This window comes from Podarcis cretensis (assembly GCF_951804945.1).
Source record: "Podarcis cretensis genome assembly, chromosome: 3".
Taxonomy (NCBI): domain Eukaryota; kingdom Metazoa; phylum Chordata; class Lepidosauria; order Squamata; family Lacertidae; genus Podarcis; species Podarcis cretensis.
The window spans coordinates 7,729,018-7,800,382 of NC_137172.1; the positions used below are offsets into that span (position 1 = coordinate 7,729,018).

Here is a 71,365-nt window from a genome sequence, read left to right on the forward strand (position 1 = left end):
ACAGATGGCCATCCAACCTCTCCTTAAAAATCTTCAGTGAAGGAGAGTCCACCACCTCCGGGGGAGTCCATTCTGCTGTCAAAGGCCCAACAAAGACTCCATTTCCTCAGGGTCTTGCAAAAGAATAATGTTAAACAATTACTGATGAACTCCTTTTACCGGTCCACAATAGAAAGTGTCCTTTCATATTGTATTACAGTGTGGTATGCTGGCCTGACAGCCACAGACAGAAAGTCACTACAGAGGGTAGGTGAATACAGCACATGATATCCCTTGAGTCCACTAGATGACATCGCAAGGGATCATTGCCTTAGGAGAGCGAGAAAAATTCTCAGGGATGACTCACACCCCGGCCATCACTTATTTAATCTTCTACCCTCGTGCAGGAGATATAGAAATATAATCAGCCATACCAACAGGCTAAAAAATAGCTTCTATCCGTGGGCTGTTAGGCTGTTGAATGGAAAATAACATAGCGAAATTGACTTGCGAGATGGTGTGTTGTTTGATAAGACATTGAGTGTTAAGGTGGGGAGGGAGGCTCGTTTAATTTCATTGTACACAGGTTGTACAATGACAATAAAGGTATCATCATCATCATAAGAAAGTTCTTCCTGATGTTTTGCTAGAATCTCTTTTCTTTGTGACTTGAATCCATTGGTTCGACTCCTAGCCTCTGGAGCAGGAGAGGGCAAGCTTGCTCCATCTTCCATGTGACAAACCTTTAGATATTACATATCTACCCCAGACCTGTCTCCCTGCATCTATTCTCTTATCAACCCCAGCAAAAACACCATATGATTTTGTCTCTCTCCATTCATGAGCAACTCAACAACTGGGGTTATTTCCTTGCCATAAAATAAGACAACATGGACCTTTTTATAACTACAATTTATTTTGAACAAAGAAAAAAATCAGGAAGGTGAACCAGGACTCTTTGATTATTTCATTCTTGATATGAATCTGAGCTTTGCTTACAATCCACCCCTGTAAAAAGAAATAAGGGAGAAATGATATTGAGATCCACATAAGTATGGGACTAAAGTTCATTCTATCCTATTTCTCTGTGGATTTTTAAGGGCAAATCCATATAGCTCCCCAAAAATCTGGGCATAGATAATTACATCAGGGGAAATGGCTTGCAAAAATGTGCATATCAGTCAAAACTGTAAACAAAAATGTCTTTTTCCGGAGAAATTTGCGCTAAAATGTTGGTGAATATTCATGGGAAATTGTTATGGCAAAATTCTGCAGAAATATGGAGTAATGGATGTAATTTTGATTTTGTTTTTTAAGAGAAACTGAGAAGACCGAAATCGACAGATCCATCTGTCCCTAGTAGCAAGTCCACTTGGGAGTGGCAGATCTTGATAAGGAGAATTGTACATGAAATACATAAAATCAGTGGGTTTTTTCGGGGGGGACTCAGGGGTACGCAGACCCCTAAACATTTTTTCGGGGGGGACTCAGGGGTACGCAGACCCCTAAACATTTTGTGAATCTAAGTTTGGCCTCATTCAATATGAGTAGGAAAATGAGAGAAAAAAGCAGTGCATAAAATGCATGTGTGACATATAAAACTTCCAAGGAGAGCTTCAGAAAGATGTGTCACTTTCTGTGGGACTGGCTTCATCTGTTTCAAATTGTGCATCAACAGAGCTCTGCTCACTAGCTGGCTGCTATGAAGAGATTATTTTAAAAAGAAAGGACTCAGGCATCCCTTAAAAGGTAAAGGTAAAGGACCCTTGACAGTTAAGTCCAGTTGCAGAGGACTCTGGGGTTCCAGCACTCATCTCGCTTTATAGGCCGAGAGAGCTGGTGTTGGTCCACAGACAGTTTTTCCGGGTCATGTGGCAGCATGACTAAGCCGCTTCTGGCGCAACAGAACACCAAAACTAGAGCACCAAACGGAAATGCTGTTTACCTTCCTGCCACAGCAGTACCTATTTATCTACTTGTACTGGCATGCTTTCGAACTGCTAGGTTGGCAGGAGCTGGGACCGAGCAATGGGAGCTCCCCCCATTGCGGGGATTCGAACCGCCGACCTTCTGATTGGCAAGCCCAAGAGGCTCAGTGGTTTAGACCACTGAAGGAGTGACTCCACCTCCATCATTCTACGTGGACTCTGAGGTCCAGTGCCAAGGGCCTTCTGGCAGTTCTCTCACTGCGAGAAGCCAGGTTACAGGGAACCAGGCAGAGGGCCTTCTTGGTAGTGGCGCCAGCACGCCCGCCCAGATGTCAAAAAGAACAACAACTACCAGACTTTTAGAAGACATCTGAAGTCCTGTTTAGGGAAGCTGTTAATGTTTGATGCATTACTGTATTTTAATATTTTGTTGGAAGCCACCCAGAGTCTCTGGGGAAGCCCAGCCAGATGGGTGGGGTATAAATAACATTATTATTATTATTATTATTATTATTATTATTATTATTATTAAGACCACAGCACCTCAGGCATCCCTTAGGACACCTCATATTGGGGATCCACAAGAGAGTGGGAACAGGGCCATGGTCAGATCCCAGAAAAAATCCCAGTTCTGGTCTGGGTACATTGGATCAGGCATGCTAACATGGAGTCACAGCTTGTCAGATTCCTTCCCCACGCCTACTCACATGTGATGAGAGCTGCTGTGCTGAATTCTGACGGAAACAGTGTGTTTTCTGCAAAAAAAAAAAAACAGATAGGGGAATATAGGCAGAAATGGAATGGTTGCTTATTATTGTCATTCTCATTTACTATTTTAAAATGTTCAGATTAGAAAATATCAGAACTTTCTACAGAAAACAAACAAACGAAAACCCATACTGTTAATATAACATCACGACACTAGATGATGATCAATGCACAGTTGTTAAAGATTTCGTTCAGAAAAAGGCTTGGGTAAATGAAAAAGACCTGCATGTCTCTGAAAGAGCAGGTGCTTGGAACACGACTTATCTCAGAAGGTAATGAAGTCAGTTTTCAAGGGGCCAAAAAAATGAATCTTGCTGCTAGCGGACACAAGGTGAATAGAAGCCAAGAAAATCATCAGCCATGGAAAAAATATTTTATTTTTTATTTATTTCATTAAATTTATACATTGGTCAATTGTAATTAAAATACCCTCAAAGGGGGGAAATCACAACCCTTCTTTAAAACATACAAAAGTTAAAATACTAAAACATATTAAACATATTAAAATCATCTCAACTTTCTAAGCATCTGGGTCGGTTAGTCTAAACTGGAATGTTTTAAAAAGGTAAAGGTAAAGGGACCCCTGACCATTAAGTCCAGTCGCGGACGACTCTGGGGTTGTGGCGCTCGCTTTATTGGCTGAGGGAGCCGGCGTACAGCTTCCGGGTCATGTGGCCAGCATGACTAAGCCGCTTCTGGCAAACCAGAGCAGCGCATGGAAACATCGTTTATCTACTTGCACTTTGACGTGATTTCGAACTGCTAGGTTGGCAGGAGCAGGGACCAAGTAATAGGAGCTCACCCCGTCATGGGGATTCAAACTGCCAACCTTCTGATCAGCAAGCCCTAGGTTCTGTGGTTTAACCCACAGCACCACCTGCATCCCTTGGAATGTTTTAACAGGTGCCAAAAAGTGTACAATGAAGACACCTGCTTCAATAGGCAGGGAGTTCCAAAGGGTAGGAACTAACCAATCGAGTTCTTACAAATACAGAATGCAGGTATTACAAGACAACTTAGTAGTGTCAATTCTGCCAATTGGAATGGTCAAGTGGGCACATGTGGGGTAAGACAATTTTGTAGGTAAACTGGTCCCAAGTTGTTAAGGACTTTATATGCTAATAGTAACACCTTGAACTTGGTCCAGTAGCAAATCGGCAAAAAGTGCAGATCCCTGAGCACAGGTGTTATATAGTGACAAAGGTCATTCTTTGTGGTGGCCAAGGAGGGGACTAAGGAAGGAGGCTGGCTCTTAGGTAGATGTGACTTAATGGGTACAAAAAAGGAAGAGAGAAATAGTTGTTGGGCTTCGGATCAAAGGATAAGGCAACTCCTTTCATCTCATGATATAACTTTTAATATTTACTTTTGGTTCTCAGATTGCATGTATGCAGATCCCTGTCCTACAGAATTGTTCTCATCCCATGTTTTATAGCATGGGTAGGCAAACTAAGGCATGGGGGCTGGATCCAGCCCAGTCACCTTCTCAATCCGACCCACGAACAGTCTGGGAATCAGCATGTTTTTACATAAGTAGAATGTGTCCTTTTATTTAAAATGAATCTCTGGGTGATTTGTGGGGTCTGCCTGGTGTTTTGACATGAGCAGAATGTGTGCTTTTATTTAAAATGCAGCTCTGGGTTATTTGTTGGGCATAGAAATTCGTTTGTGTGGGTTTTTCCCCTCCAAAATATAGTCCGGCCCCCCACAAGGTCTGAGGGACAGTGGACCAGCTCCCTGCTGAAAAAGTTTGCTGACCCCTGCTTTATAGATTTATTTGACAACATTTGTGTTCAACTGGATCATTCTTGGACTCATGGTTGTGTTGTTTTTGGAACACAGCAGTTTTGTTATCTCACTCAGTATTCCTGAAGGGAGATCCACAGGGCTGAGAAGGTCCAGCAGATCTCTGGTTTTGTTGGGGGGTTCCCAAATAGTCCCCATCCACAGATCTGCCAAAGACACATTGCAGTATCTTCCGTAACCCTGCAGTGTCTCAGCCAACAAAGCTGAGCTTGTTGGATCTTATGTCAGTGTAAACCCTGAAAATGGGCATTCCGAAGGCATGGTGGGGTTGAGAAAGGAGGGAAAGGGGGCTTATTCTGGCTCCTAAACCATGTGCCCTGGGAACCTGGCATAAACTGAACAGGCAAAGAGGGCAGTCTAATGCAAGAGTCACAATAGAAATCAGTCGGCATGGCCCAATACTTAGCAACTGGGCACAGTCTCACCTGGTGGCCCCATCAGAATGTGATTTGACATGTTCTTTCTTCCTGAAATGGGAAACAGTTGATTGCCTTTTAGCCAACCAGGCCGAACACATACACAAATTCATGCATGCAGAATACATTATCACAAAAACCCTGTTTATACACTGTGGAGTGTGGTGGTTAAGGGTTAAACCTCCTGAATGTCCTACATCTGGGGAGGAGCTTCCCAGGAAGTGGAAGCTGCGTTGTTCTTTGTCTGTGTCTGTGTAAAAAGCACTTTCGATTTTGGTGGAGAGAGAGAGAGACACACACACAGCATGTGTCCGAGTTCTGATGGAACTGTTTGTTGTTTTGCTTGCTGTAAATAAACGCTGTTAAGAAAGAACAGTGAGTGGACCCTTTTTTCCTTCTTCTCATATGGCAGCAACCGCTGCTCAGCTCTGCAGCTGCCTGGAAGCAGATTTATTGCACCGTGGAAGTGTGCCGGACAGGCAGTAAAGTTCACAGGTTATGGGCCGTTCATTTTGCTGCTAAGTGTGAGAAAGGAATGTTACATCCAAGTACAGCTTTGAAGTCCTGCCAGACGCTGAGGCAGTCAAGATTTCGCTGGTGAAGTGGAGCTGAAGGAAGCATCTTTGAGCACTGGCCAGCAGAAGCGTGAGTAAGCTTTAGCCCCAGGAAAGATGGCTCAGGCTCCAGAGGCTTTCACCTTGCCTTTTGAAAGGCTGACTGGTCCCAATTGGGAGGAGTGGTCTGTAAGGATGAAGTACTGGCTGCTGGGAGAACAGCTCTGGAATTGCATGCAAACCCCACCACCTCAGGCTAGTGAGACAGTTTCTGAGGCAGAAGTGGCTGCAGCTCTGGAAAGGGATCAGAGTGTCCCGAGCATGCTGAGCAAGCGTGGATGCTTGGCTGTTGCCAAACCTTGAGGAGATCAAGGAGGCCCGGGTCACTTGGCAGGCACTGCAGAAGGCGTGTGTAGCCACAGTGGGAGCCAAAGACCGAGAGGGGGCCGTGAGCCCAGTAGGGGCTGAAAGCCATGTTTCTGGAAGCTGTTTTATGCTTCAACACATCTTTGTGATGGACAGGAACAGAGGCAGAGAGCTGAGAGGAAAGCAGTTGCAGGCTGTTCCTCTGGAAACTGTGCACCCAGGAGTGGGAGTGCAGGGAGAAGCTGTGAGAGCTCTGTAAAAGCCTTTGTCTCCAAAAGATGTTTTCAGTGTGGAAGTACTGGCCATCTCGTGAGAGACTGTCCTGCAGAAGCTCAGCAGGAAGGGCCCAAGGCCGTCTCCCGGAGCAACCAGATTAAGACCTCTGCAAAGCATGGGAAGAATGCCAAAAGTTCCAACTGGGTTGAGCGCAAGGAGTCAACAACATTGTTTCATTTAGCAGCTTTTATGGCTGTTGTGAAACCCAAACAGGAAGCCAGTCTCTCCTTTGTTGTTGACACTGGAGCCACACACACTTTAGTGCCCTCAGCTGGACTTCTTTGGAACTGCAAGACTGTGCAAAGTGGAAGATATGTGTCACTGGCAGATGGAAGCAGAAGGCCACTGAGTCAGTCTGGGACCCTTTATTGTTCGTTCCTAGATCATGATGTTCAGGCTTTTGTGGTTCCAGAAATAGCCAACTGCCTTTTATCCATGTCTGCTCTAGTAGCTGGTGGTTTGTGTGTTCAGTTTGCAAATAACACGTGTTCTTCTTCCAGGGATGGGAAGCAGCTTTTCAGTGTTGAGTGGAAGAATAGGCTGTTCGTGGTTGAGATGTCTATTGCTGGTGATGACCCCCCTGAGGTAACACAGGTGCAGTGCGCAAACATCCCACCACATGATGGCTGTTCCCATCTATGGCACCAGAGACTCGTTCATTCGAGTTGGTCCTATGTCAAGAAGGCCCCAGAGTGTGCAGAGGGGTGGAAATTAAAGGGATGTGATAAGTTTCTGGATTGCAGAGCCTGTAAGCAATCCAAAGTGAAAACATGCTCATAACCCAGGTCGAGCAGAGAGACAAGCAAGCCTTTTGAGCTGGTCCATGCAGATTTCTGTGGGCCTATGTCAGTAGCATCTCTGGGTGGGTCTAAATACATTTTGCTTCTCTTGGATGATTTTTTGAGGAACTCTTGGGTTTTTCGATAAAACACAAAGGGGAAGCTGCTGCATTGATTAAGGATTGGATCACAGTGGTAGAGTTGCAATTTTCTGCCAAATTGGTTAGCTTTCAGAGCGATAGAGGGGCGGAGTTTACTGGGTCTGCACTGCAGAGCTTCTTCTGCCAGAAGGGAATCAGTCACAGGCTGACAGCACCACACAGTCCTCAACAGAATGGTGTTGCTGAACGCAAGAACAGAACACTACAAGAGGCCGTGGCTGCCATGCTGTTTGACGCAGGACTCCCACAACGCTTTTGGGCTGAATGTTGGAAATCTGCAGCTTTTGTGAAGAATCACGTGTTTAATTCAGCTGTAGGGGACACGCCCTATTTTCTGCTGCACGGTAGGAAGCCCAAAGTGCATTTCTTATGTGTTTTTGGCTCTGAGGCTTGGGTCCTCATCCCAAAGGCCAAGTGCAGAAAGGGTGAACCAAGGTCCAGGAAGATGATCTTTGTGGGATATGAACCTGGGTCCAAAACATGGTGGTTCACATATCCTGATGGCAATCAGTCCCAGCTGCTAGTGAGCAGCAGTGCTGAATTTTGTGAGCAAAGTGGGTGGACACGCATACATGGTAACCCAGATGTACTTTCAGAACAGTTTCTTGACTCAGATGAGGAGGAAGAGGAGGGAACTGAACCTGTTGCTGAGGAACAGAGTCCAGAGCAACAGAGTCCAGAGCAGTAGTGGCCCAAAACCCCTCCAAGGGGGTGGCCTAGAACCCCTCCACAGTCCATTGTCAAGTCTGAGCCAAAGAGTGAGCCGTCCTCGCCTGCAGGTCCAGCTGTGAGGTTCAAAAGATGCAGCAGGTCAGGGGGGAGTTCTCTAACACTGGGGATGGTCTGGCTGGCCCTAGTGGGTCAGAGGGGGTACCAGAGTTTACGCTGAGATCAGCTAGAGCCACTAAGGGTAAGCCACCTGACAAGTTTGAAGCCACAAGTGTGTGGGTTGGTGTGGCTAGGTGTGAACCTGAAACTTTGAGGATGTACAGAAACTGCCTCAGGAAGAAGCCAGCAAATGGCATGAGGCAATGCAGAAGGAGATGAGCTCAATGGAGTCTCTAGGTGTGTTCTCCCTCACAACGTTGCCAGCTAGCAAACAGGCTGTGAGTAGCAGGTGGGTTTATCGCCTTAAACCCACAGAATCTGGAGAACTACAATACAAGGCTAGGTTAGTTGCCAGAGGGTTCACTCAGCGGAAGAGGCTGCATTACATAGAGGTGTATGCTCCCACCTCTGCGCATGCTCTTAGCTGCTGCTGCACAAAGAGGTTGGGAGATGAGGCACTTTGATGTGGGGTTGAGAAAGGAGGGAAAGGGGGCTTATTCTGGCTCCTAAACCATGTGCCTTGGGAACCTGGTATAAACTGAACAGGCAAAGAGGGTGGTCTATTGCAAAAGTCACAATAGAAATCAGTCGGCATGGCCCAATACTTAGTAACTGGGCACAGTCTCACCTGGTGGTCCCATCAGAATGAGATTTGACATTTTCTTCCTTCCTGAAATGGGAAAATAGTTGATTGCCTTTTAGCCAACCAGGCCGAACACATACACAAATTCATGCGTGCAAAATACATTATCACAAAAACACTGTTTATAAACATTCCCCCATGAAAGCAGCCAATGAATTCATTCTCACCTGCAGAATCTTCAGGTGCAGTCAATAGCTTTCACTTCTCCGTAACCTTTTTAACAAATATGGCAATTCTGTGTGATGCATTATAATCTGTACCCACCAACAGAAAGAGTTTTACTTAAAGGGGAGTCATTACTAAGTCCTAATGTCCTGCTCCTTAAGGAAGCTGCTTGGGTAATATCTACACAGCGTGTTCTGATCCCTCTAGTACCTCTTCACCTCAACCAGCTGAAGAGGAAGGCTTAGCATTGGTGGGGCATAGGACCACCTCATGAGAAGAGAAGACTGGAAAAGACCCTGATGTTGGGAAAGATGGAGGGCACAAGGAGAAGGGGATGACAGAGGACGAGATGGTTGGACAGTGTTCTCGAAGCTACCAGCATGAGTTTGACCAAACTGCGGGAGGCCGTGGAAGACAGGAGTGCCTGGCGTGCTCTGGTCCATGGGGTCACGAAGAGTCAGACATCACTAAATGACTAAACAACAACAACAACAGGGCTACATTCCATGTTCTGTCCACCTCCACTCCCTTTCTTCTCCCTTTCTGCAGCTCCTCTCCAGCAGACCCCGTATTGAGAGCAGCAGTGGTGTCCAGCTGAGAAGAGAATGCCAACCACCAAGCAGAAGGCAGCCCCATCAGAAGCAGCCAGGGCTGTGCCAGCCAGGAAACATGCATAGCCATTGTCCTCTGCCCTTGTGGAACAACTCTCACCACCCCAAGCCCTCCAATCTCTGGTGCCAGTTGCAGCAGAGGGATGTGGGATGTCACTCTCCTGTGAGAAATGGCAGGGCTGGGTGGTCAGGCACAGTTGCTGTTCCTGTTGGGGATACCCATCCTCCCTGCCAGGGCCTGATGGCAATGGGGAGAGCAAGGGTGCCTCCACTGGCATGCCCAAGACCTCTGCCCTGTTCAGCCCCTCCCTCAGATGCTGGCAGGATTGTCAGCTCATGTAGCCAACAGAAACCACAAAGTCAAGTGCTTCAGGCAGGACATAGCCATCACCTAACTGCTGGTTCTGTGATAGTGTTGGGGAGCTGGTAGGGTGGCTGCAGGCAATAGTGATGTCAATGTGAATTTCAGGGCGCAGCGGATGGGGGTGCTGCTGTTACTTTCAGCTGGTTGAATGTCCTCCACCTGAGCATTCTGCAGATCTGCTAGGACATGGCTGCTGCAGCAGCTGCAGGGACTGGAAGTTGCCCCCCTCCTCCACCATCTAATTCAGGTGGTAGTGTGGGATGAGAGCTGGCTGCAGCTACATTGGCCAGTCCTGAGGGTGGGGCATAGGACACTCAGGATCTTATGGAGCCATAGAATTGTAGATGACCCTGAGGCATCCTATCTCACCTTTTACAGCATATCTTCAAACTGTCACATTTTCCAAGCATGTCATAAAAGGGTAAGCACTTGTCCCATCGAAAACATTTACCCTTATTAATGCTTATGCAGTCATGGGAACCATAAACTTTAGAGACCACTGCAAAATGAGAGAAAGAAAGGGAAGAGTCAACCTTTATGGCTAGCATACAATAGATTGAGAACTAACTTCCTCATGAGCATCTTACCCTATTATTTGGGCATTGGATTAAGTGTGTGTGTGTGTGTGTGTGTGTGTGTGTGTTTGCGTGTATTGAAAGATGAGTGACGCTACAATCTGTGGTGGCTGATAAAAACTCAGACCTTCATGTGATGGGTGCAAGGTCTGAAGTGGGGCTATCTGTGTGTTCTGCTGGGTGCACTAGGAGACCTCCCTTTGGATGTGAATCTCAATTGCACAGTTTCAAATTGCAGGAAGGTTTCTGAGTGGCTTCAGCTTAACACATACAGACCCCCTCTTCAGACATTCCTGCTCAAGACAGGAGGGTCAGATGTGGAGCTATGCAGGTTCATTGGATGGGGATAGTGCAATCCAGCCAGGTGGACAGGGTATAAAATCAGCAGCAGCAGCAGCAGCAGCCACTGAGAATCGGGGGAGAAAATTGTGAAACTACCTAAGCTGCAGTTTCTGAAACAATGCAGAAACAAAAAAAAAGCCATCCTTCAAGAGTCATACTTCTCTTAAATATGTGGTGTGGTTTCAACCAGCCTTGGTAATGGATGCCAATGAACTGAAAAGCTCAATCCAGATCAGACTGAGGAACTGTTAGTGGGAGATTGCTTGCTCTTGATGGGGTTACACTTCCTTTGAAGGAGCGGGTACGCAGCTTGGGGATACTTCTAGATCCACTGCTGTTACTTGAGGGTCGGATTGCAGAGTGCCTTCTATTAGCTTCAATTGGTGGCTAAGCTGTGCCCCATCTGGGCAGGGATAGCCTAACTACTGTTGTCTATGCTCTGGTAACCTCTTTACTGCAACACGTTACACATGGAACTGCCTCTGGAGATGGTTCTGGAGCATCAGCTGGTGCAGAATTCAGTGGCCAGGTTGCACACCGGGACAAAATGGTTTGAGCATGTTACTCTGAATCTGACCCAACAGCACTGCCTGCAAATAGATTTCCAGGCCCAATTCAAAGTGCTTAAATGGCTCAGGATCACAATACCTCAAGGACTGTCTCTCTCATATGAACCTACCCAGACCCTCTGATAACCCTCTTAGGCCCTTCTTCATGAGCTTCCTCCACGAGAAGTCTGGAGCGTGGCAACACAAGAATGGCATTTTCTGTGGTGGCTTCCCATTCATGGAATGCTCTCCCCAGGGAGGCTTGGCTGGTGCCATCATTATATATCTTTACATGCCAGACAAAACCAGGTCTATGGCATTTAACTACCTGTGGCCTTTTAGAAGTGGGTGTGATGTTTCTAAGGTGTTTCTCTACCCCCCCCCCATTTTTAATCCTTCTTTGTGGGTTTGTTTGTATGTTTGGCTGGTTGGTTGGTTTTGATTTACCCTGGGTTGACTTGGGTAAAATAAAATGAGTAATAAATTCAATTATTATTAATAATAATAGCATGGTAATGTATGCATACATTGGTAAAATTGCACACTAAAATACATTATATTACAGGGAAGTTCATGGAATTCAGAACTATGGAGAAATCAATTTAAGATTATGGAAGAATGAGAAACCAAAATGAAATGGAAAGGTTTGTACATCCTTACCCAACACTCTTTACATGCTTTGACTCCCTACCCCTCATGTTTTTTGAATGTTTGAATAGGTTATTGACTTCTATTTCCCTTGTTGCATAACTCCTTTATTGTTTAAAATGTTATTTGTTAATCAATGAAATGGTAAAAGATAGAAGCACAAGGAAATAAAGAAATACTCAGTGTTACAGCAGGTTGAAAGCAGCACAATAGCATCATCATTGAACTTACTGTTCCAAAATGTTACCCAAATAAATCCAATTTTTCCACAAATCTGTTAAGTTATATTATTTTGTAAAAAGTTAGCTTAATCATAGTTACCGTGAAACAAATTTTATCAGTACTCCTGTGTGATGAAGATGGTGATGATAGCCCACCCTTCACCAGTAGGTTTCAAGGTGAGTTAAAGCAATTTGAAATCCAGTTACAAACACATCACAGTCATAGGAACAGAATGGGTCCTGAAAACACACATCTCAGGTGTCAAGAGGTGTAAAGGGTTGCATCCTCCTCATTTGCCAAAAGTGGTATAGTGAAGATGCCAGATGCACTTCTGTTGGATGGGAATTCCACAGTTTAGGGGCTACAACAGAGAAGGGTCTCACTTGGGCAACTATCAGATGTTGCCTTTAACTCTCAAAGTCCTAACTAGCTTGGGACCCAGAGCTTCATTTTGTTTAGAACAGCTTGAAACCCATAATATCTTACCTGGAGAAGCCCAAGATATCAATAAAAGAACAGCAAACAAAAGCCCAAAGAACTTCATGGCTGTTTTCCTTTGAGTTCTCTGTTTTTCTGTTGCAACCAAGCCAGGTGAATTGGTGATGGAAGCTCTGAGGGGGAGGCAGGAATGGATCAGATGAGGATGAAACAGCTGAAACTCAATAAAAACAAGAAAGAGATTTTAATACATGTGTAGTAACATGCAGAACTGATTGAGACAAGTTGGTCCATCAGCTCCAGCCATGTTGGCTGATGTTGATGGGATTTGGAATTCAACAACATTTTGGAGGGTGGGAACAGATTCCCCATCGCTGTTGAAACACACTAAGCATCTTTGAATCTTACCTGCCAACTTCAGATAATCCTTGCACATCTGCCTGTCTGTGAACAGCAATAACAGAATTCCTAGAAGGGGTTTGAATGCAATGCTATAAGGAACCAGACGACAATATGGTCTCTATGGAAGCTGCTTCCGAAACTGAGCCTCTGTTTTCAGACACAGTAGTCCTCTGAAGCTTGGTTGCTTGGGGAAGGGTTCAAGCAATGAAGACATTGAAACCATGTCTTGCTTATGGACTTCCCAGAAAATTTTGAATGACTAGCTCTGGAAATAGAATGCTGAAGCAAATAGACTCTTGACCATATTCAGCATTGTTCTGCTTATGTTCTTAGAACATAAGAAGAGCCTGTTGGACCAGGCAAAGTGCAGCACCCTGTTCATGGGCAGCCAGATGCTTGTGGGAAACTCACAAGCAGGATTTGAGCATGAGACCTATCCTGCAGTTTCTAGCAATTGATACTTCAGAAGTATTGCTGCCTCTTAATTGTGGAGGCAGGGACTCAGGTGGCGCTGTGGGTTAAACCACAGAGCCTAGGACTTGCTGATCAAAAGGTCAGCGGTTCGAATCCCCACAACGGGGTGAGCTCCCATTGCTCGGTCCCTGCTCCTGCCAACCTAGCAGTTTGAAAGCACATCAAAGTGCAAGTGGATAAATAGGTACCACTCTGGTGGGAAGGTAAACGGTGTTTCCGTGCCCTGCTCTGGTTCACCAGAAGCGACTTAGTCATGCTGGCGCATGACCCGGAAGCTGTATGCCGGCTCCCTCGGCCAGTAAAGCGAGATAAGCACTGCAACCCCAGTGTAGGTCACGACTGGACCTAATGGTCAGGGATCCCTTTACCTTTACCTAACTGTGGAGGCAGAGCATAGCCATTATGGCAAGTAGCCTTCAATAGTCCTCTCCACCATGGGTTTCTCTAATCATCTTTTAAAGTCATCCAAGTTGGTGGCCATCACTCCTGTAGGAGCAGGCTCCTACATGATAAGCCATGCATGATAAAGTACTGCTTTTAATCTGTCCAGAATTGTCCAACATTTGGCTTCATTGTACATCCACAAGCTGTAGTGTTATGAGAGAAGGAGAAAGACTTTTCTCTATTCATTGTTCCATGCTATCTTTATTCAAAAAACTTCTATCATGTCAACTCTTACTTGCTTTTTCTCTAAACTAAAAAGTCCCATATGCTGTAAACTTTGCTCACATGGGAATATGGTTTCTGGGACCTCACAACCACATGCCCCATGTCATTTGTGCCAACATGTTCTGGATTACCCACAGCCAGGATCCCTCCACCCACAGAGAGTATCATTGGCACAAAAGGATAGCTGTTTGTCCCACAAAGAATGAGTCCCTTCTCAGGAAATGTGCTGCTTCCTTATACCCTTACTCTTCCTGAATGCAAGGGAGCTATGGTTGTTGGAGTGGGACACAGCTATAACTTCTCTGACTCTTATTTTTTCCAGGCCTCAAGGGAACAAACCTGTTCCTGTAGAGCCCTGAGCTCATTGTACATTAGACACACTCAGGAACAATATATTTCGGAACCTGGGGTGAACCACAAAATGGCATCTTTCACCCCTCTAGACAGGGAAGAAGAGAGGAGTGAAGATCTATATCAGGGACAAGGGGAGTGGGTGAAATTAAATCAACCCAAACCAATGGCTGAAATTGGAATTGTGGCAGGGGGAAAGGGGTCTGATGTGAATCACGCAAGGGCAGCTACATGATACTTCCTGCAGAGTATAATTGGCATGATGTTTACTGACTTTTGAAAGAATGAGTTTAATGGATGTGGCATTATGTAAGCACATTATTCTAGAAGTAATGAAGAAGAGGAAATATGGGAAGTATAGGAACAGGAAGAGAAGAAATTAAACATTAAGGTGAAGTGGTGCAGATATAATTTTAAGGTGAATTTGTCGCATTGATATTCACTTTTCCTCCAGTGTGCTCAAGACTGTACATGTCCTACGGTGCCAAGACAAACCCCTATCAAAGAAATGACAAGTCCTAAAAGTGCATACCTGCACAAAGGCTGCTATATCCCTAAACTCCAGATCAAGTTAAAAACGCACCTGTCCTAATACCAAGCGTTGGGACACCAAACTTCTTGCTTGTACAACTATCTACTATAGGTAAAAAGGTAAAGGTGAAGGACCCCTGACAGATAGGTCCAGTCCACAGATGACTCTTTGATTGCAGCACTCATCTGGCTTTACTGACTGAGGGAGCCGGCGTTTGTCCACAGACAGTTTTTCTGGGTCATGTGGCCAGCATGACTAAGCTGCTTATGGCAAAACCAGAGCAGCACACAGAAACACCATTTACCTTCCCGCCGGAGTGGTACCTATTTATCTACTCACACTTTTTTGGTGTGCTTTCTAACTGCTAGGTTGGCAGGAGCTGGGACTGAGCAACGGGAGCTCACCCCGTCATGGGGATTCAAACCACCAACCTTCTGATCGGCAAGCCCAAAAGGCTCAGTGGTTTAGACCACAGCGCCACCTGAGTCCCTATCTACTATGGGTATTACCCATTTATTCCTATTCCATGCTTTCTTTCTTTCCAGTTTCCAATTCAGCCCTTCCATTAAGCAAACTGAGGGAACTGCCGCAGGCAGGATGCATGTGGGGGTAGCAAAATGGCACCCCCCATGGACCACTGTTTGCCTAATCACCCCCTCCACTGGAAACCACAGGAAGGGAGAGTACAGTTGTACCAAGGTCCTGTTTGAGGGTTTCACACATGCATCTTGTTGTCAACTATGAGAACAGAATGCTAGACCATTGACCTGATCCAGCAGGCTTCTTTTCTCATCAGTAAGTAGATCTGCAATGCTCCTGTTGCCATCTGCACTGGAATCCATGTAGCAAGAAGTGATTGTATGTAGGGCTGGATGATATATCAACATATCATACAAAACCAGTTTGAAGTTTATGTTGTGATATCGGTTTCATAATTTTTGACCTGGCAATATATCACGAATCATAGTGTCTCTCTGTGTATTGTGCAAAAATCACAATGCAGGGGAAACCATGAAGCCAGGCAATGCCTCTACATAGCTCCATCCTTATTTCATACAGCCTGATATATCGTGATATATTGTGATATATGATGATATATCAGAGTGTGATAAATTGTTGTTTAGGTGGTGATATATCACACTGTTGAAAACCAGATATTGCCCATCCCTAGATGTTTGCCTCTACATAATTTAATCCTTATTTCAGACATCATGATATATAGATATACCACAATGTTTAGCTGATGATATATTGTGATGCTGAAAATCAGATATCGCCCAGCCTTAATGGGGAGAGAGGAGTGCGAGTGAAGGCCCTATTCTTTTCTCAGGCAACATCAAAGAAAAGCACACTATGTTTCTCTGTATGCATACCTATCTAAGCTTCTGAGATTGTGTTCAGTTCGTCCTGCACCACCCACTTATCCACATCTCAGGTGGTGACTATGTGTCTTTCAGAATTACCCAAGGCACAAAAAAATCAACAGTTTAAGATGTCTGGCTTTCACACAACTGTCATTCCAGAATATGAGGATGAACAACATGAAAACTCATCTCTCTGAAAATCTTTCAATATGGATGTTTGCTGCAGCTAGGATTTCAACAGCCCCAGCAATGGGAAACCTTGAAAATCTACATTTGTTTTTGTGACATAAGAACATATGGACCTTTGGCCTATTGTGGGAGAAAATATGTGTCATGCATATGTGTGTTTCCAAGGCGATGAAGGATCCACAATTCTATTATGTCATCTGGCGGGATTTTATATCCCATGCTTCAGAAATCGATGCACAATTTCACCACATCAGCTCAGGAAATATGGATGCCTTGATTTATATTGGTATGTCAACATTTATTTCTCCTATTATTTATTGCTTGGTTGTTTTGTGTTTGGTGTGATGCAATGCTCTGCTTCCATAGTCTGAGGTTGATAATAATGGCAATTTAAATGGGGGGGGGTGATATTGTGTGGCCCTGGACACCCCCCCCCATTGCAATGGCAAAGCAGTTTGTGTGACCACTAACATCTTCTTTATTAACTGCAGTAAAAATGGGGGCGGGGTCAAATCAGTGTATATAATTTTTGCTCCATAAGGAACACAGCAAGTAGTTCTGATTCATATTCGAAACCATTAAAAAGCAACGGTCTGTGGATTACTATTTTGGAAAGCCATATAAATATTTTGTTCCTGTGATTAAAAGCACCATGGCAATCCCAGTCATTGCAGTGGTTGAATTCTCAGTAAAAGTAACAATGAAAGTCTATTGGCTTCTCTTTTCTGTCCTCTCATGGATGGTTTTAGCTCTCCCAGGTAAGATCTCCTTTGATTAACAGGCTATGCCTGGTGTAAAGGATTTACATGACATATTATATAAATGAGTGGTGCAGAAATATCCTTTGAATCATCATTTCCACAAATAGCAAACTCAAGTAGTTGCAGAAATAAGTCCCTGAAGAAACAAGTTAGTGGTTTATTGTACGTATCTGAACGACCCCATTTGCGTGTTGAGATCCACAGTGCCACCCCCCAAAATAATTACACACTTCACACGTCAATTTTTGTTTAAGGTTTTTGGCATAATTTTGGCCACAACTTTATTCAAAATACAAAAAATTGTGAGTGGTTGCTTAGGCATTGGTTATGACTATCTGTCCTGGCCCTCAAGGACAGAGCTGGACCTTCCGGACTCCACCGGAAGCCAGCGTGGGAAACAAGTATTGGATGAGAAGTGAGGCTGGGAAACAGACCCTCGCTTCACACCCTCATGTTCCGGTGGGGCTTGCACGGCCCAAGTCCGGCTCCACGGACAAGGACGAAAGAATGGCAAGCCCCTGGATTCCTTTAACGGAATTCCCTTTCCGCTGTTGGTTTCTGCTCTCTTCACTGTGCAGCGAAAGGCTTGTCACAAGACAATGTTTACATTCCACAGACAGCATTGCTGTTATGTTTCCCACGGGAAAGGAGACTGGATGTGACGTACACTGGTTTCCTGTTTTTCACTGTTCTCACACAGTGTGATTCTCTCCGTGCTTCAGAGGAGAGAGGATGCAGTTTTCTGCTCCGGCAGAGACAAGATGGTTTTCTGTAATCTACCAGCTTTGAAATGTAAATAAAGCAGTATAGAGTATGGGCACGTATTCCTCATCATTCCGCTGTGCACTTGAATGCTACAAATCAACATTATGGTTATGGGCCCAGAAGAAAGACGCAGTCATCTGATGCCGGCAAAAGGATCGGAATGCAAAGGGTCGGATCGGACGCTATCTGTTCTGCGCGTCAAGATGATTGATGAGGTATGTGCTACTGCTCCGGGCAGCCTGCCAGCTTCTAATTAATGGCTTTATGGCTGGACTTTGAACTTTTATGTCCGTTTGCCGGCTACAGGCAGCGGCTATGCCTATGCTGGGGAAATCGAAAGTAACTTTTGGGCTGAAGCAGCTGCTGATAACAGTGACGCAGCATGATTTAGGGCAGAGAGAAAGCTGTTTTGAACTTGCCTTTGGAATGAGGCTTGAAGCAGCAGAGATGCAGCTTGTATAAAGCAGCTTGTTTAAAGCAGCAGAGATGATGCAGAAGGCTAATGCCAGAGTCATGATGGCCCTTCAGGATGCTTGTGGGATTCCTAAGCTCAATAAGAAAAATTATACGGACTGGGTTATCTATGCAGAGGCTATTCTGCGGAAAGAGGGTCTGTTTGAAGTTATTACAGACACCCCCCCAGCTCCAGTTACAGATGCATGGAAGGCTAAAGATTCCAAAGCAAGGGGAACTCTTACATTGATAGTATCCCCAGAAGAGCTCTGTCTATTGCGTGATAAGACCTCAACCAGAGAAATTTGGGACGCTTTGAGGGAGGCACACTTGAGGACAGAAGCTGGGTCTACTATGTTTTATTTTAACAAGCTGCATAATATGGCTCTTGCTGAAGGTGGAGATGTGCGTTCACATCTGATGGAGATGCAGAATCTGAGACATGAGCTGCAACAGAGAGGACTCAACTTTCCAGAGGCTGTGTATTCCTTCATGATACTACAATCTTTGGGTTCAGGTTGGGAGTCTGTTGCGACTCAGATTGCTGTACAGCCTACCGCTCAGCTGACAGTGGATTATGTTACTGCCGTGATTCAAAATGAAGCAGATCGCCGGGGTGCTGGCTGCATGGGAAAGGGGGAGTCTTCACAGACGTCATCCCATAGTGCAGTGGAACCACCAGATGGCGCTAAAGCTTTGAAGGCAGTGAAATGCTACTCCTGTGGACGTCTAGGCCATATGAAGAGGGAATGCAAATATCCCAGGGCCAAGACAGAGCAGCGCAGCGAAAGCTCATCGCGTGGAAAAGGCCAAAGCAGAGGCAAAGGTCCGGTGTCCAGGACAACGCAGCCCAAGGCAATGGTCTCACGCTTCACTCCAAAAGTTGCAGAGGTCCAGAAGACGTCTAGATCTTTCTTCGTTGTTGATTCAGCGGCAACCCATCACATGTGCAACGATAAGCGACTGTTCGTGTCTTTTACACCGCAGGAAGGTGCGATTCACCAGGCGGATGACCACACAATTCCCAGTAAAGGCTACGGAACTGTTGTTCTTCACAGTTTGGACTTATCGATACAGAATGTTCTTTATGTTCCAGATGCCAAACATAATCTGCTCAGCGTTGGACAGCTGAATGAGCGGAACATTGACGTTTCCTTTAAGAACAAAAGGTGCATCATCACAAAGAAAAATGATTATGTATTGTATGCTGAATATGTTGATCGTTTATATGTTTTGTATTATGATGATGTTGTGCAGGATGACACTTGTTGCATTGCAGGTTCTAACAAAAGTTTGCATGCAGAATGTATTCATGATTTTCATCGAAAATTTGGACATTTGGGTTTTGAGGCAGTATCTAAAATGCCTGCCTTGGTTGAAGGTATGACTATTAAACCCTGCAGGTACCACATGAAGTGCAAGGCATGCGCAGCAAACAAGGTGAAAATGGCTGCGAAAGGTAAGGTGTCTAGTAGGCAAGCTACAGAACCATACCGAATTGTTCATGCTGATTTGGTTGGACCACTAGCGCCCTCTTTGGGTGGAAATAGGTACTTCATGGTTCTCATTGATGCATTTTCCAGGTATATTCATGTGTACAATCTCAAGCAGAAATCAGAGGCTTTTCCTAGGTTCAAGGAATTCTGTGCTTGGTTGGAAAATGTGCATGGTAAGAAGGTAAAGACTCTTTTCACTGATCGCGGGGGAGAATTCACTTCTCAGCAGTTTGAAGCTTTTCTGACTGAGAAAGGAATTCAACACGATTTGTCTAGTCCTCGCTCGCCATGGCAGAATGGACTTGCAGAACGAGCAAATCAGACATTGCTTCAAGGGTTAAAAACCTTGCTGCATGATGCAAATCTTCCAGAGAGTTATTGGGCCGAAGCTCTCTCATGTTTCACTTACAGTTATAATCGCAGGTTATCTTCAGCGATTGGTTGTACCCCCTATGAGAAGATGTTTGGCAAGAAGCCATACATCAAACACATGAGAATTTTTGGTTCTGACATGTGGGTTCACTCACCACAAAACTCCAAGTTAGACAAGCGTGGTTTGCATGGTATCTTTCTAGGTTATGAGAAAGGTTCTTACAGAATAAGGATGACTGACTCAAAGACAATTAAGCTCACAAGAAGTGTTGAGTACAATGCCAAGTGGGGGGAGAATGTGGGTATTTTCCAATGTTATCCTGATGACAGTGATGAGACTGAGGATAGTCAAAAGCAACCACAGCAACCCACACCCACTGATGAAAGTTCTGATTCTGAGACTGAAACTGATTCTGAGTCTGAAACTGAATCAGGTGATTCAGAGGATTTCAAGAGTGCGAAAGCCTCTATGCGACCCTCTGAAAGCTCTGATCAAGAATTGGAGGAACCGTTGTTCACAATAGGTCGCTTTTCTCCTAAGAAGGAAGAGGAGAGTGTTGAAGACCTAAGGCTAATTCGCAGGTCACAAAGAGCCACAAAAGGCAGACCTCCAAAGAGATTTGCTGATGAGTTTGCTAAGATAGCAGTAACAGCTGTTAAAAGCTCCAAGAAGGTATTTGAACCTTCAAGTTTCCAAGAAATCCAGGATTTGGATTCAAAGGAAGCTGAGCCATGGTTAAATGCCATGAAGGCTGAGCTTGATTCCTTGGAAAGGAACAAAACATGGGAACTTGTTCCAGTAGTTCCAGGAATGAAACTGCTTGGAAGCAAATGGGTCTTCAAAGCGAAGACTGATCAAAATGGCAAGATAGTCAGACACAAAGCCAGATTGGTAGCCAGAGGTTTTGCACAGGTACCAGGTGAAGACTATCATGAGACCTACTCACCCACAGTGAGGTATGAGAGCATTAGGCTTATGCTCAAGCTAGCTGCAGAGGAGAATCTACACATTAGTCACCATGATGTGAATACAGCTTATCTGTACGGATCTCTAGGTGAATCACTTTATATGCTTCCACCTGATGGCGTACAGGTAAAACAGGGATTTGTTTGTGCTCTGAAAAAGTCCCTTTATGGTCTCAAGCAAAGTGCACGGTGTTGGCACACAAAACTCACTGAAGTATTGTTTTCTCTAGGTTTTAAGCAAGGGAAAGCTGATCCATGTGTATTTGTCAAAGAGGAGGGGCAAAAGAAACTGTATTGTTTGTTTTATGTTGATGATCTATTATTCTTTTGGGATGATGTCACAATGTACAATAACGCCCTAGCTCAACTGAAAGAACACTTTGACATGAAAGATCTTGGTGAGGTAAACAACTACCTATCTCTGGAAATAGAGAGAGATCAAGATGGTAACATTCTAGTACACCAGTCACGGAAAATTGCTGATGTGTTAAGCAAACTAAACCTGATGGATGCTAACCCTGTAGACACACCGATGACAACAGGTTATCAGGTAGATGACACTGAAGAAGCATTTTCTGACACTACACTGTACAGAAGTGTGCTAGGCAAGCTAAACTTCATTGCCAGATGTTCAAGACCAGACATTGCTGTTAGCTGTAATTTGCTAAGCAGACAAGTCAACAATCCTACTGTTAAGGATTGGAAAGCTCTGAAACGCATAGCGCGGTATTTGAAAGGCACTATGCATTACAGACTGAGATTTAACAATCAGAAGTCTGGTGGTCTTGAGATATTTGCAGATGCAAGTTTTGGAAGTGACACTACAGACAGGAAAAGTACGTCTGGAGTTTGCTATATGTACAATCAGGGTCTATTTGATTGGTCATGCAAGAAGCAAACAACAGTTAGCTTAAGTACTTGTGAAGCTGAACTGAATGCACTGTCTTATTCACTCAAAGATTGTGAATGGTTGTTACAATTGTGCAAAGACATGAAAATTCCTGTCAAATGTCCAATCCAGGTTTACCAGGACAACAAAGCATGTTTGGCTTTGCTGACTTCTGAGGGTTGTAAGCAAAGCACGAAGCACTTGCAATTGAAGTTGCAACATGCTAGGGAACGTATTCAGAAGGGACTCGTAACGGTGTCCTATATGCCAGGTAATGAAATTCCTGCTGATGTATTGTCCAAGATTGTATCAAGGGATCAACACTGTACCTATGTGCAGAAGTTGGGTTTGTACTGATATTGTACGAACACGCTGCCCAGTGGTGTTCACAGAAAGGGGGAGGATGTTGGTTTCTGCTCTCTTCACTGTGCAGCGAAAGGCTTGTCACAAGACAATGTTTACATTCCACAGACAGCATTGCTGTTATGTTTCCCACGGGAAAGGAGACTGGATGTGACGTACACTGGTTTCCTGTTTTTCACTGTTCTCACACAGTGTGATTCTCTCCGTGCTTCAGAGGAGAGAGGATGCAGTTTTCTGCTCCGGCAGAGACAAGATGGTTTTCTGTAATCTACCAGCTTTGAAATGTAAATAAAGCAGTATAGAGTATGGGCACGTATTCCTCATCATTCCGCTGTGCACTTGAATGCTACAAATCAACATCCGCATCATTTGGAGGGATAGGCACTTACCCCTCCAAGCACCAATTAACCAATGCCTAACCGCCATGGAGCCTCCAGCTCCCCGCCAAACCACTCACAGACCCAACCAAGACCTCAGCTTGGCCACCACCGCACCTATCCAAGCCTCATTCCCTGAAGCAGAAAGGTGCACGCCATCATCTCGGAAAAAGGATGGCATCTTAAAAAGAATCGCAGGGTGAGAGATCACCTTACCACCCAGCTCAGCAATCCGAATAGCCACAGCTGAATTGATGCATTTCCTGGCCCTTTCAATGGCCACTGGGCAACGACTGCCCCTCCACACGCATCGTTGCAAAAGCTGAGACCAAAATATTTTAGCCGTAGGCACCATTGCCCGCAATGTGTCCAAGTCCATCAAAATTGCAGCACGCAGGGAAAAGCAGCCCATAGCCACCAGGTCATTCTCTCCCAGCTGTATTACAATGGCAGATGGCGGCCCCTCATGGAGCAACTGGCTCCGGATCCGTGGCAGGAGCTCCGACCAAAGCATTCCACATCTGGACAGCCAGGACAACTGCACATGTGAAGGAAGGCCAAGACCTGGACCGACACCAGCCTGCCGTGCTGCGACACAAGCCCAATGGACGATGCTGTGCCCCACCATCCACACGCGGACAGCCGCCAGACCTGGTATAACATAAACAGACAGAGTACATCAAGTTAGCGAACATAGCCTCTGAACGCATTCGATTTCCAACGGCCCAAATCCTTTATCCTGGCAGCTGACAAACCCCAATGGGCTGCCGTCGTGGCAGCCCCAATCCGAAATGAATGGGGGGGCAAATTCTCTGGCTGTGCCGCCACAAGCCAGAATCACTTTTCGCATCACTTTTGTAAATTGTTGCCTTGATAGCGGCAACCCATCCTCATGCCGGAGCAGAGGCCCATCCCCTTGGATGCGCACCGCCAGGTACTTGCTAACGTCTTTTACAGGGCAAGGGCCTGCCTCCCCCGTGGCAGGAAGACGAATGAGCGCACCCTTACCCCTCTGATCCGTCTTAGAATGCCTAACCGTGATCCTCAATTCGGTAGGGGATAACTGCACGTCTTGGAGGAAAAGGCCCCAAGAGCGACCATCCCTATGATCCTCCACCACCATTTCACCCACTCTTAACGCACCAAAAAAGGCTATGGAAAAGGCAGCCGAGAATAGGCGTGCCTCATACCCCGACCAACACACCGCCCGCAGTTTTTTCCGCATATTGCTCAGCATGTCAAAAGATATGGGGCGCCTAGTCACCGGCCGGGGAGGACACAGCCTACCCCAGCCTTCGAGGGCCTTGCGAACAATAAATTTTGCGCAAGGATCCTTATCATAAAATATTTTACAGAAAAATGCAATGGCAGCTGCTTGCATCCTAATTGTCTTAGCTGCCCGCCCCAATTGAAATAAGTGTGCTAGATACTTTAAAACCTGTGAGGAAGTGGGTGGGGCCCCCCGCATTTTGCTGGCAGACTGACGCATAAATGTCAAAAAATCATCCCAAACTTTTGTATAAGATCGCAGGGTGGAAGGGGAAACCGACGCCGCTACTCCCTGCAAAACTAATTGTTGCCAAGGTTCCAGAGATGATCCGGGAAATATTCCGGAAGTATCCGTGCCTCTGGAACCAGGAGTCTGAATCGCTCCATCTGAAAACAAGACAGAGCATCAGCAATTTCGTTAGACACCCCAGGAATAAAACGAGCAGAAAAAACTATATTACAACGCAAGCAATGCAGCACAAAAGCTCGCAAGAGGGCCGACACCCGAGGGGAGCGTGACGACAGCTTGGCCAGCACCGTCACCACCGCCTGGTTGTCAGTCCAGAAGCAGACACGTCGGTTCCTGAACTCCTCGACCCACAAATGCACTGCCACTGCAATGGGAAAAAACTCGAGAAAAGTTAGGTCCCGCGTAATCTCTCCTCCCCTCCATTCATACGGCCAACGCTTTGCACACCAGCGGCCCTTCCAATAAAGACCAAAACCCAACGAACCAGCAGCATCAGATTGCACCTGAAAGTCATTATGCAAGTTCAACGTGTCTTGCCATAATGACACCCCATTGAATTCCTCCAGGAATTCCAACCACATGGACAGATCAGCCCTCACCTCACTGGAAAGGCGCACCCGATGATGTGGAGCCTTCAAACCTGCAGTGAGACGAGCTAAGCGAGAACAGAAAGGGCGCCCAGGAGCCACCACTTTACAAGCGAAATTCAGATGCCCTAAAAGCGACTGGAGTTGCCTAAGAGACACTTTCTTCAAAGGTAGCAATTCTTCTATAATCTTTTTTAAGGCCACCAGCTTATCACTCGGCAAGCTAGATGTTTGAGCCACCGTATCCAGAAGAATACCCAGCTAAATAAGCTGGGTCGAAGGACCCTCAGTCTTGTCTGCGGCAAGGGGAACCCCAAGTTCCCGCGTGATGTCAGCAAACGCTCTCAGTAGCAATAGGCAGTCACCTGTATCATCAGCAGAGGCCAATAAAAAATCATCCAAATAATGAATGACTCTGCCCCTTCCTGTCTTAAACTTAAGAGCCCATTCCAAAAATGTGCTAAAAGATTCAAAAGCAGCACATGCGACTGAACATCCCATGGGCATAGCCTTATCGAAATAATAGTTGCCCTCAAACTGAAAACCTAGCAGCCAAAAATCCTCCGGATGAATTGGCAAAAGGCGAAAAGCCGATTCAATATCGCATTTTGCCAATAAAGCAGCTTGTCCAAATTTCCGAATCATCTTGATCGCCTGATCAAGGGAAGCATACTTCACAGAGCACAGCTCCGGGGGAATAACATCATTAACTGACGTACCTTTAGGATGTGACAAATTATGAATTAGTCGGAATTCACCAGGGGCCTTTTTTTTTATGATTTTTATTAATTTTCCACACATAAAATAAAGAACAATGTAACACAATATAACTTCATAATCATCGGTTCATAGCCTTTTTTCTTTGACTTCCCCATACCTCCCTATCCCTGCATCCTTGTTTAAAATTCTTTAGCAACCCTTAAGTCCATTGTCTTAGTTCTTTTTCATAAATATTTCTTAAGTTTTTTTGTTTACTGCTGCAATTCTTTACTTCTTACCCCCTGACATCTTAACATTCCTCAATTTTACAATTATTTTTAAGATATATCTTGAAATTCTTCCAGTCCTCTTCCACTGTCTCTTTCCCCTGGTCCCGGATTCTGCCCGTCATCTCAGCCAGTCCCATAAAGTCAATCACCTTTGTTTGCCATTCTTCCAGAGTAGGTAGTTCTTGCGTCTTCCAATACTTTGCCAGTAGAATTCTTGCTGCTGTAGTGGCATACATAAAGAATGTCCTATCCTTCCTTAACACCACTTGGCCCACCATACCCAAGAGGAAAGCCTCTGGTTTCTTAGGAAAAGTCCACTTAAGGACCTTCTTAATTTCATTATAGATCATTTCCCAGAAAGCTTTAACCTTTGGGCAGGTCCACCAAAGGTGGTAGAAAGTGCCTTCAGTCTCATTACAATTCCAACACTTATTATTAGGCAAATGATAAATTTTTGCAAGCTTGACATGGGGTCATGTACCACCGGTAGATCATTTTCATAATATTTTCTTTTAAAGCATTACATGCAGTAAATTTAATATCATCAGCAGAGGCCAATAAAAAATCATCCAAATAATGAATGACTCTGCCCCTTCCTGTCTTAAACTTAAGAGCCCATTCCAAAAATGTGCTAAAAGATTCAAAAGCAGCACATGCGACTGAACATCCCATGGGCATAGCCTTATCGAAATAATAGTTGCCCTCAAACTGAAAACCTAGCAGCCAAAAATCCTCCGGATGAATTGGCAAAAGGCGAAAAGCCGATTCAATATCGCATTTTGCCAATAAAGCAGCTTGTCCAAATTTCCGAATCATCTTGATCGCCTGATCAAGGGAAGCATACTTCACAGAGCACAGCTCCGGGGGAATAACATCATTAACTGACGTACCTTTAGGATGTGACAAATTATGAATTAGTCGGAATTCACCAGGGGCCTTTTTTGGCACGATACCCAGTGGGGATACGTGCAAATTATGAAACGGGGGGTTGCTAAAAGGACCAGCCATGCGCCGCATGGCCACCTCCTTTGCAATCTTCTTGTGGGCAACCTGAGGTAGCTCGCAAACTGATTTTTGGTTAGCAGGATTACGTGCCACGGGAGACATGGCTACTGGAATCCGAAAACCAAACGAAAAGCTATTACTCAAATAACATGCAGCCTCCCTATCGGGGTAGTATCGTAACCAATTTTGCAGGACCTGCAGGCGAACAGGTGTAAAAACCAATGAAGTCAACACATTATTTTCCTGTTCCCGAGGTTGAGGCGGGGAGGGTTGCCTTGGGGGTTTGTTGAGCACCCCCTTTTCCCCTGCGAAAGGGCCGCCAACCAGCATAACAGGAGGAAGCGGGGTGCAAACCATTACACCTCTCGCACATGTGAGCGAATTTGCAACCCTGATGTTGACAAGAACCCTTATTAAATTCCCAGCATAACAGGCGATGGCTGGTTTTAAAGGCCCCTGACCTCATCCTCTGTTGGTCTGGCACCTTTTTATCAATTAATGGGGCCACGTGAGTGGTCCATACGTCAAGATCTTTACGATCCCAGCGGGCCGAGGGAATCTTAGCCGCCCTGCGCCTGAAGTTCTCGTCGTATTTTATCGCAGCTTTTTCACCAGCTTTGACAAAAGCGGAGCGAACAATAGATAAGTAAACTAACAAATGAAGAGATCTCCGCGGATAGGCCGCCATGACCACTCCAGCAAAGACTTGGAAACAATCGAGCCAATGCTCAAATGTCCTGTCTGTAGTGGACACACCAGAGCGCTTTCTTGAAGAGCTCGCCCTCTCCTGGTCCTCTGAAGGAGGGGCTAGCTTAAAAATTTCAACGTAACGGCCATTTAGAATCCTAGAACGTAACTTTGCCGACAAATGCGAACCTGGAATGACATCTCTGGCAGAATTGGTAGAGACCTTAACATCAGGTACCAACACGCCGTCCTTACATTCCTGTACTGCCCCATACTTTGCCCGGTGTGTGTTAGACCGACGTTCCCAAGCCCACCTCGGGAGTCCTGATGCCGCTTCTCCGTAGCCCCAGTAAAGTTCCAAGGCGCTACCTGCCTCACCATCAGAACTAGAAGAAGACATACCGGAATAAGAAGACGACGAGTCGTCCCTCCTCCGTTTTGCATGCCTCCGCGAAGATCTCTTGCGGAACCGCTTTCCACCCGCAGACCTTCTGGCAGGCACTGGCAGGCTGTCTTCAACAGAGGACTCAGAGTCAGGATCCTGCCGTGAAGGACCTGGGACTGATGGAGAAGAAACAACACGTGAGAGACCGCAAACCTGCGCTGCCTCGACCTGAGGCTGGGCACTCCCGCTACGGCGGGTGGCAGGTGCTGAACGGTTCCTCCGTCTTGAGGCCCTCCGTGAGGAATGACCCATTCTTCTGGAAGAACCACGAGTAGAAGGTAAGTAAGGGGGCTGGGTTGACTGGGGATTAACCCTCGAGCCCCCAGATGATGATCCTTCTCTCCCATTCGCACTAGATGATGACACTAATGGAGACGATGCCCCCACTGGAGGAGGCGGTCTTGCAGACGTAGAAGGCTGACTGGAACACTGCTGGAGGAAGCCGTCCATTTCAGCCGCAAAACGAGATAAGGCTGCTGGGTCACCGGCCATGCTCGCCACCAGGGACTGCACCCACCCCGTGAGTTGTCTATGTGGAGCTGAACGCAGAGCCTGAGATGGGCCTCTGATAGTCCTTTTTGCCGAGGTAGATGAGCCAGGGCGGGCCGCAGCCTTCTTTGGAGCCATACCTACTTTGTGAGAAATATAAAGATAAAATAAAATTAAATAAATTAAATAAAAGTAACCAATTAAGTCAAAATTAAATTAAATTTAATTTAAGGAATTGAATTAAATCAAATTAATGAAATCGCCAGAATGCAGAATGAGAGAATAAATAATAAGCTGAAAATAAAATTTAAATCAACAGCAAAGAACTATTACTATACTTCAGAATTTGAAGCTATACCAAAGGCAGCCAGCAGGGGGCTCCCACCGGCCCAAAATCCAAGCAGGATGCAACACTGCCCTGAGCCACCAGGGGGAGCCTACACACAGCCAAGCTGCAATAGCTCCCTTCTGCCACTAGAGGGCGGCAGACCCAGGAAATACCCACGTCGACCGACGTCGCACTCAGGGCTAAGAAACAAAATGGAGGGCCCCCTCGCGAATTACGCAGCAATTTAAAGCTGCCACCCACGCCAAGGGCTTGTAGGCCCGCATAGGCTGCAAAGATGCTGCCGCGCCCGGCAGGCAACGCCTACGCCCCTCAAAAAATGCCTCCGAACAATGGGAGGAGGCCCCGGAACGCGCAAATAATTTTAAGGGGCAGGGGATGGCGGGAGGACCACGAAACCCCCCCCCCAAGGCCAGGGCCCAAAGAAGGAAAAAACCGCTCCCAAGAGAGGCCGGCAACAACTCCCCACACCGCCAGGCGAATCGGCCCAACCCCAGCGGGGAGCCCGCGGCCGCGGGGCAAAAGGCGGAGCTGCCGCCTCCCCGCCGCCCGGGCCGCCAACCACCGCTCCAAGGAAGCCCAGGCACCGATCACCAACGGCGGGTGGGGGGGCTTGGCCGCACTCCGCTACGGCAGTGCCGCCAGCCACCGGTGCCAGGCCTCGGCCCCTTTCCCGGTTAGGCTCCGCCTGGAGAAGCGGGCCGATGGGGTGGGGGGGGAGCCCAGGCCGCGCTCTGTGGCCGCAGCGCCAAAAAAGCAGAGAGGGGGAGGGTGAAGCGAACTGGGGAGGTGAGGCCTCCCCTGGCTGGGGGGGGTATCCCACCCTCAGCCAAACCCCTCACAGTAAATGTGGCCCAGGTCCAAACAACACAAATAAAGAAGGAAAGGAAGATAAAGGTAACTGGGAAATTGTAGAAATGGAAGAAGGGAAGGGAAGGAGAAGCTGAAGGGGGGAATGGGGAAGAGTAGAAAATTAAGGTTTTCCGATTAAGCTCAATACAACCGTCTCCGAATAGCAGCTCCTTGATCCGATGCAAAACGGCCAAGAAGGACGTCCCCACGTCTGGCCCATCAATTTATAGCTTCTGACTCCTCCTCCAAATTGGTAACAATCAAAATACCCCAGCAACCCAATTAACCCTTAAGGCCTGGGTTGCTGATCAATTTGCCTAGTCATGGGAGGGCGGCCTGTTCCCCAACTGCAACACATGCTCTCTGCTAGGGAGAACACGCTTTGTCATTGGGTTGGCATATGTTTGGAAAAACCTGGACATCTCCTTTTGGAGGAGGGGCAACATGCCCATCCACATGAATTTGTACATCTTAGAGGAAATGTCCAGGTTTTTGGGGTGGGTGGCTTGGGCGCAGGCTGCTCTGCACATCTCAGCTGCTGCCAGCCTGAGCTATAGCTGTCAATCGTCCCTTATTTGGCGGGAAAGTCCCTTATCCCAGCGCCACATCCCGCTGCTCTCCCTTATTGATGATATCAATTGATGATGTCAATTGATGATGCGCTTCCCAGCGGAGAGGTGACGGTGGTTTTCCTTGCTGCATCCCCTTTACCGGGTTGCTGCGCTGTGGGAACCACCACTTGAGGCCTTGTTTGGCTGCTGGCTGGGCTTTCTGCCTTTGGCTCAGAGGGGCTCAGAAGTTGATCATACCTGTGCCTGGAAAATCCCTTATTTTGACTGCTGATCCCTTATTTTTGAGGCAGCTGGTCCCTTATTTTCAAATCTGTAAGTTGACAGCTATGGCTTGAGCCGAGGAAAGAGGTGCACAAGCAAGGTGGCAGTGGCCCCACACACCTGCATGCCTCTTTCACTAGCTCAGGCTGGCAGCAGCTTGGGCTGTCCTCCTTTTTGCTCTTTGAGATATGGCAACCCTAATTTATCAGTCAAAATATGGGCAGTACTTTTGAAAATAATAATAATAAAAAAATACTCTTTATTAATTTTGCACATAACTTCTGAAAACAACAAAACAAACACAACAGGGGAGAAATGGTTAATTACATTTTGTAGGGCAGTACAGTGGTACCTCGGGTTACAGACGCTTCAGGTTACATACATTTCAGGTTACATTCTCCGCAAACCCAGAAATAGTACCTCAGGTTAAGAACTTTGCTTCAGGATGAGAACAGAAATCGTGCTCCGGTGGCGTGGCAGCAGCAGGAGGCCCCATTAGCTAAAGTGGTGCTTCAGGTTAAGAACAGTTTCAGGTTAAGAACTGACCTCTGGAATGAATTAAGTACTTAACCCGAGGTACCACTGTAAATATAAATGATATAAATGACTAGTGCATCTTATACTCCACAAAAGGAAAGCAAACCTTGGAAATAAGCTGAAAATGAGGGGAAACGGGCATGCATTAAAAATAATAATACAAAACTCTACAATTCATATCATTTTCACTTACACCATACTTATTCCAGGAGAGGTAATAGAAGTACTTTTAAACACTCGTCCCCCTCACTGCCTGACAAGAACTGGAGAGGGGAGAAGTTAAGGCTGTGCACCAGATTCAACCAAATCACAAATTCAGAGGAATCCATTTTCTCACCAAGCTAGACCACACTCAGTCCGCATGACAAATCATCCAGGTAGCCAAGAAACAGGATTCTACTTTGTGACCTCAGAGCAGCATGACAGAGAGAATGGTCTTCACGTAAGACATTCCATCTTCATCACCCCCATCCCATTTAATTCCTGAGCTGCTGGAACAGAGTCAAATGTTTGTTTGTTTGTTTGTTTGTTTGTCATTTTTATTAAAGGCACCTCTACAAATACAATATAGGTACAAATTTTTGATTCGGATATTTTTTTCATCTCAGAACTTGAACTGGAGGAGGTGAGCTGCAATGCTGCTGAGATTTCCTAGCTCAGAAATACAAGTCTTGGAGGTGGGGAGACCAGAAATTCTTTACTCAAATCACCAGGAGAAGATGGTGAAACCTAAATTCTTACCTGGGTTGAATTTTAAGCCAGGCAAGTGAGGAACACAACTCCCCACCTGCCTCTCAAAGTAGACCTCCTCAATTATTCGTACACACACACACACACCCGACTGGATTTAGGTTTGATAAGGCCCTAAGTTACTGAAGATAATGGGGCCCTTTATATGTCCAGCTGTCCTTTGTCAACAACAAATTGTCACTGTTTTTTGTGTTGAATATATGCTATATGGTCATTTATGGACCTAATAAGTATCTAAAGCCATTTGCACTTGTTGCCATGCAACCAGTCTATGCAGAATGAAGGCACCCTATATATAGAAAGGAGCAAACCAATGATATTTTAGGAAGCAGGCTAGCAGGCAAGGCCCATTACTTACATCATAGGAGCCTACACAACACAAAACACTGTTGCTGTATGTAGGTTTTATTTCATCTGTTTTTTATCTTATATTTTGGAAGTGCACACCCAGTTTTCCCCCCTTTAAAAAAAAATTTGGGGCCCAAGAGAGTGGGGCCCTAAACTATAGCTTGTTTAGCTTATACGTAAATCCAGCACTGCACACGCACACTCACACACACACACACACACACACACACACACACCGTTCCATGCTGCCTACCTAAGCTGGGCTTCCTGACAGTGGCCGGTGGAACTAATGAAGGAAAGAAGGTCATAGACGCACAACCTAAGAGTATGCGAGATAGCAAGGGGGCAAAGAAACATCCTTTCCATCTTCACAGGTGACATCATGCAGGAAGCAGAATCACCCAGGAAAGGAGGGATGTGGTGGTGCTGGGTGGATGAACTTTGGTACTTGGGAATATTAATGGTGATCAGAGAGAACACATAGGGGAAGGACCACAGATCAATGGCAGAGTCTGCTTGGCTTACAGAAAGTCCCTGGTTTAGTTTGAAATGCTCTCCATCTGAAATCCTGGCATGTCACTCCCAGTCGGTGTAGACAACATGGAGTTAGCAGGAGTTGGTATAAGGCAGCTTTCTGTGTTCCCCCTTTGGGCAGCATGCAGTTTGACTTACATTCCTTTGTATAAAACAAGCCCGAAGGAGGCCCCCAACACACTCACAGGTCCTTGTATGATCAGTGGAAATAGTTGGTCCTGTCAAATATTAACCACTCTCAATTCCAGCCTGATAAATGCCACCTGCCCAGATATTAACTTGTCTGAATTAATTTTAAGATGTACGGTGGTACCTCAGGTTAAGTACTTAATTCGTTCTGGAGGTCTATTCTTAACCTGAAACTGTTCTTAACCTGAAGCACCACTTAAGCTAATGGGGCCTCCTGCTGCCGCCACATCGCCGCTGCATGATTTCTGTTCTCATCCTGAAGCAAAGTTCTTAACCTGAGGTAATATTTCTGGGTTAGCGGAGTCTGTAACCTGAAGCGTATGTAACCCGAAGTACCACTGTATTTTAGTTAACTGATGTCTGTTTTTTATGCATATTGTGTTGTTTCTATGATGTTAGCCGCTCTGAGCCTGGCCTTGGCCAGGAAGGGTGGGATACAAATAAAATTATTATTATTATTATTATTATTATTATTATTATTATTAGGTCCCAAATTAAAGAAGGGGGAGAAAATTTATTCGGTTTGCATTTAAAGGCAAACTTCTCTCCAGTTCACAATTTCCGGTTTCTTCTTGGCATATTATTGCTTTTTGCAGGACTATGGCCATTGGTAGCCACTGTGCCCTGTGAGTGTTGGGCCCATGGGAGTCTTTCAACTTCTCATATTTGCTCTTTCATGGATGAATCTGGCTGCTGCAGGTAAGGTGTGTGCTTCTGTTTCTTTTTGTAGTTATTAATGTTAATATGGCTGAAATAAGTAAAAGAGGGAGGCAGCAGTTACAAGTTACCAGTCTCTGCAGCCACAGCAGGCGCTGTGATTCTCCAGTGGTTTGTCTTCACCCCCAGAGGCATATTTCATTGCCTCTTGAGACAGACAGGTGCCAACAACAATAAAGTATTAAGGCCAATTAATCCAGTTGTCTAGCAATACTGGTGTAGCAGGTTGCCATTTGCCTCCACACCTGCAAGGAAGATTCATGATGCAAAGTAACAGTTGAAAGGCCATATTTATGAATATAAGAAATACAGCATCTGCATGCCAAATTTGGAAAGCGTTTTGTCTTATTCTGATATGGAAACGACCTTTCGTTCCCCTGGGCATGTTAATAGATGCTGTTTTAGGGCTTAGCCACACTTAACTTTTTGCCCTGCATGTTCCAGGCACAAATCCATGCATTAAAGTTCTGTGTCCGAGTGCTCCCTCTTTTTGCTCTGGAGATTCCCCCACAAAAACCTGCTCTTTAAAGTCGAAGTGCAACAAATGACAATTCAGGTTTTCTGTGGATTGCTGTTTGCTCTGATTCAGGGGTAAAGAAAGAGCTTTCATGGGGAAAGTTCTGGACTGGGGGAAAGAAAAAAGAAAGGGTGCTTGGACGTAGAGCCTTAAAGCACAAATTATGCATGGACAGTGCACAGGAAAGGTAAGTCCATAGTCTCCTCAGCCAAGGTTTGGGAGAATTTTATTTCCTCCTTCCTAAGTGAGCTTTGGGTACATGAACTCAGCATGTGAACCCTGGCACTGCTATCCAGCATTCACAAGAATGTGCCCCCCCCCCCGACCTACTGTGCATAAGGCTGTGACAGATGGCTTTTAATGCAATAATGTCTCAGTGCTCCTCAATAATGCCTCAATGCACCTAACACTTATGTACTTCCTCTCATGAGTATAAAGGTAAAGGTAAAGGTACCCCTGCCCGTACGGGCCAGTCTTGACAGACTCTGGAGTTGTGCGCCCATCTCACTTAAGAGGCCAGGGGCCAGCGCTGTCCGGAGACACTTCCGGGTCACGTGGCCAGCGTGACATCGCTGCTCTGGCCAGAGCCAGAGCCAGAGTCAGAGCCGCACACGGAAACGCCGTTTACCTTCCCGCTGGTAAGCGGTCCCTATTTATCTACTTGCACCCGGAGGTGCTTTCGAACTGCTAGGTTGGCAGGCGCTGGGACCGAGCAGCGGGAGCGCACCCCGCCGCAGGGATTCGAACCGCCGACCTTTCGATCGGCAAGCCCTAGGCACTGAGGCTTTAACCCACAGTGCCACCTGCGTCCCTATGAGTATACTAAATGCCAAACTAAAAATATGGCCCATGCCACTCCCAGCAAGCCAATAAGAATTGCCCAGAAGTATATAGAAGTTTTTTTGGGGGGGTACTTCCTTGTTAACCTCCTATGTTGCAAAACCCTGGTGTGTGCTGCATGCATACATTCTAAGATACATTGCATATTCCCCCTTAAAATATGATATTGCATGTCAGCAGGGGGGAGGGATAGGAGGAGCCCATGCAGCACCTGAAATGTCTGGCTGCTTGAACTGAGGTTCCCGCTAGGCTGAGTTACCATGGAGCCCTGAATGAAACTGAATATTGCTGGTCGTCTTTGATGTGTGAAATATTGATTAATGTAGCACTGTTTTGTAAGGACGAAATCCCAAATGATGAAATCCCAAATTAGCACCACCACATCATTATTATTTTTTACATGGTCATTAACAACTTCTTCTTCTTTCCTCTCTCCCTCTCTCTTTCTGCATTGGCAACTTGCATAGATAACCCATTTGATCCAAACCTCTCACGTGACCTACTCATGTGCTGGCTCGATAAAGGATTATGCTACAAGCATACCTGCCCTTTTCTTTCTAGGACTATTGCACCATGCGGCAAACGTGCAATTTGCTGCACAAGGTAGACAACTCTTCAATATTATTCTTGCAGGTTGGAAATGCTTGCCACTATTCTTTTTAGTGGTCATATATTCCCAGCTATGTCCATGTAGTGCTTCCCTGTGATGAGTGCCTCTTTGAACATAGCTGAAGTCTTTGATTTTCCCCTGTAGGGAAAAAAATCGGCTCTAAGATTTGGAGAGGGATTGCTGTTTGTGGGTCTATATAACATTTGAAATACAGGTAGGCCATTGTCGGTCCAATCTCACCTGCCCCCAAGTTTTAAAACACTCCCCTTTTATAGGGATCTGTCCTAGATTTGGCCTGGAGAGAATCGGGCAGATTTGGGTTTCAGCCAAATTGAGTGAAGCAGCGGCATAGCTAGCCGCTTGGGTGCCCAGGGCAGCACACAAGCCCTGCAGCCGGGGGTGGAACGAGCCGCTCATGGGGGCGCGGCAAGCTGCCCCATGGGGGCAGGGTGAGCCAAGGCAGGGTATGCTGCATGGAGCCTCGCCACCGCCTCCCCCTCAGCTGTAGGCTGAGGCGGTGGGCAGACGCTGTCGGGATTCACAGAATGCTGTGTGAGATAGTGAGTCTGCAGGCTTGAGTTTGCTAGCTGATGCAACTGGCTGATGCAATCAGCCTGCAATACTTTCTCCCTCCCTGTCTAAACCTGCAGAATGTTGCTTTGCAAGTGCATTTATGAGCTGTTGAGTGGAGGGTTTGAGCCTGCAGGGTGCTGGTTTGCAAGGGGATTCCAATCTTCCTGGGATCTGCTTCCCTATCACATTCCCTGAAGGGAACAGGCTGGTGAAACAGACTCCTGCAGCCTTCCTTCCTGATTCCCTGACCGTTAGAATTCCTGCTCCGTGATTGCAGTCATGGGGTTGTTGTCTTTCACATGATGGTGTATGTTTTGACTCCACAGAATGGGAAGTGACAGAGACAGGGTGTTTGTGTTACTGTGTTCCGTGAAGTGGGACTATTGTCCTTTGTTCTTTCTCTTTGCTGTCTGATGCTAGAGAGAGAGGGAGCCATGTTGCAGTGCTCCATGTGTAGATAAGCCAAAATGCTGAGTTGCTGAGGTCTGTTACGCAAGCTGCGCAAACTCTGCGGATCCCTAAGTGTGCTGGTGTCTGTTGGCATCAGTCGCTGTGATGTCCGGGCTGAAGAAAGCTAATGAAGCTCCTGAATGATTGACCAGGAGGGAGAGAACATGCCAGTCGGGCATGTGTCTCTGCCAGGGTCTTACTCAAGTGTAGGACGAGCTCCTGACACTAACTGCCCCCAGACCATACTGCCCCCAGACCATACAGTGATCTGGGAGTGTCTTCACCCCAGTGGCATAGGAAGGGGGGTGCGGTGGGTGCAGGCCACCCCGGGTGTCATCACTGAGGGGATGAAAAAATGGCCAGAATATGCGTTTTTTAAAAAATAACTCCCTCAACCACCGCATGCCCCTTCCTATGCTGCTGCAGGAGCACTCTCCCCTTAAGTGATTTCCAGAAACCAGAAGCATTGCTTTCTCCAACTTTGCAGGCAGAGCACAGCCTTTATGGCTAGTAGCCTTTGACAGCCCTCTCCTCCATGAATCTGCATAATCCAGCAGCTTTTAAAAGCCCCAATTAAGCATTAACCTGACTCCCAATTTGATTCAGGATTGGAACCAGGGAAGCGGGGCTAGGTAGAGCCCTACACTTTTGTACTTGGAATGTTCAAGGGCAGCGCTACAGTCATGCCTCTGGCCTCCACTCCTGAATGATTGTCAGGCTTGAAGCTTATAATTCTCAGGTGGTTTTGCTTGGGGTATTTGCCACCCCCTTCATCTGGCCAGTTATCATACACATTCTGCTCAACGTAATAAGTCAATAGATGTTTTATTGTGTTTTGACTATTTTGTTGGAACCCACCCAGAGTGGCTGGGAAGACCTGGCCAGATGGGTGGGGTATAAGTAATAAATTATTATTATTATTATTATTATTATTATTATTATTATTATTAACAAGAGTTTAATGCCCAAGAATATTTTCAACAGCCTATTTCCCCCTTGATATGTTCATGGATAATATAACTCATACAGGCCATCATTCTGACTTTCTCTTTCTTTCTTTCTTTCTTTCTTTCTTTCTTCAGCATTGTAACAAATATGTGGCTGTGTGGATTTGGTAAAGGTTTTTGCTCAATGTGGTACTGCCCTGTCAAGCACTTTCAGTTTGGAATATGTGGCAGAGGAAGCCCATGCTGTGTGAAGTCCATTCCAAAAAAGTAGGCCCATCTCTCCAGGGTAAGTCCAGAGAAATGTTCATAACTATCCTTTCCAACTCCCATCTAAGTGCATTGCCAGGAGAGGTAGTGGTGGCCACCAACACAGATGGCATAGACAAATTCATGGAGGGTAAGGTTATCAAGTGTCTACTCATCCAGCAGGGCTCTTTCTAGATTGTTGTTTAGTCCTTTAGTCATGTCCGACTCTGTGACCCCATGGACCAGAGCACGCCAGGCACTCCTGTCTTCCACTGCCTCCTGCAGTTTGGTCAAACTCATGTTAGTATCTTCAAGAACACTGTCCCACCATCTCGTCCTCTGTCGTCCCCTTCTCCTTGTGCCCTCAGTCCTTCCCAACATCAGGGTCTTTTCCAGGGAGTCTTCTCTTCTCATGAGGTGGCCAAAGTATTGGAGCCTCAGCTTCAGGATCTGTCCTTCCAGTGAGCATTCAGGGCTGATTTCCTTCAGAATGGAGAGGTTTGATCTTTTTGCAGCCCATGGGACTCTCAAGAGACTCCTCCAGCACCAGAATTCAAAAGCATCAATTCTTTGACGATCAGCCTTCTTTATGGTCCAGCTCTCACTTCCATACATCACTATTGGGAAAACCATAGTTTTAAATATACGGGCCTTTGTCGGCAAGGTGATGTCTCTGCTTTTTAAGTTACAGCCAAGTGATAGCTGGACCATAAAGGAGGCTGATCTCCGGAGAATGGATGCTTTTGCATTATGGTGCTGCAGGAGACTCTTGAGAGTCCCATAGACTGCAAGAAGATCAAACCTATCCATTCCTAAGGAAATCAGCCCTGAGTGCTGAGTCCTAGGTTGTACTGTTTCCTAATTCGGATTACTATGCCACAGAATAATTTCATTCATTTTGCATTTTTTAAGTGAAAACCTTTAATTTGCTTCTCACAGATTGGAATGCAATTATAGTGATTTTTTTCTCTTCAGATTTTCCACTCCTCTGAATTTTATTATGTATCTATTGACTCAAAAAATGCATCAAAGTGCATTCAACAATGTGTAATTTAGCATAAAATGTACTTTATTTATATATTTTATGGTGGTGAACCTAGTTCTAGTCAAAGGGCTACTTTCCTTTCTGGACCAACTTCCAGGGGTTACTAGCCAATGGAGTCCAGAAGCAAACATGGATATGATCAGAGGCAAAGGATGATGGAACAGATTATTATTCTTAGAGGGCTGCATTTCGATCCTGGGCCTGAGGGTTTCCCATCTCTGGTGTATTTTGTGACAAAGTATTTGCTTCAATATACATTTCCAACCATTTTCTAGCCCAATTCCCTGCAATACAGGAATCTCAACTAAAGCATCCATGATACATGGATTTCCTACATTGCAATAGGAAAAATTGCTTGCAAAAATATGTATATCAGACAAATGCACATACCAAAATAAAAATAAGAACATATATTGAGAGGGGGAGACATTACAAATGGATGTAGGAATGAGGTGACCTGAATTTAAGATGGGGAAAACCAGAAACGAAGAGAAGCCGTTATAGACAGATTCTTCAACATTTTAGTGCAAATCTTTTCTAGTAAACACGTTTTATATGCATCTTTTCCTAAAGCATACATTTTTGCAAGCAGTTTCTCCTAATATGCATGCTATTTTCACTAAAATATGCATATTCATGCATACTTTTCTCCAATACATACATTTTTGTAAACCATATTTGGCTGAAAAACTGCATCAGAAAATTCAGAAAATTTCAAGCAAAGGTGGTGTTTCATTTCTTACGTCACTTCAGAAAGTGTGGATTGGATCATTATACCTTTAAATGGAAAATGAGTCAAATTTCCCCTCCTGGCCAACCTCACCTAACCCATTATATTCTTTAATAGGGTGACCAGAATGCTGCGGGTGTAACCAGTCGACAGCAGAGTTTATTAGGACTCCAGTGCTGAAGTCGGAAAAGTCTCAATAAAGAGAAGTATGGGTGACATCAGCAGGTTTTGATGAAGAATAAAAGAGACAGCAAACCATCTGGGATCAAAATAGTGTAAAAGAAACAGCAAAGATGAGACTCAGCCATGCTATGGCTTAGAAGAATTTCTCCCATTTGGTCAAATCATATTTTGAAGCAAATGGAGATCTGAATATCTCGAGGGGTGTGTGTGTGTGTGTGTGTGTGTGTGTAGAGCCTTCTCTGATTCATGTACTCTACATCAATTTGCTTGGACTCCCAAGGAATCTTGCCACCAGGAATTCATATCTTCAGTTATCCATTTCATTACTGACACAATCAATCAACCAATAAACGATTTTGATGTGAAATTGCTTTGCTGAAATGTTTGTGCATCTACTTCATTGGGTGGTTATCTAAAGTGACATTATTTAGATGTTTGGAGATACGGAACACATATCACCACTTGATTTTGCAGGTCAGCAGTGTTGAATGCACCCATGAACAATACTATCTAGAAATTACCATTGCAAGGAAGAAGAAAGCTTGCAAGAAAAGAATAGTCCACCCTATGAGTGGTGTAGTCGTTAAGAGCGGTAGATTCGTAATCTGGGGAACCAGGTTTGCGTCTCCGCTCCTCCACATGCAGCTGCTGGGTGACCTTGGGCTAGTCACACTTCTCTGAAGTCTCTCAGCCCCACTCACCTCACAGAGTGTTTGTTGTGGGGGAGGAAGGGAAAGGAGAATGTTAGCCGCTTTGAGACTCCTTCAGGTAGTGATAAAGCGGGATATCAAATCCAAACTCTTCCTCTTCTTCCTATGTATGGGATGAGTATATTTTATTGTGTCCCAATAAAGTCCTGGAACTTGTTTTGTGAGTGCAGCTGCAAAGCTTTAAAACGATAAAGGACAATGATTAAAATAAAAATTGGGAAACACCCCCCCCCCACACACACACATACCTTGAGATGGTACTAACAACGGATCAGGTATGGAACAGATCATCTGGCTATGGCTAAACCTCTTCCTCCAGCATCAAACACAAACAGCTAAACTAGCCCTACAACATTTCCCTTTATCCATGCTTTTGGGCAGTGGTATAGCATGGGTTGCAAGTGTCCAGGGCCACAGGGAGTAGGAAAGAGAGAGAGAGATAGATAGATAGATAGAGAGAGAGAGAGAGAGAGAGAGAGAGAGAGAGAGAGAGAGAGATATGGACAGAGTATGCACGCATATTCAACTGCCTAATGGCACCCACTTCACCCAAGAAATCACAGCTACAGAAATGAAAAGAATTGTTCCATTTTCTGGAAAGGCCACTTCCTGGTTTGCATAGAGAAGCCATTTTCAACAGAGCCCAGCAAAAGAAGCACACGGCTGTATTGAGGCAGTACCGGGTGTTGGACTTTTGTGCCCCTCACAATTTTGCGCTCAAGGCTACTGCTCCTGTGCCCACTCCCCATTCTACGCCACTGCTTGTGAGCTTCCCATAGACACCTGGTTAGCCACAGGGAGAACAGGATACCTGACTAGATGGCCCACCAGCCTGATCCAACAGAGCCATTTTTATGTTCACATGTGCTATTGGCATTCGGGGGAGGGAGAGCTATTTGTTGAGATAAAACACAAGTTTCATATGCTCTATGTCCCAATAACACGGCTGTGTTCCGTGTGTTTACATGAGCCTCTGAGATGAAAAGCACTCAGTAGGGATTAGCACCCTCCCCTGAATTCACAGAGACCTATTTTGGGATAACTTGTTTGCAGCTGTCCTGACAGAGCATACATTTTGTATTTTTAAACGTTCTGTAGGCATCAAAGGTGTCCATGAAGTCCAACATCAGGCACTACCCACCTCATTCCGTCTCACTGTTGAACGTCCTGTGACAAAAGTTGTCCAAGCAAATAATCTGTACTCAGTATTATCCTTGCTGTGTGTTCGTCATTGCTTTCCACTGTGTGCCATTAAAAACTCTGTGTGAAGTCCTACGGAGACAGTTTCTGCACAATTCTCTACCATAACCAAACACACACACACACACACACACACACACACACACACTGCATTTATTTGTGTCTAGGCATTACCCCCCCCCCCCAAGAAGAAACCAAGAAGGAAGATAGCAAGTATTTTATTTAATTTTTGATCAGATTCAGCAAATAACCTGGTTTGCCACAGTGGTTGAATTCTCAGTAAAACAACCATGCAAGCCTTTTGGGTTATCCCTCTTTTTGTTTTATGGACACTGTTGACTTCTCCAGGTATGTTTTTATATGTGTGTGTGTGTGTGTGTGTGTATTCACCTTATTAATTATCAGGGCAAGGCATCTCTCTAGAATGCTTGCATAGCAAGTCAGCTGAAACCGGAGACCCAACAGAAAACACTGGTTTTCTAGACAACCTGCCAACCAACCCCTCCTTTTGCCATTTATCACAATTATTTCAGAGATGCTAAGAAAAATCATTTGTTGTTGATTCTGACATGAATTGACCTGAACTGTACCTCCTGAACTAATGTTATCCTTTAGATTTTGCATTTCTCTGAACATTGCAATGCAGTTCTTGGCTAAAAAAAAGAGAGTACCAGAAAATATAAATGCATATTTTTACCTTAGGCATCAACTATATTGCATTCTGTGTTTTGTGTGTGTAAGATATATTTTCAACAACCATTGAAAACTTTCCTATTTCTATAACTCTCTTAAGTGGATATTTTTATCCCAGTCTACATTTGTAATTATTATTATTATTATTATTATTTTATATTTATTTATTTATTTATTTATTTATTTATTTATTTATTTATTTATTTATTTATTTATTATACCCCACCCATCTGGCTGGGCTTCCCCAGCCACTCTGGGCGGCTTCCAAAAGAATATCAAAATACTGTGATACATCAAACATTAAAAGCTTCCCTACTGGATTTAGGATTATTTTTGTATGTGCTTTTAATCTTAAATCACCTGGAGATGATTTAAGGGAAACAATTTATAAAGGAGATGGTATAATAGTGGTGATGCGGAGGATTGGTAGTAATGCTAGCACATATTCCACCCTTTGCAATCTCATCCAGAGGGTGCATTTGGTGTGAAGATTTTGTCTATTTCGGAATGTGGGTCCAGGGGAAAGGGAAGGTGTTAAAACCTTCTGTTGTGGTATGCTAAAATTGCTCTTTCCCATTCACTGCTGCTGCACCACAACCACCCCACTGGCCAACCACCTTCCTAGGCTGTTGAGACTGAGAAGCAGCATACATAAATTGATTTGTATTGAAATGTGTATTATGCACATTCCTCTTCCGTTCCTAATCTAACCTTCTGTCAGCCAAGTGCATGTTTATACACTGGTGGGGATTCTACAGTAAGAGGTGGCCTTTTCCAACACTGAATCTATATGGAAAAGACCAGGTATTAAATGATGGTGTCGGTGACGGTAACGTTGATTGGTAAAATGATGCAGAAAGCTTACAGCTGATAAAACTGCTGTCTGCTGTGCCGTTTTTCAAGCTCTATCTGGCATCAAATGAGGAACCAGGTCATGTGTTGTATATGGATTATGATGCTAAGAAGAGATGGAAACTTTTGAGAAATACTGAAATCTCAGCTCTCATATTCCTTCCTTCCTTCCTTCCTTCCTTCCTTCCTTCCTTCCTTTCCTTTCCTTTCCTTTCCTTTCCTTTCCTTTCCCTTCCCTTCCTTCCTTCCTTCCTCCCTCCCTTCCTTCCTTCCTTCCTTCCTTCCTTCCTTCTTTAGGGCTTTCTGCTCTAAGGGACCTTGATGAGATCTCATGTTTATATGTTCAGAATACTGACTGTCAAAAACACTGTCCATCGTATGCGCTGAACCTTGGATCATGTTCTGAAGGGAAGAAGTGTTGTAAAAGGTAAGCAGAATTTGCCACAATGATACTTGCAGGGCCATCAAGCATGTTCATGTTCCGAGGAGTTGTGGTTGATGGCTCTGCATTTGAGAGTGCTGTGAGTTCATGCAGAGCTCCTGTACTCTGTGAAGGGAAATGCTTGTCCTTTCAGATGGCAAATACAACATATGTGGAAGTAAAGTAGGTAAGTCTAGCCAGTCAGCTGTGCTGGATGCATAAATTCACATGTAAAGTACCAAAAAGGGGTGGCACATCTGGTTTTGCTGCTTAAGGCGAAACAGGAAGTGTTGCTTTGCCCTGCCACTGCTGCTGCCACTACCGCCACATGCCCTGCCACATCCACCACTGACAAAGAAATGACAGCATAATCATCACTGAAATGGGGTGAAATTTAGCCTATAATGGATGTGATCTTGCCCAAAATTGGTGCCAATGTCAGCCACACTTCTCCACTACTGATGCCGGAGGTGAGGCAGGCTGGGCACCCATTGGCATGCGACCTGGAGGTGGGGAGGGTGTTCTGATGCCTGAAGCAGCAGCTTCACCCTGCCTAATGGCTGGGCCATCTTTGAGCACCAACATGCAAAGTTTATAACAATATTCAGTGCTTTTTTCTTTTAAAAAAATGTTTAGGGGTACTCTCATTTTCCTACTCATATTGAAATACTGCCCCTCAATGAGGCCAAACTTACAAAATGTTTAGGGGTATGCGTACCCCTGCGTCCCCCCCAGAAGAAAAGCACTGACAATATTATCATTTACAGTAGGTGATCTGAAATGTGGCTACATGACGAAATTCGCCTTTCTTAGCTTTGTGTTGGGTTTCTTAACTTTTTGTTGACTTTGTGCTTTCAACCACGCCCAAACTACACATTATTGGAAAGTCTGCATTATAATGCATGCACCGGGGGAAATAACATATGAAAATGTTTTGCAAAAATTGGAATATTGGGCAAAATTAATTAAATATATGTGCCTATTAGGAGAAACATTAATTCCCCCTAAGTTCAAAAGCGTTAGTGAATTTTGTTGACTACTTTGGTTTTTTTAAAAAAGCATCCCAAACTTGCAGAAACATGACAAAGTGAACATAAGATTAGAAGGATGAGAAACTTTCCCTTAGGTATGGACTGTGATCTTAAAGTTATAGACTTTCAATATGCTCTGATCTCATATTCAATTATTCAGTCATTCTATATATTATAGGCGTGCACCAGCCACAAAGTTCATCTTGTATCTGCAGAACTGGGAAACAATCTGACTGATACGTTTTAGGTTAACTTGTTTTCTCTTACTTTTATTGATAATCTTAATGCAAAGCTTTTTTTTCTAAACTGCTTCGAGGTTATTACAGTTAAGTAATATATATCATATATTTTGTCATATATCAGCAGTTGAGCTGAACAGAAGACAGCTAGGCAGTTAGCACGGCTAGCATTTCCTGACTTGAGCCTGTTTTGATCACGATTTTTCCTTTCTTTCTTTTAGCTTGATAAATCACATGTTTTCATGTAAGTCAAATGGGGGCCATTGCCTGGTGTGGCGTTGTCTTGATAATTACAAGAAAATTGGGGTGTGTAGCAGAGGAAGTCCATGCTGCTTAAGGTAGGCAAAATTCCCTTAAGCCAACCTTAAATGTGGTTGCCATTATTTGCCCCAAACACAGAGACAGAAAGCAGGGCAAGACACAGCCATATATGGGTCAATGAGCACGTTGACAACCGGGAAGAGGGAAATAACTGGCTGCCTTTTCCTTTCTCTGCTTGATAGGCTACTTGCTCTGACTGAGCTCAGGGAATTGCTTGACCAGGCATGACAGCTCCAGCCCAAAGGGATCATAAGAAAAGATTCTGACAACATTATGGAATTAAAAATTGGGCCACAACTTGATTAGACTTCCGAATGTAGGAAGACCTTGGCTTAGGCCTTGGGCGTGTATCCCTCCCAGCTTCCCCAAGTGGTGGAACTGGGGAACATCAGGGTAAATGGGACATGGGGGTGCTCCATGAGACGTAAATGTAGCAGGCAGCCAAGCCCATAGCCCTGCACGCAGGGTAGTTCACTGACAACCTTTCAGTGTATGGCCAGTGACACCCATTATATAACCCCTTTAAGAGAGGACACTAGCGTGAGTGAAGGAAGGATAACACTTAACAAATGTTTCCTTATCTATTATCCTAAACATCCCCACAAAATGCTTCAACAGAATTCTCTGAATGTTTGATGTAAGGCACAAATGCTGAATATACAACAGCTGCTACCCCATGTCCCTTCATCTTGTTTCTTTTTAAAGAAAAGACTCCTCATCTTTGAGCAAGTAGCAGAAGATGAACAGTTCTGAGAAAGGGTATCTGAAGAAGTGTTCATGCACATGAAAGCTTATACCAAGAACAAACTTAGTTGGTCTCTAAGGTGCTACTGGACATTATATATATGAGTCCCTCAGTCTGATGGCAAGTGATATGTGTCAGGAGGTCGCCCTACACTCGAGTAGGACCCTGGTAGAGACACATGCCCGACTTGCATGTTCCCTCCCTCCTGGTCGATTGTTCAGGAGCTTCAAAAGCTTTCTTCAGCCTGAACATCACAGCGACCAATGCCAACAGACATCAGCACACTTAGGGAGCCTCAGAATTTGCGCAGCTTGCGTAACAGACCTGAGCAACTCAGCATTTTTGCTAATCTACTTTATTTACATATAAACACACACAGAGCACTGCAACATGGCTCCCTCTCTCTCTAGCATCAGACAGCAAAGAGAATGAACAAAGGACAATAATCCCACTTCACGAAACACAGTAACACAAACACCCTGTCTCTGTCACTTCCCATTCTGTGGAGTCAAAACATACACCATCATGTGAAAGACAACAACCCCATGACTGCAATCATGGAGCAGGAATTCTAACAATAAAATCACGATCTTCTTACCAGGCTGGAATCCTGGGCAAGAGACGACAGCCATTTCACCATTCTCTCCTGGAGGAGAAACTTGCTGATCATTTGCCACAGGGCAGGACTTTGTATGGAGCCCTTGGTTGCAAACATGAGTTCACCAGATGTCTTTGTAGACATCTTGATGCCTCCCTCTGCCTTTAGGGTTCTTTTTCTAACTTATGGTGGGGGCAAGCATGCAATTTCCTCAGCACCTTTAGCTTTTGATTACTTTTCTTGTTATTTGAGCTCCAAAAGCAGTATTGCATCAATGAGAAAAATTCTAAAGGTGGGCATCAACAGTGCTATGAATTTGTTGTTAAATTACACATTGTTGCACGAGCGATTCAGTGACTCATTTCTTTTTTTTCTTTTGCAGGCAGTACTAAGTTTGGGGTTCGTCTTCTGCATAATATACAATCTCTTTATCAAAGGGGAACATCAATAGAAATACATACCCTGGATCTCCCATTATATAGAGCTTGGTGCTGCTGACCACAGAAATAAATACACGGTGATTTGAAACTGCATTGTAAAAATGTGTGTGAATTGATTTTTTTAGGGGGGTGGAGAATACTTATTAATCACTGAGTTGATTAGTTATGTCTCTGCAGTGCCTCTGCACTATCCATTGGCTCCCTTCTGTGCCTGTAAAAGTTGTGAAGCAGGCAAGGGCGAATACAAGATGGAGCATCAAAGGTGTTCCCAAAATTGGAAAGGTTTTCTTTCTCTGGCAGGGCTGCCAGCAGATCACTTCATAGTCCAGTAGCTCACTGAACTGAAAGTAAAACCACTTTCCTTATAGACAATATGCACATTTAACAGAATGCACACACAGGAATTTTTAGCGGTACATCATCTCCTTTATTTGACACATTATGCACTGGTTTTCCAAAGATGTGTAACAAATCCTGCAATCAACAATGTAGGATCTCAGTCCCATGGTAACATATTCTGAAGGCTAAAGAGTAGTGGATCATCATGTACATGAGAACATAATAGTTGATGAGGTGCAAACTTCAGTTTCCGTAGTTCCTATAGGAAGATAGCAGATTTTTATTTTCAGGGACATCCCTCGCACAGCATTTGCAAGAAACAGAAAGCACAGTCTACCGGAGAATATTCATGCAGATTTTCAAGGACAAAAATAGTACTTCTGCATGAAAGAACTTACAGATATCACCATAATACAAGCTGTTGAATGTCACTATCTCCTTCAGCCTCCTCTCTTCCCCAAAACAATAACCCAGGAAGTGAAGAAGAGGCTGGGAAGGCAGTATGGATGCCTCTCAAACTTTTCCTTGAACCATCTTTTGGCTGTAATGTGCACTGATTAATTTTCATGGGTCTGGGGGATTTCCTCATTGTTCCAGAGCTGAGCCTTGAGAAAACTCATTCTTACCTGCAGGCAGTAAAAGACCTTGACATATCAAATTTCAGTGGCACTCTGTGTGATGCCAAAAAGTGGGAACCCCCCACAACTCTCACCTTCTATTGGATGCATTAGTGGTAGTGTATGCTGTGGCACCCCATGACCTCTGTGCCCTGCGTGACCACACCGGTTGCATTACCTGAGAGCCTCCTCTGCTGCCGAATTGAACCCCAACTAAGCAAAATCCCCCTTCAGATTTTCTGTCAGCACTCTGCCCCAATTAAACATGTATTTGCATTTTCAAATCGCCATTTTTCAGTGTCTGTGTATGATAAAGCACTCCCCCAAAAAAGTTACTCTTCTGCTTCACATTGTTGTACAGTGGTATCTCGGGTCACAGACGCTTCAGGTTACAGACGCTTCAGGTTACAGACTCTGGTAACCCAGAAATAGTACCTGGGGTTAAGAACTTTGCTTCAGGATGAGAACAGAAATCGCACGGTGGTGGCAGCGGGAGGCCCCATTAGCTAAAGTGGTACCTCAGGTTAAGAACAGTTCAGGTTAAGAACGGACCTCCAGAATGAATTAAGTTCTTAACCCAAGGTACCACTGTACTCAGGTTTCAGAGCCATTCTCTAGTTTTCACCAACGAACAGGTACCAGCTCCTTATGAAGAAAACAAACTGTGTACAGTCATACCTCGGGTTGAATGTGCTTCAGGTTGAGTGTTTTCAAGTTACGCTCCGCGGCAACCTGGAAGTAAAGGAGCACGTTACTTCCGTCTTTTGCCACTCGCGCATGCGCAGACACTCAAAATTACATCACACTCATGCGCAGAAGCAGCAAAATGTGACCCGCACATGCGCAGACATGCAGTCGCATCTTACATTCTATTCAGGATGCAAACGGGGCTCCGAAACAGATCCCGTTCACATCCAGAGGTACCACTGTATTCCAGAAGCAAAGCTACTGGGGCCTGTGATGTTCCAGTGTACTTTACATGTAAATTTGAAAATTTGAAAATGCAAACACATGTTTAATTGGGGCAGAGTGGATTTAAAAAACAAACAAACAAACTGGGAAACTTTACCCTGAGCAGCAGAAGATCCATGTGTCACACTTTCCAATTTCCATGGGTCCAATACTGCATGGGCCTTCCTGGCACCAACCTTCAGCGGCTTCACATGCTTCACGAGTTTCTATAAAACCTGTTTGACCTGAAAACAGAAAGAGAAAAGGCATTGTAAGCCACTCATTCATGGGTGCACCTTTTTAATATCTTCGGAAGTGAGAGCTGGACCATAAAGAAAGCTGATCACCAAAGAATCAATGTTTTTGAATTATGGTGCTGGAGGAGACTCTTAAGAGTCCCATGGACTACAAGAAGATCAAACCTTTCCATTCTGAAGGAAATCAGCTCTGAGTGCTCACTGGAAGGGCAGATCCTGAAGCTGAGGATCCAATACTTTGGCCACCTCATGAGAAGAGAAGACTCCCTGGAAAAGACCCTGATGTTGGGAAAGATGGAGGGCACAAGGAGAAGGGGACAACAGAGGACGAGATGGTTGGGCAGTGTTCTTGAAGCTACAAACATGAGTTTGACCAAACTGCGGGAGGCAGTGGAAGACAGGAGTGCCTGGTGTGCTCTGGTCCATGGGGTCACAAAGAGTTGGACACAACTAAACAACTAAACAACAACAATATTCATTTCTAGGAAAAACACCCCCTCCCATGCAAGACCTTTGTAAAAGAGAAGACTCAAGGTACACACAAATTCACCTTTGCACACACAAAATAACTTCCATATATGTATTAAGCTGCAAACACAATCTCCAACTCCTCAAAAGATTCCATCTCTGAAATTTTTTACATGTCACTTGGGATGACAGACAAACTAACACCAGTGTACTGGAAGAAGCAAATATCACTAGTGTTGAAGCAATGATTCTTCAACATCAACTTTGTTGGACTGGTCATGTGGTTCAGATGCCTGATTATCGTCTTCCAAAGCAACTACTCTATTCCCAACTTAAGAATGGTAAGTGTAATTCTGGTGGACAACAAAAGAGGTTTAAAGACACTCTCAGGGCAAATCTAAAAAAAAAAAAAAAGTAATATAAACACTGACAACTGGGAATCACTAGCCTGTGAGCACTCCAATTGGAAACTGGCTTCTACCAAAGGCATCGTGGACTTTAATGAAGCACAAACTCAGGACGAAAGGAGAAACAAGCTAAGAGGAAGGCATGTTTGGCAAACTCTCACTGTGATCAATTCCCACCTGGAAACCTATGTCGCCACAGTAGAAGGATGTGTGGATCCAGAATAGGCCTCCACAAGACTTCCGGGTTAGAGCCTCTGGCAATGGCAGAATTCCTCTGATCGGGAGGAATTTACTCCGTGGAAACAGGGTCTGGCCGCCACGGCGAAGGCAGAGACCCACTAAATGTCACAGGCGGGAGAAGCCTGTGAACCTGGGATTGGGCTGGCACCTTTTGCGCCTCCCCTACTCACGGGGAGACCTGGTTTCGGGGATCCAGAGCGACGTGGGGTGAGCGGCGCGGTGCTTCGAATTGATTGCTTCTTTCACGGAGTGAAGCCGCATTGCTGTTGCTGGAGAGCGCTGACTTTTTCCTGTGGACAATTCGATTTTAAACAACTACCCGTGAGTAGAACGGAAAATTGGATCTATAAATGTCTTAATTTGGCACTGAAACGGGATTTGGCACTGAAACGGGATTAATCCCGCAAAGGATTAAACTTCCATCGATTAAACCCCCCTTGGAAGCAGGAGAAGAGGGGGGAAATTTTGGATCGTGCAAGCCTGCAGGAGAGAGTGTTGAAAATTAAATCACCACTGCTCTGAACCTGGAAAGGGGCTGCCAGTAAGATTTGACGTTTTGAAGTTCATTGGCTGTGAATAGAACGTATCTTGACAGTTAGCTAAATAAGCTAAATGTTTCCATTGTCCTCTTCTGCATTTAAAAAGGAGGAAAAGTAACTGAAAATTGAAACTATTTTTACTGTTTGAACTGTGCTTAAAAGGATTGACACAAATAGAAACTGTTTCCCTCTAGAGGGAGCCTTTGAAACTGTTGTAAGAGCTGAGCTGAGCTGGGGGAACCAGCTGCAAGATAAGAGACTGTGAGAATCAGGGATTGACCTTGGACTATTTGAGAATGTCGACAGAAGAAGCTTTAGTGATTGCATTATGCAAGATAAGTCACTCGTTGGAACAACTCCACAAGAAGACAGATGTCATGACTACTAAAATTGATAATTTGGGACAAAAAGTGACTAACTTGGGACAAAAAGTGACTAATTTGGGACAAAAAGTGAACATCAATACAGAAATTATTCAGGATCTGATACAGGAATCTACTTTGACAGGGCAAATTGTCGAGAAGGCGAAGAGAGAAAGTTGCTGTTGTTGAATCTACAGTAATACAAGTGGGAGCCCCAGCCTTACAGATAGAGCGAGCGGTTGCCGAACAACTCCAGGCACGCCTGGAAGAAGCGGACCATTTGGATCCCTTCCAGTCGGGATTCAGGCCTCATCATGGGATTGAAACTGCCTTGGTCGCACTGGTTGATGATCTCCGGCGGGCTAGGGACAAAGGTGAGAGCTGTTTCCTAGTTCTGCTGGATCTCTCAGCGGCGTTTGATACCATCGACCATAACATCCTTCTGGACCGTCTTGAGGGGCTGGGAGCTGGGGGCACTGTCCTACAGTGGTTCCGCTCCTTCCTCCTGGGCCGTGTTCAGAAAGTGGTGGTGGGGGATGAGTGTTCAGACCCCTGGGCTCTCATTTGTGGGGTGCCTCAGGGTTCTGTCCTCTCCCCCATGCTTTTCAACATCTACATGCAGCCGCTGGGAGAGATCATCAGGAGGTTTGGGCTGGGTGTTCATCAGTATGCAGATGATACCCAGCTCTACCTCTCTTTTAAATCAGAACCAGTGAAGGCGGTGAAGGTCCTGTGTGAGTGTCTGGAGGCGGTTGGAGGATGGATGGCGGCTAACAGATTGAGGTTGAATCCTGACAAGACAGAAGTACTGTTTTTGGGGGACAGGAGGCGGGCAGGTGTGGAGGATTCCCTGGTCCTGAATGGGGTAACTGTGCCCCTGAAGGACCAGGGGCGCAGCCTGGGAGTCATTTTGGACTCACAGCTGTCCATGGAGGCACAGGTCAAATCTGTGTCCAGGGCAGCTGTTTACCAGCTCCATCTGGTACGTAGGCTGAGACCCTATCTGCCTGCGGACTGTCTCACCAGAGTGGTGCATGCTCTGGTTATCTCCCGCTTGGACTACTGCAATGCACTCTACGTGGGGCTACCTTTGAAGGTGACTCGGAAACTACAACTAATCCAGAATGCGGCAGCTAGACTGGTGACTGGGAGCGGCCGCCGAGACCATATAACACCGGTCTTGAAAGACCTACATTGGCTCCCAGTATGTTTCCGAGCACAATTCAAAGTGTTGGTGCTGACCTTTAAAGCCCTAAATGGCCTCGGTCCAGTATACCTGAAGGAGCGTCTCCACCCCCATCATTCTGCCCGGACGCTGAGGTCCAGCGCCGAGGGCCTTCTGGCGGTTCCCTCATTGTGAGAAGCAAAGCTACAGGGAACCAGGCAGAGGGCCTTCTCGGTAGTGGCGCCCACCCTGTGGAACGCCCTTCCAGCAGATGTCAAAGCGATAAACAACTACCTGACATTCAGAAGACATCTTAAGGCAGCCCTGTTCAGGGAAGTTTTTAACGTGTGATTTTACTGTATTTTTGGTTTTTATGGAAGCCGCCCAGAGTGGCTGGGAAGGCCCAGCCAGATGGGCGGGATATAAATAATAAATTATTATTATTATTATTATTATTATTATTATTATTATTATTACAGAGGCAAATTGAGGACTATAAGTTGAGGCCTTTTATGACTGAATTTAGAAAAAGTCAGATTTTGAGGATCGGAGCCCTGCCTGGACTGGAGAAGGAAAGTTGGATAGATCCCTTCATGCAGGGATTTACTGACCTTTGGGATTTGGACTTGGGTCGTGAGGAGATTGGAGCTGTGGGGGCCTTTGGATTTGGAGGAATTTTGAAACATGTCCTGAAATACCTTATGGATTTTAGATTTAACCATGGAGATTTGGCTGACCTGTCGAGAAGGAATAAAAGCATTGCTAGGTTGGAGCTTCCCCGAGATCTGCTATTCAGCATCAAAGGAAGGAAAATAATAACAAGATCAGTAGAAGACCAAGTAAAGTGCATGTATAAATATGAAGAAGACCTGCAGAAGGGACTTGGAAAAGAGTTAAAAGCCTCGGACAAAAGATCACCAGGTTGATGGACTATATGGAATTGACGAATGACTGGCAGTATCCGAGACCAGGGAGAAGAGATGGTGGAAGAAGATTGGAAAAAGTTTAAAGTTTATTTTTAGAAATAGAAATATTGTAAAATTATTGAGTGTTAGAAAAATGTTGGAATGAAATCTTATGGCTTTAGTAGAAATGTTATAAGGAGTTAAGCATAAATAAGCATTATAGTATTAATGGAAAATAAGGGTAAAAATAAGTTAAGATATTTATATGACAGAAAATAGAGAAAGATGGAAAGGAATTGCTGAAACAATTAATAGAAGTGGAATCCAAAAAGGGAGGTGAGAGGAGGTCGATGAAACAAGGGTATGAAAGATAGACTACTGAAATGGTATAATGTATGTTTTTAAATTGTTTTTGTTTTGTTTAGGTTAATGTTGTGTTTTGTATTGTTTATATATTGTATTGTATTGTTTTTTCCCTTTCTTGTTTTTTTTTCTTTTTGTCTCTTTTCTTCTCTTTCCTTTTTGTAAGTTTTAAAAGTAATAAATATTATTTTTTTAAAAAAAACAGAATAGGCCTCCACAGTCACTTATGGACAGAATTTAAAACCATATTTTAAAACATACAGAAGTTAAAATACTAAAACACCTCAACTTTCTAAGCATCCAGGTAGATTTGTCCAAATAAGAATGTTTTCAGCAGGCTCCAAATAAAGTGAAGGTTTCTCCTTGAACCACTATAATACAGTCTCCCATATTCCTGTTCCTCAGACCTGGTCCAGGAAGGTTCCATGGTCGTTTGTATCAAATGCCAACGAGAGATCAAGAAGCAAGAGCATGGTGTCTCTCCCCTTTTCCCTCCCCCTCCCCCTCTCCCTCTTCCATACACATACACATACACACAAAAAGCAGCAGCAGCAACAATAACGACAACCAACATCCAATTTCATTCTGCAGACAACAAGCAGCCCACTCTCTATGCAAAAGGATAATAATAATAATAATAATAATAATAATAATAATAATAATAATAATTTTTATTTATACTCTGCCCTCCCCAGCCACGACCGGGCTCAAGGCGGCTAACACCAGGTATAAAAACAATTGATTAAAATAGAACTTAAACACAAGATTAAAATACAACATTAAAATGCAGCCTCATTTCAGTAGAAACTCAAATCAAAAACTTTTGGGGGATGAAAACTTCAAATCTTCACCAAGGCCAACTATCCAGACTGGTCCTATATGGGCCAGAAAAAAGCCAGGGAAGTCCCCAAATAGGAGTTCCATCACAGAAGGAGAAAGGAAAAAGGAAAAAGGAAAGAGGGGATGGGGATCAAGTTGATTCCAAGCCAAAGGCCAGGCGGAACAACTCTGTATTACTGGCCTTGCGGATAACTGGACAGAACTCTCACATCCAAAATAGCAATATTAAAAGACCAATAGGGGAGGTGGCATTTCAACCTGGCCACACTAAAGCAAAATACCTTCCAAGGGAAGCTGTTACATGGAACAGCCGAATTGCAACACATCATGGTATGCATACCTTGGCATCCTATGCCCTTTAAAAATGTGGTGGGGTTTTTTTGGGGGGGCATGGGGGTTATTGGGCTGTTGTTTTTATTTTGATTAGGTATTTTGTGGTTTTATATTTTGATTTTATTCTGTGAACTTCCCTGAGACCTCTAGGTATAGGGCAGTAAATAAATTCAATAAATAATAAAAATAAAAATACCTTTGGAAACAAAGAACATCCCAGAAAGGACAGCAATGTAGTAGTAGATTTTCATGGCTGGGATCTCAAAGAAGACAGGGAGAAGTTTTATGCTACTAAGGTTTTATGTTATTTCAACGGCTGAATCTTTTACTATTTATAAGCCTCTGTGATAATGATAATAATAATTTTATTGTTTATAACCCACCCATCTTGCACTGATGCTCCTAATGTGCTGTGGCAGAAATTCTTGGCACTTTGCATCAAAGGAGAGCTATTTTGCATCGCAGCACAAGAACACAAGGTGAACCAGAGAGAGGACACCAAGTACAGTGCAGTACCTGAACACTATCCAATTTGTAGCTTTTGTGGTCTGTCACTAAAACAAACAGAATGAACTGAAGAGGACAACCAAGTTAGTACAATGAGCACTTTTAGTGTTCTTTGGGAGAGTCAATAAGCATACGGGGAAATGTGCTCCACTGCGTACTTTGACCATAGCTGTCAATGTTTCCCTTTTTAAAAGGGAAATTCCCTTATTCCGAATAGGATTCCTCGCAAGAAAAGGGAAAAGTTGACAGCTATGACTTTGACTTTCAATATCATGCATGCTCCTCGCACCTCACCCCTCCCCAAAAGAAAACTTGGGTAATTGATTTTCAGAAGGAGAGGGTTAAGGAGGCCACCACATCAGGGCCTGACGGCCAATGGGAAGATGTTCAAAGCATGGTATTATCAGCCTTCTGCTTCCCCTCAAGCTCCCCCATCTTGCTATGCCTTCCCTCCCTCCAATTTGCATTGTGGGGTTTTGCTAGTCATTTTTGTTTAGGGATGTTTTTAATATTGGACAAATCATTGTATTTTAATATTTTCTTGGAAGCTGTACAGAGTATCTGGGGAAACCCAGCCAGGTGGGCGGGGTATAAATAATAAATTATTAGAATACTATTATTATTACCTGTTGGGGGGGGGGCTAAATAAGAATATTTGAAAGGCAATTCTTTGACAGGCCACAGGTTCCCTTCTCTTTTTTTGCCAACTTCAAACTGTTGGGATGAATTAGATTAGCATTTGGGAGTGGCGTGATTTGTTTGCTCTTTTGGTGCTGAGTCCAGTTAGACGAAGATGTTGTGTTGTGGTGGTGGCGGCGGCTGGTCCCAGGGTGGATTACAACAACTTAAAGTTCAAAATGCAAAACAGCTTCAACAGAGTACAATCACAGGGGTAGGCTAGGCTCTGAAAACACACATCTCAGGTGTCAAAGGCTGGGGTAAAGAGGTGCAACTTCTGAAAAGTTTTATAGCGAAGAGGCCACCTCTATGTGGAGAGAATTCCACATCTTAGCAGATGTTGCAAAGAAGGCCCTCTCCTGCCCTCCCCCGCAACTTGTTCAGGTTGCAGTACTCAAAACCCATCCAGTACAGATGGGACAGACAGTGCAATGGATGCCTCCAATTGGGGAGCTTGGAGAGAAAGATTAGATATGCTGAGACATTATTGAGCTAAGGGCACCTTGTAGGGATCTGCTAGTGGAACTTGTATGATGGGGGGGGGCGGTTTAAGCCTCAAGTATGTATTTTCACAGCATCTTAAAAAGCAGAGACATCGCCTTGCCAACAAAGGTCCGTATAGTTAAAGCTATGGTTTTCCCAGTAGTGATGTATGGAAGTGAGAGCTGGACCATAAAGAAGGCTGATCGTCGAAGAATTGATGCTTTTGAATTATGGTGCTGGAGGGGACTCTTGAGAGTCCCATGGACTGCAAGAAGATCAAACCTCTCCATTCTGAAGGAAATCAGCCCTGAGTGCTCACTGGAAGGACAGATCGTGAAGCTGAGGCTTCAATACTTTGGCCGCCTCATGAGAAGAGAAGACTCCCTGGAAAAGACCCTGATGTTGGGAAAGATGGAGGGCACAAGGAGAAGGGGGCGACAGAGGACGAGATGGTTGGACAGTGTTCTTGAAGCTACCAGCATGAGTTTGACCAAACTGTGGGAGGCAGTGGAAGACAGGAGTGCCTGGTGTGCTCTGGTCCAGGGGATCACGAAGAGTTGGACACGACTAAACGACTAAACAACAACAATGTATTTTAAGTGAATGCTGGACAGCAGAGCCTGGGTGCACATTCCCAAGGAGGAGTAACTTCTTCCCTGTCCTTTGCTGGGGAAACCCAGTTTGTTGCTGTGTCAGAATCCAAGGAGGGGTGCTTCCCTACCAGAATTAGCTAAACTCCTCACCTGTCTGTATTTTCTGATTTTGGTTGATTTGGTCTACAGTTCCTCCAAGTTGTTGTATTAATAAATATGACCATTATCCTAACATTTTGCCTCATGAGCCTTCTTTGTGGGTGAGTGTGTCAAAGGGCTTTTGATAAAGTACTTCACCAAGGACTTCTGAATAAACTTGACACTAATGGGATGAGGGAAGAGGTCATCTTATGGATCACTAGTGTTTAATAAAGAGGAAGCTGAGAGGAGGAGAAAATGAAATGTTCTTCCAATTAAGCAATGTACAATTTTGCACAAAATCATAGCACACTAATGCACTAATCTATTATCATAACACACTAATCTATGTTTAGACCATGCTTGGAATGGTGTGTGCAGTTCTGATTACCTAACATTTTTTTAAAAAATGTTGTAGAATGAGAAAGGTTTATCTCAGCCATGTGGGACCATGCAGTCTCCAAAACCATTGTGTGAATAGAGTAACAGGACAGAGAAGGGATAATAAACTGAAGTAGAATCATGAGAAGATAGAAGTCTCATTAGTGGGTGGTTCCTTGCTCCAGGAATTGGGTAGGATGCTTCTTCTAGATGGGCACCTGCTGCCAATCCCCTCCACCAAGGAGCAGACACAGAATTTGGGGGAGGGGAGACCATGGAAAAAGGGGGGTCTTGTATTAGTTTCCCTACCCCAACACCTTTGGAGCTCCAAAGTTGGTAGGGCCTAAAGGATGGCACCAGACGTCGGGCGGATCTCAGCATGATGTTGATGGGCCCCACACCATCCCACCTTTCATGGCTATACTTCAATGAATCAGTGCATTTCATAGTTTTATGAGCTGTGCAGTTGGCTAATGAAATCTGTGCATTGTATTTTATTAATGTCACTTAAAATAGGAACCAGGCACCATGGGTGGGAGTTAAGCTTGGCTTCCATTCAAAAGCTTGTGCATTTGCCAGCTTCTGACCAGCCACTCATTTTCACTCAGTTACTTGAGGACAGGGATGTCAGAAGTGTAACTGCTGGGAGGGGCACTGGGTGGGGCTGCTGTGTGTTGCCTGTTGCTTGCTTGGAAGAGGAGGAGGAGGAGGAGGAGGAGGAGGAGGAGGAGGAGAAGAAGAAGAAGGAGAAGAAGAAGAGGAGGAGGAGGAGGAGGAGGAGGAGGAGGAGGAGGAGGAGGAGGAGGAGTTTTGATTTGATATCCCACTTTATCACTACCCGAAGGAGTCTCAAAGCGGCTAACATTCTCCTTTCCCTTCCTCCCCCACAACAAACACTCTGTGAGGTGAGTGGGGCTGAGAGACTTCAGAGAAGTGTGACTAGCCCAAGGTCACCCAGCAGCTGCATGTGGAGAAGCAGAGACATGAACCCAGTTCACCAGATTATGAGTCTACTGCTCTTAACCACTACACCACACTGGCTCCATTATCATGGAGATAATGATGAGCACCATGGGTCATTGCAGTCATTGCAGGATGGCCAACTGACCCGACTTGCTTGAACAGGAAAAGAAGGATGACTTAACAGCCTCCTTGACTCCATTCACTTTATGAGAGCTGACTCTGGATACTGACGGTGGTTTACGGGCCTCCTTGGCATGTTTACATGTATAAATAATGAAAAGCAGTTATCTGTTATGTTGCCAGTGTGATGCATGGAATCAGAGTGAGGTTATCTGCTCAAGGTAAGTTGCAGGAATTGCATCCATTGCTCTTGAACTGATACCAAATTGGTCTCTACTGATGAAGTGCAGTCATTCTTAAACTGATGTGTTGCAGATCAAAACTGAGACATCAGTTGGGCTAAAGAAGGAAGGGAAGGGAAAGCTGAAGAGAACCACTGTGAGCAATGTTCTCAGTAAAGATAGTGACCCACTAAATGTAACCTGCTTTTATTAGAAAGTAGGGATGCGGGTGGCGCTGTGGGTAAAACCTCAGTGCCTAGGACTTGCCAATCATATGGTCGGCAGTTCGAATCCCCGCGGCGGGGTGAGCTCCTGTTGCTCGGTCCCTGCTCCTGCCCACTTAGCAGTTCGAAAGCACCCCCAAGTGCAAGTAGATAAATAGGTACCGCTTTATAGCGGGAAGGTAAACGGTGTTTCTGTGCGCTGCGCTGGATCGCCAGAGCAGCTTCATCACGCTGGCCACGTGACCCGGAAGTGTCTCCGGACAGTGCTGGCCCCCGGCCTCTTAAGTGAGATAGGCGCACAACCCTAGAGTCGGACATGACTGGCCCGTATGGGCAGGGGTACCTTTACCTTTTTACCTTCATTAGAAAGTAGTTCTTAAATTTATTTTTCTTTGTACGTAGGCCCCTGCAGACGACAGCGACAAAGTCACCATGGTGATCTCAAGCCCAATAATCTGCCGCTTCCACACAATGCAATTGTTATCGTGAACATCTGACGCAGAAAACACATTTGCTGCATTTGTGGGACCCATTGCCTCATATGCAGACATGAATGCATGGATGTTTGTAAGAAAGAACTCCCCTCCAGCCCTTTTAAATATGTGATGTTCCTGCTCAGTAAAGGTGTTTGGGTGGCAGAAGCTGGTGAGTGTATTTACCCAATTCTGGGTTAGGCTGGAGGAGAAGTTTAACAAGGCACCTAGCTGCACTCAGGTGGGAGACAATATGCATTGCGGCTAAAGAAGGATGGACAAGAAAGGGCAAAGAGAACCAGCCTCGGCAACATTGTCAGTGACAATACTAGCACACTAAACACAACCTGCTTCCATTAGAATGTGCTTATATATATATTCTCTGTGGCATGACCCCTGCAAAACACAATCTTGAAGTTACTGCCTATCATCTGAGAAGCATCAGTTCATTGGTCTTCTATGCTCAAGATAAAATGAGCCATCTTATCATCATTGTTCTGTGAAGCATCAATCTTTTGTCATTGTATGTTCAATGAAGCATGGGTCTCTTAGAATAACCTGCTGAGGGAAGTGACAATCCCATTGGCTTTATACGCTCAGGGAAGGGACCGTAATTTGGCTTTGTCCATTAAGGAAAACGTAATCTGTTGAAATAAGATTTTGTTCCTTGGCTTTATATTCTCAGAATAAAATGGGTCCGCCAATCTCCACTGTTGAGTGAACCATCAATCACTAGGCAATGTATGTTCAGACACGTTCATTGTATGTTTCACCATCTCTCTTAAGGAAATAGTAATTTAATGATAATAATTTATTATTTATACCCCATCCATCTGGCTGGGTTTCTCCAGCCACTCTGAGTGGCTTCCAACAAAATATTAAAAATAAAATAAAACATCAGACATTTAAAAAGTTGGATAGTTGCATTGACCTCTTGAACTAATCTGTTGAGAGGACTTACTTAGCCTTGTATGGTCAAGATAAAAGGGGACCCCTTCTCCCCATTGTTGAGTGGAATATCAATCCCGTGGCGTTTCAAGGAAGCTTTGATATCTTGGATTAATTTGTTGAGAGCAGTATTTGTTTCTTGGTGTTTTGAACTCAGTGCAAGTTGGGCTGTCAGATTGCCTTGGCTGGGTGAACCAGTAGTCTCTGGGTCTTGTAACTCCAGGAAAGTACCAGTTATATGACCTTTTGTCTTAAGAAAAGCCTTGAGATCTTGGATGAAGTTGTTGAAAGACACATCTGTTCCTTGGCTTATTATGGTCATGGTAGAATCAACCCTCTTGGGTGAACTTTCATTACCATGGGGTGGTGCATCTAGGCTAGAATTAGCTGCTTGATCTCTTCTGTTAAGAGAAAGAATAAACAGTGATATTCTGTTATCATTTGCAAATCTAAATATATGCTTTAAAAAGTTATTTACAGCAAGGTGGGACATATCTTGGCATAAACATTTTTTTAAAATAACAATATAGAAGGTGCAAATGTCATTTTAGATAGCTGTTCATTTGAAAAAGTGAGGAATCTTACAGTGTGCTGCAGCAAGGGAATCCAACACCACAATTTCCAATATTTTTGTCCATGGTGTCACATTGCTCCTTGCTACAAATTCCAGAGAATATGTTCAGGGAAGAATCGTTTTTTTTGATCTTCTCTCTTAAGGAAAGCATTGATCTCTTGGACTAATGTGTTAAGAGAAGCAGTACTTGCTTTGCCTTGAATGACCAGGATAAAATAGGCCTTCTCCTCATTGTTGGTTGAAACTGCAACAACGTAGTGCTCCTTGCTACAAATTCCAGAGAGTTTAGAGCACTTCTCTGGAGAATCAACAGTATCGTCAACACCTGGAAGGAGAAAGTGGGGTTGTTTAGCAATATCCTGCCATTCCAATAAATAAATAGGGATGGTTCGATTTGAATATTATCAAACAAACCTGATACACTGAGTTCCGCATTGAGTCTTTGGACTTTGAGGTTCAGGGAAGAACCAATGATTTCCTCGCCTCTTTTAAGTACACTTTTGATTTCTTGGACTAATGTGTTGAGAGAGGCATCGGACCCCTGGACTTGTATCTTCAAGGTAAAGTTGGTTCTCTGATCCTCTTGGTTGGGTGCAATAGTTATCTCTGGGCCTTTTATGTTCAGGGAAGAATCATTTCTTTGATCTTCTCTCTTAAGGAAAGCATTGATCTCTTGGACTAATGTGTTAAGAGAAGCAGCACTTGCTTTGCCTTGAATGACCAGGATAAAATAGGCCTGCTTCTCATTGCTGGTTGAAACTGCAACAACGTAGTGCTGCAGGGAAGTATTGAGGTCTTGGATGAATATTTTGAAATTTGGGTCTAACCCTTCACCTTCTATGTTCAATGAAATATCCTTTATTGGCCTGCCACTCTTAAGGATAAGGTAGGTCTCTCGGACTAATCTCTTAAGAGCAGCATCCTTTCCTTGGCCTTCTATACTCAGTAGAAATTGGGCCATCTTATCATCATGGTTGAGGGGATGCAGGTGGCGCTAAAGGTTAAAGCCTCAGCGCCTAGGGCTTGCCGATCGAAAGGTCGGCGGTTCAAATCCCTGCGGCGGGGTGCGCTCCCACTGCTCAGTCCCAGCGCCTGCCAACCTAGCAGTTCGAAAGCACCTCCGGGTGCAAGTAGATAAATAGGGACCGCTTACCAGCGGGAAGGTAATAGAACCACTCCACAAGTATTGCTGTTGGCATCCATCTTCCTCAAAAGACAATGGAGTGCCCTCCAGGTCTGAAGTCAGACCTCTTTGTTAGCAGCCCTGAAGTGACCTCCCCAAGGTGCAAGCCTGGGCAGTGTGTATGGAGGTCCTGGGCTGCCCAGATGACAAGACTCCCTTCTTGGGCCCACAGATGTGGTAGACCAATATGTTTGGCACCAGCTGGGCTGCAGATTTGCCAGAGCGAGGCATACAAGATGCCATCTGACCACCACAGGGACTACACTATGGATTTGTGTAGAGTTTGATCCTTTACCTTTTCTTCTTCCAAAGATATCCCACAAGGCACTGAAGGTTTTGGATCAGAGTTTTGCTTTGCCCAGGTTGACAAGCTCCACCTGCCCCTCTAGAGCACATGCAGAAAATGCCTTCTTGATTGGTAGACCCACTTTTGGGTCTCATCCACCAGAACCTATCCTCTCATTCAAGGAAGTCCCTAACTCACAGAGTTTTTGAGACCCATTGACTACTGGGTTTAGCCAGCCAGACAAAGATGTCGCATGCTGGCAGTTTACAGGAGTCTCATGTGAGAGCTGAATGCAGGGTGGGGACCAAAGGTGGATAAACCTCCCCAGAAGGAGCATGACATGTCCCCCACCAGAAGTACCACCCCTCCCCTAACACCCCTTACATCCAACTCTATAAGCAGGTGATCTTGGCATAAATATGCGTAGGACCACCCTATTTGTGGGTGGCCCATATAAACCAACATTTTAAAAATGAGCAATCTAAAGTTAATATATCAAATGGCAGGTGCAAGTGTCATTTCCAATCTTACGATCTGCAGCAGTTGAGTCCTTTCCCACAATTTCCAAGATGCTGGTCCTTAGTTTTGCATGGGGCCTTTTTACAAGTTCCCACGAGTTTAAAGCACTTTTCTGGAGAATCAGCAGTGGTGTTATCACCTGGAACGATAAAATGGGGTTGTTTAGGAAAAGCCACCTTTGAAATTCTGACAAGCTGTCACCAGACATCTTGGCTATTCTTATTAAATTCTTAAACCTCTGGCACCAGTCATCTGGGCTGTTCATGATCTTTCTGCCAGTTACAGCATTTGAATACAAATGTCTATTGGAACCCATTTAATAATGACAATATATACTTATATAGTAATTGTGATTGTCTAACAGCTACAGCTGATGCTAACCTATTCTACTAATCCACTAGGTTCAGTCAATGTTCTTCTCTCCCTAGTGGAGACAGGAGAAGAGCTACTTTCGTACCACCTAGTGGATTTGGGGAAGAGGCAAGTGCAGATCCAGGGTCTTCTTGACTTGTCATTCCATAATCCACAAGCCCTTCTTGAAACCTGATGTGTCTTAAAACAGACGGCAGGCACTGCAACCTTCCCACAGTTTGACCTCACCCCCACAATTGTCTCCCAAGACAGATGGAAGCCAACCAACTAATGTATTCTAAGGTCCTCTGTTAGCCACAAATCATTTTGTGTGTTTTCAATATATTTTGTTACCCCAATTCCCTTGGCATAAATGGACAGACTCTAGACTAGTCTTGTCACAATCAAGCAAGTACCGGTAGTTCTTGACCATTACAGTGCACATTGTTCAAATATACAAAAGGGGATTAGTTCCTGAGACAAGTATCCTTGCACTCCATGATCATTTTAAATATTTTCAAACCTACCTACTGGGCTGGTTAATGCATCAAGCCTTTGGAGGTGGATTCTCAGGGAAGAATCAGTTATTTGCAAAATTCTTTTAAGTAAAGCTACTGTGTCTTGGACTACTGTTTTGAGAGAAGCATCAGACCCCTGGACTCGCATCTTCAGAGTAAAATTATTTCCTTGGCTGGGTGAAACAACTATCCCTTAGCCTTCCAGGTTCAGAGAAGAACCAGTTTTTTTACCTTCTCTCTTAAGGAAACCATTGATCTCTTGGACTAATCTGCTGAGAGAACTATCAGTTGCTTTACCTTGTATGGTTAGGATAGCATGGGCTTCCTTTTCCCCTTTGTTGGGTGAAACATCCATCCGGTCTTTTCCAGGGAAGTATTGATCTTCCCTAGAACGCGGGTGGCGCTGTGGGTAAAACCTCAGCGCCTAGGACTTGCCGATCGCATGGTTGGCCGTTTGAATCCCTGCGGCGGGGTGAGCTTCCGTCGTTCGGTCCCAGCTCCTGCCCACCTAGCAGTTCAAAAGCACCCCTAAGTGCAAGTAGATAAATAGGTACCGCTTTATAGCAGGAAGGTAAACGGCATTTCTGTGTGCTGCTCTGGTGCTGGCTCGCCAGAGCAGCTTCGTCACGCTGGCCACATGACCTGGAAGTGTCTGCGGACAGTGCTGGCTCCCGGCCTTTAGAGTGAGATGAGCACACAACCCTAGAGTCTGTCAAGACTGGCCCGTACGGGCAGGGGTACCTTTACCTTTACCTTTACCTTTATTGATCTCTTGGATAAGTGTTTTGAGTGAAGCCTGAATCCCTTGACCTTCTATCTTCCGGAAAATGTTTGTTATATGCCTGTTGCTTTTAAGGAGAGTATTGCTATGTTGGACTAATCTCTTGAGGGCAGCATTGGTCCCTCGGCCTTGTACACTCAGGAAGAATTGGACACTCAGATTGCCTTGGCTGTGTGAACTACCAGTCTCTGGGCCTTGTATTTCCATTTTCAGTGAATAATCCATTATTTCGCCTTTTTTCTTAAGGTAAGCCTTGATGTCTTTGAATAATCTGTTGTTCCTTGGCCTTTCACAGTCAGGGTAAAATTGACCCCTTTGGATGAATCTTCAACACCTTCATCTTGCACTTTTAGGAGAGAAGTAGTTTTTGCTTCTCTACGGTTAAGAGAAAGAATATTGTTGTTATTGGCAACCTTCTGTCTCAAGAGACAATGGAGTGTATCTTGGGCGGGGGGGGGGGAGTTAAACCACTGTGTTAGCAGCACCAAAGTGACTTCCCCAGGGCACAAACTTGGACAGTTTATATGGAGGTTCTGGGCTGCCTAGATGACAAGACCCCCCTCTCAGCCTTGCTGATGTGGTCCAAAGGAAAGCAGAGCAATATGTTTGGCACCAGCTTGGCTGCAAGAGTTGCAGGAAGGAAGTGTACAAGGCACCATCCAACCACCTTAGGGACTCCACTGGTTTGTGTATGGTTTACTACTTAATTTAGTCTTTACTTCTCCTGAAGATGTTCCACAAGACAGTGGCAGTTTAGGATTAGAGCTTTCCTTCTCCTATGTGGGTTACCTTCAAAGGTTGACGAGCCCCATCAATGCTTTATTCCCCTCTACAGCTTGTACAGAAACTACCCTCTTGACTGTTGGACCCACTACTGGTGTCATCCTCTCAGTCCACTGAAGCCTGTTTTCATGTAGGGGAACTCACCAAGGGTTTGAGACCCACCGGCTACCCTCACCAGGTTTAGCTGACCAGTCTAAGCCATTCCCGGGGTATGACCACTGTCACATTTGTGACAGCTTCTAGGAGCCAGAGGTGAGAGCTGAGTGCAGTTTGGGGATCAAAGGTGAAAAAAATTACCCCAGGAGCATGACATGTCCTCCACCAGAGGTACTATCCCTCCTCTAACACCCCATACACCACAGGGAAAGAATAAATAGTGAGTAAATATTGCATTATTATATTTGCAATTCTAAATCTATGCAGAAGAAACTAAGATTTTCCCAGCACAGTGGGAGTTACCACTGAATAGGACAAACCTGTAAGTAAGTGGTCTTTGTAGAACAATGTTAAAAAATAACAATCTAACTAATAAATTAAATGGCAGGTGGGGAAGTCATGTTTGGTAGCTTTTTATCTGGGGGGGGGGAGGAATCTTACGATCTACTGCAGCAATAGAGTCCTGATCCGCATTTTCCAAATCTTTGAACGTAGCATTGCATGAAAGCTTTCTACAAGCTCCTGAGTGCTTGAGGCACTTTTCTGGAGTATCAGCTCTGACACCATCACCTGGAAGGAGAAAGTGGGGTTGTTTAGCAATAGTAAAGGTAAAGGGACCCCTGACCATTAGGTCCAGTTGTGGCCAACTCTGGGGTTGTGGTGCTCATCTTGCTTTACTGGCCGAGCGAGCCGGCATACAGCTTCCGGGTCATGTGGCAAGCATGTCTAAGCCGCTTCTGGCGAACCAGAGCAGCGCACGGAAACACCTATTTATCTACTTGCACTTTGGGGTGCTTTCGAACTGCTAGGTTGGCAGGAGCAGGGACCGAGCAACGAGAGCTCACCCTGTAGCGGGGATTCAAACTGCTGACCTTCTGATCGGCAAGTCCTAGGCTCTGTAGTTTAACCCACAGTGCCACCCGCATCTCCTCTGTTTAGCAATAGCTACTTCTTCAATTCTGACATGGGCTTGTATCTTCAGGGTAAAATGTGTCCCCTGATCTCCTTAGTTGGGTGAAACAACCATCCCTTGCCCTTGTATGTCAGGGAGCAACCAGTCTTTTGAGCTTTTTCTCTTAAGGAAAACATTTATCTTCTGAACTAATCTGTTGAGAGAAAGGGCAGTTGCTTGGCCTGTTATGGTCAGGGTTGAAATGACCTTCTTGGGTGTACCTTGAATTCCTTGGGCTTGTACGTTTAGGCTAGAATTCGTTGCTTCTTCTGCCCTGCTAAGAGAAAGAATAAATAGTGAGTAAATATTTTGTTATTATATTTTCAGTTCTACATCCATTTTGAAGAAACCATGCTCTTTCTGCATGGTTTTCCTCCTGGGCCGTGTTCAGAAAGTGGTGGTGGGGGATGAGTGTTCAGACCCTTGGGCCCTCACTTGTGGGGTACCTCAGGGTTCCGTCCTCTCCCCCATGCTTTTTAACATCTACATGAAGCCGCTGGGAGAGATCATCAGGGGGTTTGGACTGGGTGTTCATCAGTATGCAGATGACACCCAGCTCTACCTCTCCTTTAAATCAGAACCAGTGAAGGCGGTGAAGGTCCTGTGTGAGTGCCTGGAGGCGGTTGGAGGTTGGATGGCGGCTAACAGATTGAGGTTGAATCCTGACAAGACAGAAGTACTGTTTTTGGGGGACAGGAGGCGGGCAGGTGTGGAGGATTCCCTGGTCCTGAATGGGGTAACTGGGCCCCTGAAGGACCAGGTGCGCAGCCTGGGAGTCATTTTGGACTCACAGCTGTCCATGGAGGTGCAGGTTAACTCTGTGTCCAGGGCAGCTGTCTACCAGCTCCACCTGGTACGCAGGCTAAGACCCTACCTCCCCGCGGACTGTCTCGCCAGAGTGGTGCATGCTCTGGTTATCTCACGCTTGGACTACTGCAACGCGCTCTACGTGGGGCTACCTTTGAAGGTGACCCGGAAACTGCAATTAATCCAGAATGCGGCAGCTAGACTGGTGACTGAGAGTGGCCGCCGGGACCACATAACACCGGTTCTGAGAGATCTGCACTGGCTCCCAGTACGTTTCCGAGCACGATTCAAAGTGTTGGTGCTGACCTTTAAAGCCCTAAACGGCCTCGGTCCTGTATACCTGAAGGAACATCTCCACCCCCATCGTTCAGCCCGGACACTGAGATCCAGCGCCGAGGGCCTTCTGGCGGTTCCCTCATTGCGAGAAGTGAGGCTACAGGGAACCAGACAGAGGGCCTTCTCGGTAGTGGCGCCCGCCCTGTGGAACGCCCTCCCATCAGATGTCAAAGAGATAAAGAATTACCTGACATTCAGAAGACATCTTAAGGCAGCCCTGTTCAGGGAAGTTTTTACTATGTAATGCTGTACTGTTTTTAACACTGATTGGGAGCCGCCCAGAGTGGCTGGGGAAACTCAGCCAGATGGGCGGGGTATAAATAATAAATTATTATTATTATTATTATTATTATTTCTGCAAGGTTGGGCTTATCTTGGGATAAAGATGAATTGGACGACCACAGAAATAGGTGACCCATTTAAAACAATATTGGTGACAGTCTATTTACCTCTTCCACAAGGACCCAACAGGGAAGGATTTTATTCACAATCAGTTGTCAAAGCCACTAAGACCGCAATGTGTAACATTATCTCCATTATTATTTGCAATTGCTATATAACCATTAGCAATTTTGACTTAGAAAAGGAATTGAAATATCCATGGAATCAAATTTGGCTTGCATGAATTCAAAATTCCACTGTATGAAAATGATATTATTTATCAGAACCGGAAATATCTGTTTAAAATACATGGACTTTATTTAACATCTTTGGAGATGTTTACACCAATATATATTAAAGTACTTTTGTAACGCTTTCTTGATTCTTTTTGCAAATCACTCTGAGGGTTTTTTATAATCAGGAAGTGTATAAATCACATGAAATAAATACATAGGGATAATTTATTTGCATGACCAGGCAGCGACCACCCCAACCCCCAGGGACCACCAGAAAGGAACCTGTTATGACAACCTGTTGTGGAATTAAAATTTGGCCACAACTTTATTATTAAACTCTCAAATGTAGGAAGACCTTGGCTTAGGCCTTGGGCGTGTATCCCTCCCAGCCCCCCAGTGAGGGGAACTGGGGCTCCTCAGCGTAAATGGGATATGGGGTTGCTCTGCAAGACGTAAATGTAGCAGGCAGCTCACCCCATATCTTTGCACGTGGGGTAGTTCACTGACGACCTTTCAGTGTATGGCCAGTGACACCCATATTACAACCCCTTTAAGAAGGGACCCTGGAATCGCTGCTGAGGGGAGGGGGTGAGTCACCACTTCAGTCCCCCCCCCCATTAAAGATTAAAGGATTCCACCCAAGGCCTTAAACTGCCAATGCTGTGACGAATTGCTATGGGGAAGACAAAACCTGCCAATGCAGGAGAATTTCTTCCTGGCTCTTCAACAGCAACCAGTCCAAAGACTTTAGCAGTGCCCGCTAAACAGGAAGAAAAAAGGTTAACCTGTAAATAAGAAACATTAAACAAAGGGATGGGTGGGTTGGTGAAGCTCCTGAGCCGACTGCCTGGCTGCTGCTGGTCTGCCCCCTATTTACGTGACTGGCCCCACCTCCCAGCAGTGTAAATTGATTAACTGAGGCTGGATGTGAGCCCCCAAGGAATAACACTGAGAGGCAGGCCAGCCCACACAAACCGGTAAGTTTCCTGGGGTCCAAAGCGCCGCGCGCGATCCCGGAAAATGCACCCACAGTGTAAAGTGCGAGTGCTCATTATTACTTTATTTCATAAAATTTACCCACCTCTTGAATGCAAAAGGCTTGCAAAAGATAAAACTGTAAGATCAAGAGGAATTTAAAACATACAAAAGTTAAAATACTAAAACAGATTAAAATTACCTCAACTTTTTGAGTGTCTGTGTAGACTTGTCTAAAAAGGAATGTTTTTAACGGGTGCTGAAAAACGTACAGTGAAGGCGCCGCTTGATCTCAATAGCCAGGGAATTCCAAAATGTAGATGCTGCCACATTAAGTGATTGAGTTCTTGCAAATACAGAATGAGTATGATGTGGCACTTTTAGCAGTGTCAGTAATACTCCTAAATCACTCAGTTTCATAATCATTCTTATAACTCAAGTCATAAATACCTTCTAGAAAGACTTTGGAATTTTATTTTTTTTAATAGCCCAATAATTTACTTATTTGTTTGGTTGCACCCATTTTCACAAGTGACTATTGCTCACAACCATAGCAAAATAAGTACAGTGGTACCTTGGTTCCCAAACTTAATCCGTTCCGGAAGTCCGTTCTAAAACCAAGGCTCGCTTTCCCATAGAAAGTAATGCAAAATGGATTAATCCGTTCCAGACTTTTAAAAACAATCCCTAAAACAGCAATTTAACATGAATTTTACTATCTAAGGAGACCATTGATCCATAAAATGAAAGCAATAATGAATGTACTGTACTATAAAATAAATAAGACAGTATTGTAGATGGTTAAAATTAAAAAGAAAAATTCTTCCTTATGTGCACTGATGATAGTCATTGTTTGGATGGGGGGGTGGCTTTTATCCTTGTCTGCTGTCACACAATCAATCAATCAGTAGCTGAACTGGGTTCCACACAGCCACAAAAACAAGTCAAAAAAACGAAGTCACAAGCCACAGTCACAAGTCAGTCCCATAAAACGAAGAACAAGTGGCAGTCGAAAAAACAAAAAAGCCACACAAACAAAAACGCAAAAAAAAGCAAAAACAAAAGCTCCAATATCACCTCTGTGTTGCGTGAGTATTTGTGACTCAACAGCCGATAGACTCACTTCGAGCTTAGGGTCAATTCCATCACCTCGTAAGTTCAGGGACCTTTCTCTTATTTGCAAGCCACTTTTAAGGAAAAGATTGATCTGTCCGACTAATCTCTTGAGAGCAGCATCCTCTGCATTGCCATTTATACTCAGGGAAAACTGAGCTTTAAGATTGGGTGAATGACCAGTTTGTGGGCCTTGTGTGGCCAGGGAAGAACCAGCTATTTCACCTTTTTTCTTAAGGTTAGTCTTAATATATTTGACTAATTGATGGAAAGAGGCAGCGGTACCTTGGCCACTTATGGTGAGGGTAAAGCATGTTCTCACTAAAGGAGAGCACGTGTTGCGGATGGGGCCAGGCAAAGCACCCCGTAGTTGCCAGGCAGGATAGATTGAAGGGGCCTGGCTTGGATTGGTGGTTGGTGTTGCTGGGGTAAATTTGATGTTGCCAGTTTGGGGGTGGGAACAGAGGTTATTTAAACAAGGTCCACAGCAAGCAGCTTTCGCTGTGGGCACCGGATCACCCGCCTGCCCTCCCTTGTTTGGGCTTGTGCTTTGACCTTGCTATGCCTGTCATGGGGTCGTCCGCCTTGGTGCGGGGGCCTGGTAGGAATTTTTCCATTTGGCTGATTAGTGTGTGCCATTTGGTTTTTGCCTACTGCGTAGCAAATCGTCACAACTTGTAAGGTTGGCAGTTAGGCATTGGTTTAAATTGGTTGGTGGAGGGGTATGGATTGGCTGTGCCTGCCCCTCCAATGCTGCTGCTGCACAGGAATTCCGTTAAAGGAATTCAGGGGCTTATCCATCCTTTCGTCCAAACCCCTGGAATCGGGTTTGGGCCGCGTA

At 44.9% G+C, this 71,365-nt stretch overlaps 2 protein-coding genes and 2 long non-coding RNA genes across 12 annotated transcripts; 2 read left to right on the forward strand and 2 right to left on the reverse strand.

The window, feature by feature from the left end:
* Nucleotides 1-875: 875 nt before the first annotated feature.
* On the reverse strand, nt 876-31,446 carry LOC307211925 (uncharacterized protein). 5 transcript variants are annotated; one of them, XM_079969089.1, is made up of 7 exons: nt 31,323-31,342; nt 12,466-12,590; nt 10,014-10,143; nt 8,490-8,531; nt 4,907-4,948; nt 2,615-2,662; nt 876-987 (listed from the first exon to the last, which is right to left on the reverse strand). In XM_079969089.1, exons 1-7 carry the CDS (start codon nt 31,325-31,327, stop codon nt 975-977), a joined length of 405 nt encoding a protein of 134 aa, XP_079825215.1. In that variant the 5' UTR covers nt 31,328-31,342; the 3' UTR covers nt 876-974. The 5 variants fall into 5 exon arrangements, with proteins under 5 accessions (XP_079825215.1, XP_079825217.1, XP_079825219.1 ...); XM_079969091.1 differs by lacking the exon at nt 31,323-31,342 and adding an exon at nt 12,826-13,089; XM_079969093.1 differs by lacking the exon at nt 31,323-31,342 and adding an exon at nt 12,826-13,089 and having other exon boundaries at nt 12,466-12,631.
* On the forward strand, nt 15,180-40,189 carry LOC307211975. 5 transcript variants are annotated; one of them, XR_013836667.1, is made up of 6 exons: nt 15,180-15,640; nt 16,303-16,684; nt 33,547-33,649; nt 35,492-35,627; nt 37,740-37,890; nt 39,743-40,189. It is a non-coding gene; the product is annotated as an uncharacterized lncRNA (long non-coding RNA). The 5 variants fall into 5 exon arrangements; XR_013836668.1 differs by having other exon boundaries at nt 15,181-15,703; nt 16,369-16,684; XR_013836669.1 differs by lacking the exons at nt 15,180-15,640; nt 16,303-16,684 and adding an exon at nt 30,627-30,643.
* A 1,676-nt stretch (nt 40,190-41,865) lies between these two features.
* Nucleotides 41,866-47,101, forward strand: LOC307213228 (uncharacterized protein). The gene is made up of 4 exons (XM_079970994.1): nt 41,866-42,066; nt 43,561-43,690; nt 45,176-45,292; nt 47,001-47,101. The coding sequence occupies exons 1-4, from the start codon at nt 42,009-42,011 to the stop codon at nt 47,008-47,010; spliced, it is 315 nt and encodes a 104-aa protein (XP_079827120.1). The 5' UTR covers nt 41,866-42,008; the 3' UTR covers nt 47,011-47,101.
* Nucleotides 47,102-47,462: 361 nt separating this feature from the next.
* Nucleotides 47,463-55,166, reverse strand: LOC307213692. Its single transcript, XR_013837644.1, has 3 exons — nt 55,041-55,166; nt 49,084-49,210; nt 47,463-47,656 (listed from the first exon to the last, which is right to left on the reverse strand). It is a non-coding gene; the product is annotated as an uncharacterized lncRNA (long non-coding RNA).
* Nucleotides 55,167-71,365: the final 16,199 nt, after the last annotated feature.

Bases quoted from the DNA above. Each gene is read 5' to 3' on its own strand.
- LOC307211925 (XM_079969089.1), bottom strand. The intron at 10,144-12,465 runs GTAAGATATTAT...CTCATTTTGCAG, and splicing joins GATATCTTGGGCTTCTCCAG to TGGTCTCTAAAGTTTATGGT. The intron at 2,663-4,906 runs GTGAGACTGTGC...TTTTTTTTGCAG, and splicing joins CATTCTGATGGGGCCACCAG to AAAACACACTGTTTCCGTCA.
- LOC307213228 (XM_079970994.1), top strand. From the start codon at position 42,009: ATGCAAGCCTTTTGGGTTATCCCTCTTTTTGTTTTATGGACACTGTTG. The intron at 42,067-43,560 runs GTATGTTTTTAT...TTCCTTCTTTAG, and splicing joins GACACTGTTGACTTCTCCAG to GGCTTTCTGCTCTAAGGGAC. The intron at 43,691-45,175 runs GTAAGCAGAATT...TCTTTCTTTTAG, and splicing joins GGGAAGAAGTGTTGTAAAAG to CTTGATAAATCACATGTTTT.